Source organism: Sminthopsis crassicaudata, chromosome 1 (genome assembly GCF_048593235.1).
Source record: "Sminthopsis crassicaudata isolate SCR6 chromosome 1, ASM4859323v1, whole genome shotgun sequence".
In the NCBI taxonomy this organism is placed as follows: domain Eukaryota; kingdom Metazoa; phylum Chordata; class Mammalia; order Dasyuromorphia; family Dasyuridae; genus Sminthopsis; species Sminthopsis crassicaudata.
Genome location: NC_133617.1, coordinates 699107210 through 699173848, shown reverse-complemented (window position 1 = coordinate 699173848; position 66639 = coordinate 699107210). Strand labels below are relative to the sequence as shown.

The 66639-nt window shown below is 41.6% G+C and overlaps 1 protein-coding gene across 1 annotated transcript; it reads left to right on the top strand.

Annotated features, from left to right (window-relative positions):
• The first annotated feature begins 7212 nt into the window (after positions 1–7212).
• CHST13 (carbohydrate sulfotransferase 13) lies at positions 7213–61853 on the top strand. Its single transcript, XM_074283793.1, has 3 exons — positions 7213–7515; positions 50983–51065; positions 60454–61853. The coding sequence occupies exons 1-3, from the start codon at positions 7422–7424 to the stop codon at positions 61297–61299; spliced, it is 1023 nt and encodes a 340-aa protein (XP_074139894.1). The 5' UTR covers positions 7213–7421; the 3' UTR covers positions 61300–61853.
• The last annotated feature ends 4786 nt before the right edge of the window (positions 61854–66639 follow it).

The following is a 66639-nucleotide window of genomic DNA, read 5'->3' as shown; positions in this document are numbered from 1 at the left end:
TTGATTAATGATGGGCAGAATCAGCTACATCCAGAAAAGGAACACTGGGAAATGAATGTAAACTGTTATTTTTACCTTCTGAATCCAATTCTTCCTGTGCAACAAAAAATTAGGTTCTACACACATATATTGTATCTAGAATATACTGTAATATATTTAACATGTATAGGACTGCTTGCCATCTGGGGGAGGGGGTTGGGGGAGGAAGGGAAAAAATCTGAATAGAAGTAAGTGCAAGGGATAATGTTGTAAAAAATTACCCATGCATATGTAATGTCAAAAAAATGTTATAATTATAAAATAAAATAAAAATTAAAAAAAAAAAAGAAAAAAAAGAAAATGGATTTTAGCCTCAGTACAGCTTGGGTTCCGTTGTTATTGTTCAGGCATTTTCCATCATGTTCGACTCTTTGTGATCCCCTTTGAGGTTTTCTGGGCAAAGATAACTGAATGGTCTGCCATTTCCTTCTCCAGTTCATTTTACAGACGATGAAACTGAGGCAAACTGAGTTAAGTACCTTGCTCAGATTTACACAGCTGAGGTGCATTTGAACTCAGGAAGAGCAGTTTTTCTCATTCCAGGTCTGCTCTGGATACAAGACCTACACAAACACATTCTCTGCACCAGATGAGGCTGATTTATGAAGGAGGCAAAATACTTTATTACAGAGGCTGCAGCGTGGGTTTTGTTTTTTCTTTTTTTTACCTATTGCCACAAATGGGGAAATGACTAAGATCAAAATAAAGAAAAATAAAGTAAAGCTGCCATTTGTTTTGGCATAGTAGTTATAAGGGGGGAAGGGAGAAGCAGCCACATTAATCTCTAGATCTAACTTTAGCTCTGGGTTGTTTTGGGGCTCCAGGGCAGTTTAGCATCTGAAGCCTTTGCATGTGGCCATAGTTTAGCCTTTAATTTTTCTCTAAAGGGATAATCTTTTACTTCTCAAAGTTTCTCTGAAAAAAGACCTTGTTTACACTTTCAATTTTCATGCTTATATGCTCCTTCATCACCAAGCAGAAAAAAGAAAAAAATCCATATATATATATATATATATACACTCCATAGTAAAAACAAAACAAAAGCAAAAAAAAAAAAAAAAGTCCCATGGCAGGGAGTTTCTGAAGCACCTCAAATCTCTACTGAGACATCCTTATATAATGAATGAGAATGACAAATTCAGAGTTGAAAAGAACATGCATCAAATCTCAACCTCTCACATTTATTAGATGCATGACTATGAGCAAGTGACTTAGCCCCTCCCTCTCAGTGTCATTTTTGTAGTCTGTAAAAAAGAAGGGATTGGACTAGAGGGTCTCTAAAATCCCTCTTAGCTCTAAATCTAACTTCCTGCAAGTAGAATGGGATCACCTCCCTTGTCCTGAAAGTTAGACTTCTAGTAATACATATTAACTATGTTAACAACTGGGGGGGTGGGGAGGGGAAGAAAGGGGAAGTGTGAATATACATATACAGACACACATATACATATAAATATACATATATAAATATATACATCCATATATATTTATATGTGTGTGTCTGTAGCCAAATATTATTTTTATAAATCTATTTAAATAGAAATAAAGTTGCCAAACTCAGATATAAAGACAGCTATGATATATGTGGTCAAAAGAACACTGGATTTTTAGTCAAAAGACTTGGGTTCTAAGCTGAAGCTTTGTCACCATTTTACCATGAGTCATTTCTTCTCTGTGGGAAAGCTCTGTGAGCGGTGTGTGTGTGTGTGTGTGTGTGTGTGTGTGTGTGTGTGTGTGCATGCCTGTGGGACTATATAAGAGAAAAACTGCTCAGCTCACATGTTGTAAAATAGCTATCTCATTTGGGAATCGGTCCTGCCCCTCCTCAAGGAAAGCTCTGATTTCTAACTTTGGGGAAAAGGCAAAGAGAGTAAGGGTGTTTGCTCTGTCTCTTGCCTGTCTCCAAGAGGGGTGTCACGTTAAAATAATCTTTGACACATATTTAAGTATCTCTAAGTTTAGGGATATAATAGGTTCAGAATACCCCCCCCCCAAGCAAAACAGCAAATACAAAATTGGGAAGTATAAGAGATGAGAACAGACCAAGAAATTGTTGTTCCACTGTATCTGACTCTTCTTGACACACACCCCTTTTTTTTTGGGGGGGGGCAAAGATACTGGAGTGGTTTTCCATTTTCTTCTCCAGCTCATTTTATAGATGAGGAAACTAAGGCAAACAGGGTAAAGTTACTTACACAGCTAGTAAGTATCAGAGATGGGATTTCAACTCATGAAGATGTCTTCCTGATTATAAACCCAGTGCTCTGTGCACTTTAGTACTACTTAGCTGCACAAGACATCAGAAAGGAGCTCCTGCAGTCTTCACTTAATGAAAGAGAAAGGGGGAAATGTCACCGATCAGAATTCACTCTTATCAGTCTTTAAGATTACAATTCAGGACATGTTGGTCAGCTTTTCCCCAGGGGTCCATACCTCCAGCAGTTTATCTTCAGTCCACAAGCATTGGCTTTCTTAGCCCATCTCCATGACTGTTGCCTCTTACGAAGTCCCAACAGCCTGTGATGTTAGGGCTGACTTTCACAACAACTGCTTGAAGTCGTGTCACGTTTGTAGATCATAAGATCATAGAGTTAAACTGAAGGGACCTTAAAGGTCTTCTAATCCAATTCCCATCTTAGTTTCACAGGTGATAAAATTGAGATCTTGGTAATATAAATGACTTGCTCGATATCACATAGAGTAGTAAGGGACAAAGTGAATATTTGAACCTTGGTCTGGATCATTTCTGAAAGAAAAAAAATCCATTCTCCTTCTGAGGTCAAGAAATATCTACTACAGGATCTTTAGGCTAAAATTGCAGCAGAGAATACTAGAAAAATTAAGAGCAAATGTTCTCTTTCTACAGACTGCTCAGTTCACATGTTGTACATAGATACAATATAATAGATCAGGGATCTGGCCCGTCCTTCTCCAAGGAAAAGTGTGACTGTGTGACTTCTCTCTCTCTCTCTCTCTCTCTCTCTCTCTCTCTCTCTCTCTCTCTCTCTCTCTCTCTCTCTCTCTGTGTCTCTGTGTCTCTCTGTCTCTCTGTCTCTCTCTCTCTCTCTCTCTCTCTCTCTGTCTCTCTCTCTCTCTCTCTCTCTCTCTCTCTCTCTCTCTCTCTCTCTTTAAGTCAGTTTTAATCTTTCTAGTTGGAAACTCCATCCACATAGGCATATAAGCAACTCCTCTGTAATTTACAGCCTAGAAAGTTGGCTGGAGCACTGAAAGGGTTAACTGACATGTCTATGGTCATACATATACTAAAGAAGCCAGGAAAGTAGTTAATATTGTATATTATATCATATATAATTGTCCATTATAATTATATTATAATGTGTTAGTAATAATAGTAACATTTATATAGTCTTAGAAGTGTACAAAATGTCTTACAAAAATCTCATTTTATCCTTGCAACAACTCTGGGAAGAAAGTACTATGATCACCCTCACTTTACAGATAAGAAAACTGAGCAAAAAAGGAAACACAGCAAAATTAAATGACTTACCCAGGGTCACACAATGACTGAAGCTAGATTTTAACTCAAATCTAATAGTACCTACTTTCCAGAGTGGTTGTGAGGACTAAATGAGATAAGAATTGTAAAGCACTTAAGTGCTATTAAATATTAGTCATTTTTATTCTTATCATTTTGTTATTACCTTCTCTATCCAATATACTACTCAGCATCTTAGAAACATAGGATCCTAGATCTCCTGCTAGAAGGGACCTCAGAAGCTATGTTGTTTGACCCCCTCATTTTACATATAAGAAAATGAAGGTCACATAGTAGTAAACATCAGAAATAGAATTTGAACCCAGGTTCTCTGACTTTATAGCAAATACATTTTCCCACTATCCCCAGTCTGCCTCCTCTAACTGCCTTACTCTCTGTTATCAGTTCTGAGTCCATATAATCTCTTTGTCCTTATAATTGGAGGCTTTGTTTGTTCATTTGATTCGACTCTTTGTGACTCCATTTGGGGATTTTCTTGGCAGAGATATTGAAGTGATTTAACATTTCCTTCTTCAGTTCATTTTACATATGAGGAAATTAAGGCAAACAGGGTTAAGGTTCTTGTCCAGGCTCACACAGCTAGGAAGAGTCTGGGCCTGGTTTGAACCCAGAAAGATGAGTCTTCCTGATTCCAGACTCTACCCATTACATCAATTAGGGCTGAGGATATTGAGAGATGGTCCTGTGATTTCACTGGCATAGGGAGTGCCAATGAGACAGAGACACACAGAGAGACAGAGAGACAGAGAGAGAAGAAAGGAGGGAGAGAAGGAGAGAGCGAAGGACTGAGGGGAGGAGAGAAGAAAAGAAGAGAAGAGGGAAAGCAAAGGCAAGGGATAGGAAAAGGAAAAGAGAGAGATAGAGACAAAGACAGAAAGAGAATCAGAGACAGTGCATGTGGACACCTGCTCCGCACCATGGATAGTGTGGTAACATAGATGGGAAAGGCAAAGTGGCTGCCAGGAATGATTGCCCAGAAATAATGGTGGTGACAGGGACAGGTAATTATACCTTAGGAACTCACAGAGCTAAAAGATGATCAGGCATGGAATCTCAAGGCTAGGTTCAAAGTTCAGGGAATTTTAGAAGATTCTAAGGTAAAAGTATCTGGGAACAAAGACAAACACCCCCAGCCCCCTTCAAAGCTTTGTAGGAGTTGATGCCCTGGAAAGCTGGCATGGAATCAATAAGGCCTGAGGCCCAGGAATGAATGTTTGAGTCCATTACATGCTTAGGGACTGGTTATGGGGAAATGAGGCTTCATGGGGTTATTATGAGGAATAGCCTTTAATTAATTAGTTAATTAATCTGGCTGCTGTTTATTAGTTCGAAAGCCAGTCTACCATGTGGCAGAATCCCAAAGAGTATTGCTTGAAAGGGTAGTCTCCCACCTTTCCAGACTTTCCATACTTTCCATCCCATTTCCGAATAGTTCTAATGATCAGGATTTTTTCCCCCTGATCTCAAATGAGCCGAAATGGGTCTAACAACATTTTCCTATGGCCATTGTTTTCCCTAAAGTTAAATAGGACAATTTAATCTCTCTTCCTACAGGACAGCTTTTCAAGTAGGAGAAATAGCTCGTCCCCCTCAGGTCCTCTCTTGCACCAAACACCCTTAGTTCCTTCCAATCACTCCTTATATTAACATAGTGACTGGGTTCTCCTGAATTCTCCTAGCCTTCCTTCAAACATTCAACAACTTTAGCATTGGCCTTCCTAAAACATTCTGAAGAATGAACCTCATTGGGTTCATTAGGTAGTGCAGTGGATAGAGCACCAATCCTGTCTGAAGTCAGGAGGACCAGAGTTCAAACCTGGTCTCAGACACTTAACACTTCCTAACTGTGTGACCCTGAGCAAGTCACTTAACCCCAGTTGCATCATCATCCTCCAGATGTGCTCTGATCAGAACAGAGGACAGTAAGAGTCTCACTTCCTTATTCCTGGAGACACCACAATCCAAAACTGCATTGTGGGGGTTTTTAAGTGTCATTGCATGCTGTCGAGTCTTGTTAAATTAGTAATCCACTGAACCCTTCAGATAAAGTTCATCCTGCCTAACCATGCTTCCCCTAAACCCCTCAGGTTACAGGAATCCATTCTAAGCCCTGAGAAAATCAAAACAAAACAAAAAAACCAATCCAGCTAACTCTCCTCTAGCCTAGCCAGTCCATCTGTACCTTTGATTTCTTTCTACTCCTTTCTTCCTCGGGAAATCTGGATCACTCGATCATTTCCTTTCTTGTTCTTTTAAGCAAATATTAATCTAGATTAATTAAAGAAGATTAAGCATTAATCAGCTAGAAAGCAAGGCCTTGTGCTGAGTATTGGAATGAAGCTCTAGGGCAAGCTTAAAGGCAAAAAAGTCACCAAAAGAAAGCTTGAGGAGAGTGTAGGTAAATTGTAAAATTATAGAATATTTCATCTCAGAGGGACTTAGAGTCTCACATGATCCAGCCCCCTTTTATTTAATAACAGAGCGCCAGAAAAAAAGAAGTGACAGCCCAATTCTCACAGAGTTAAACAGGAACAGTTGGCATCAGGATTTCCCACTCCCACCTCGAGGACTCTATTTCACCCAGTTTTTGTCTTAGAGATGGGATGGAAAGAACGAATTTCAGGACTGATTATATATTACAAGTGCTCAAGTGAGAAGACGGTGGAACCAGATGAGTTGGGTTCAAACCACTTAGGGTCCCTGGGACTGTCTCTTCATTTGTAAAACCAGAAAGAGGGTGGGATAAGCGATCCCGGGGTCTATGATCTTATGAATGTCTGTCTTCTTTTTAAAATCACAGATCCTTCTTTGGTGGCTGTGGACCGAGCAAGAGCTCGAGTCAGGAGGTCCTAGATTCAAATCCAATTTCCAACACTTAGCTGTGTGACTCTGGAAAAGTCAGTTTCGTCTCCCCTTTTCCTCATCTGTAGAATGGGACAGCACCTCCCTCCCACCCTTGTTGTAAGGGTGGAAAATTTTGCAGACCACAAATGCTAGCTGGCTCTGTGAGGCCGGACCCCCAAACGCTGGTCCTGCAGAAAGTCTCACTGTCGTTACCCCGCGATCGCTCTACCCAGAAATCACGTTTCGAATCTGGAAAGGGGTTCGGCGTGCGGAAGGAAACAAAGCAAGAGGAAGGGTACGCGCTCCTCCCCGCGGTCTCCCACTCGCTTTCAAGGAGGTGCCTTTGGGGTCTGGGCTGGGGCTGGGGAGGGGGACCCAGGCGACTATCTCTCTCCAAAAGCACGGACCAGACCGGGCGGTACAGGAGACCATCCCCGAGGCGGAGCAGGCTGGAAAGGTGACTCCGGTAACCCGGGCCCGGGTAGGGTTCCCTTCAGCCACGCGGTGCCCGTGCCGCTCTGCCACGCTCTGGGGATCCCTGCCAGGTTTGCACTTCCCTTGCACCCCGCTAACCCCAACTAAGCACACGTCTCCGGGAGGACCGCTCCACTCAGATGGAGGTGGGTGAAGGCGGAGGAAGCGGAATAGGGGCGGGGAGAAAATTCTGGCTCCGCCCTGCCGACCCTCCGCCTCAGGGCGCAGACGGCTGGGGCGCAAGGGGGTGCGGGGAGGAACCGGGAGCTCGGGTGGCTCCGCCCAGCCTCCCGCAGCTCCGCCCCCGGGGTGTCTATTATAGCGCACCCCTTTCCAGGGAGGGCGGCTTGGTACGGGCTGGGCCGGGGAAGGTGCCGAGCCGGGGCAGCGGTGGCGCCGGAGCCGGGAGCTGGACTCTCGGGCTGCGCTCGGCGGCTCCTGCCCGGGCGGCGGCGGCGGAGGCAGCGGCGGCTGCGCCTGCGAGCGAGAAGCGGCCGGGCTGTGCCCGGCGGACCTCGCCTGGAGGGGCTCGGTCTGGGAAGCCAGAATGAGGAAAAGCAGGGTGCCGGGGATGCTGCTGGCCACATGTCTGGGCTCCCTGCTGCTGGTCATTTTCTACTTCCAGAGCGGCCCCAGCCTAGGTGAGTGAAAGCGAACCGTCCCAGCGGGAAGGGGGCGGCAGCGCTACCCCCGCCCCCAGCCCCCGGGCCAGTCCCGCGGGACGCAGGGAAGCGCCCTGAGGCCAGTCCCGGTGCACTAACCTGGGACACCCTCCCGCCTCCGCTCTGGAACCGGCAGCTCGGTCCCGGGGGCCCGGCCTCAGGCACCGCGCTCTGGGGCACGGGACCACCGCCCCAGGCAGATGCTCCCTCTTCTGCCCCCCCCCCCCAGCTCCTTGTTCCCCACCTCCCCTCTCCAGATCCGCCAGCCTCCTTTCCAGAGAGAAGGTGCCACGGGAACTAACTTAGTTTAGTAGAAAGAGCTGAACTGTGAGTCCGAAACATTTCACTGTCCCGTTGGATAGTCGGGAGGCGAGCCAGGGCTTTGGAGAGGTATAACGCGGGAGGGAGGGGGCAGTGCCAGCCGGTGCCGGTGCGCTGCGCTTGCAACAATTCTTTACGCTTCCTACCAGGATCCCAGGGACGTCGAGGAGAGGCTGGAAAGTTGGAAGTCAGTGACTGGGTAGTCGGCTCCTGTCTGACCCTGTGCTAGTACAAGTAGAATCCTCACTGGCCAAATGCTGGCTTTGGGGGCGCCCGGCTGACTGGGGTGGAGAAAAAGAATTGAGCCTCGAACTCGAGTGTTTCCGAACTTAGGTTATTGGGTCAAAGGCCTTTCATTCTCCAGGCTGAAATTTGATTCTAGTAGGCTGTTGGATCCAGGGAGCTCTGAGCATTGACCATATTGATTGTGTTCAGAGCAGTGGCTGAGAAACAAAACCAGCAGGAGCCGAGTAATGGAGAGGGTGCTCTTAGGAGTTAGTCGATTTGAACTCTGCACACAACTAGTCATGTGACTTTTTTGCCTTAATAAAATTAGTGGGTTGAACTAAATTACATCTTGGGGTCCTTTGTAGCCTCTGCTAGATTCCATGATTACAAGGCAGTTTTCTAACTTTGGAACATGAGGCCATAATCCAGGGAGGGAAGCCTCGGGGGAAGGAAGGGATACGAGCTTGGCTCCAGTTCAGAGAATTTAGAGATGAGGCACCTTGGAGACCCAAAAAGCCAACCCCTCCCTCCTACAGATGAGGACAAGTGATCTGTACAAAGTCATAACTAAGCAAGCACTGACTTAAAATTCCTATGTGCCAGGGGCTGCTAAGTGTCCAAGTGAATAGTGTCCTGCTTCGAGTCAGGAAGACCTCTCTGAATTCAAATCTGGTCTCCCTTACTAGTTATGTGATCTTGTGCAAATCACTTGACCTTATTTGCTTCAGTTTCCTCATCTGAAAATGAACCGAAGAAGGGAATGGCCAACTACTCCAGTATCTTTGCCAGGAAAACCCCAAGTTACTTAAACTCTCAGGCATATAAACAACTCTCTTGAGATTATACATGTTCTGGAAGAGGGAGCTTCCTCATCTGGGAACTCCCTAAAACGTTGAGATAATAGTCCAGTCTTTATCCCTCAACTCCTTTGTTTAAGAAAGGAATAACTGGTTATACTCATTTCATCCATTATTTTCATGTTAGTCTTATGTAAGAAAAAAACCTTTGGGTTACCATTCAAATCTGCTTATACTTCTTTAAAAAATGGGGTCACAGAGTTGGATGGGACTCAACAAAACCAGAACCATGTGCCAGGTAGCATGTTAGTTGCTGGAGACACAAAGACACAAAGAGATGGAGGGAGATAAAAATAACTTTCTAGGTATAGGAAAACTGAGAGAGAAGATGCAAGGGAGGAGGTGGGGAAAGGGGGAAGGCCTTGGCAGTTGGGGGTGGAGAGGAGATGAGAAAAGTAGCATGCAGAAGTACTAGAGCTGAGTCTTGAAGAAAAAAGAGATTCCAAGAAGAGGAGGAAGAATCCTGCTATTGCAGGAGCAAAGTGGGTTTTTCGCATTCCCCTTGGTGGGGATGTTTTGTCCCATGTGTTTTCCTGCCTATTCTTCCATTTAAGGCTGGCTTGGTTGTAGGGTAAGACATTTAGGGCTGAATCATTTCTTGCCTTGGGTATGAAAGAAAAGTGACTCTTCCCCTTTCCCAGCATCATGTGTGGGACAGTCTCTAACAGTTCTAGAATGTGGGAGCCTGCAGGAGCCTCCTCTGGGCAGTGTGATATTGGGAAAAGAGCTCTGGTCTTGCCATCAAAGGCAAGGCCCAAATGTTCCATAACCAAATTAGCTTTGGAAAAAGTACCTTTCATTCTAGGCACCAAAGTATCATGAAAGTATTGTAGATTTGAGAGATGGAAGAAGCTACATTCTCCCCCAACTCCAACACTCAAACATACATGTTTTACTGATTAGAGAATAGACTTACTTCTGGTGACACTGAATTAGCAGCAGAGCTAAGCACTAGAAACAATCTCCCTTGATGTCTGATTGGTAACTAGTTCCTTTCTACCACATTGCCCTACTTTGAAGGACTGGTGCCTGGACGGACAGATTCTGGTCTGTGTGGGGTGAGGGTTGTCTCTACTGATCGTTGCATGACTTTGAAAGAGTTACTTGGGAACAAGAGCTAATGTTGATGCTATGCTTTAGGCTTGCCCAATGTTTTACATATATCATCTCATTTGATCCCTTTGCTTGATAATCTGTCCATTTATTTCCTCATTTCTATGTCAAGAAATGGATGATTTCAGATGTTTTATCTCTCAGCCCTATGGTTATTTGATGAGAGGTTTTATGGGAAGAGAGGAGATAGAAAGAGCACTGGCTTGCATCAGAGTCAGTCAAGTAATAGCTACTAATTGCATCACTCTAGAGCACCAGTTCTGAGTCTCAATTTCCTTGTCTAAAAAATGGGGATCATTTTGCCTTTAGTCCTTTTAACAAGAGTGGTGTGAATGATGGTGTTCCCCTTAGGAACTGGAAAACTACTCTTAATCAAACAGTTATTCCCTTTAATATATGTGTGACCATGGTACTCTCTCACTCAGAAACCTCCTGTGGTTCCCTATTGCCTTAAGGACAAAATACATATCCTGTTTCTTTTTCACTCTTTCATGACTTGAATCTGTCCTATCTTTTCAGCTTTATTTTCCATTGCTCCTCTGACCAAATTCTAGTCTTGCCAAATCGGCCTTCTTTCTGTTCCTCACACACGATCCTCCACCTCTCAACTCCATGTCTTTGCTTTGGCTGTTCTTGCCTGGAATGCAAGGCATTCCTTATCTGTTTCAAAGGATCCCTTGTTTCTTTCAAAAAGAAATTCAATTATCACCTTTTATAAGAAGCTTTTCCTGATCCCTCCCCACCAAGTGCTAGCACTTTCCCCACCCCAGACTACTTTATATTTAAATTTATTTGGTATATTATGTACATCACGTAGGCAGCTGTGTGTAGCATTTTAGATCTGAAGTCAGAAAGATCTGAGTTGGTTCCCTCCTAAAAGATCAACTGTGACCCTGGGCACACTTAAGTCCTATTTGTTTCAGTTTCCTCATCTGTAAAAGGGGTACAAATCCTCCCAAGGTTGTTATGAAGATCAAAAAAGGTAACAGTTATAAATTGCTAGCACATAGTAAGCACTATATTATTGTATGTAAATGATATCTATCTTGACAGAACTGTAAACTCTTTGAAATTAGGGATTGTTTAGATCTTTGGACCGTTGTGCCAGGAATATAGTAGGCACTTAATAAATGCTTGTTGAATAATTGATTGAATGTTCTTGTCATTGCTGGAACTCTTCTATTGACAATGGGCTATGAGGACAAAGAAGAAAAGCAATTTATTAATAGCCAAACCTCATTATTGACCCCAAAAGTATTCCCTAATTCATATCTTTCTGTCAGTGACCAGACTCAGGTCTGAATGACTGGAGGCTGTTTCCAAAAGTCAGATATTATCCCCGGAGGATAGAGATCAGTCATCATGGAAGAGACTACAGAAAGTGTGTCTGGAACTTCAGGTTGAGCCAGGGACATTTTTAGTCTGGTTTCCAAGAAGCCCAATTTCACCTGTCATCCCTTCTGTTTTAGTAGTTGGGTCCAAGAGTTAATGAATGAGTGGAGTATTCTTTAGTACAACAGACTCATCCACACAGACTGGACATGGGCCATGGGCTGGATCTTGTCCAATGTGGGGGAGTAGACAGATTGTCTATGTAGTCCTCACCATTCACTTTCTTCATGTGGGTGTGGGTGTGGGTGTATGTGGGGATGCTTGCATGTATACCCTGTCTTCACCAGCCTGACCTCCACTTTTCTTGACACATGACTCAGAACATTTGGTCCAATTTGCTTATGTCCCACACAAACAGCTAGTGATCCCTGAGGGACCCTTCAGAGTTAGTCAGCACATAACTGAGGGTCAGTTATCATTATCTTTCTCTCCATGCAGACAGTCCCGAGCTAAGCCCTGTGAGAGCACAGGAAGGGACAGACTAACTTAAAGAGAAGAGCATTGGATATGAAGTCCAGCTCTGCTATCTAGTAGTAGTAGTAGTAGTAGTAGTAGTAGTAGTAGTAGTAGTGATCTTAGACCAGTCATTTTACTTTTCTGGATTTGGCTGTGGCTTCCTCTTTTGTAAATTGAGATGATTTGATTGGCTGATCAATAAGATTCCTCCTAACTCTAATATTCTATGTTTTTAAGTAAGGAAATCAGGGCCAATTTCAAGCTCAGAAAGGGAGTAGAAACATAAGAAACTGTCATAGCTAGGAGGGTCTTGTGCTGGGTTAGCTCCTTAGGGGATTTCACATATGATACTCCATCACCTGACTTGGGACATTTTCTCTTGCTACCCCTCATGTCTAGAATATTCTCCGTCCTCATTTCATCTCCTGACTTCCCCAACTTCTTTCGAATCTGAGCTAAAAATCTTACCTTTCTTTACAAGAGCCTTTCCCAGTCTCTCTTAAAGCTAATACCTTCATTCTGATTATCTTAATTAATCCTGTATAAACCTTATGTGTACATAATGGTTTGCATGTTGTTTTCCCCATTAGACTGAGTTCCTTGAAAGCAGAGATTGTTTCCCCCCCCCCCCCAATTCTTTGATCGCCCAGCACTTAGCACAGTGTCTAACACATAGTAGGCACTTAACAAATGCTTGTTGTTTTAACTGACTTGAACCTGGCTCATGGAAAGTCAGAATCTCCGACTTTTACAATTTGATTTATGTGCAATATCCTTGAGTACTTGCTACATATAAACCTTCCAGATGGTTTTCATGATATACATGGTATTTCAATAGTCTTAAGCTATTAAGGAGATAGAGATGGACATGGACACGGAAGTGGACATAGACCTATCTCGATAGGTAGTGAGGCTTTTCAGTCTTTAAGGATTTGACTTCTTGTAGGACTTAATCCTGAGCCATATTTCCCGGCCTGTATCTCCTTTCCATTTTTGCTTTATAATTATCAAATACACTTGTATGCATTGACTTGGATGGAAGGGTTATGTTAAATCCTTCACAGGAATTCTATCCCTCTTCATTGGGGCATATATTACCTAAAGTTATCTTCCTGGTGGCCTTTTTGATCCTGCTTTTGGGCACCAACTACAAGGCAAGATGCCTTGAAAGGATGCTTCCCTTTGGGCCCATGAGAACAGCTCTCTCCATTTACTTCTCCAAGGAAAACCATGAAGTCATTTAGACTTCCATGGACCTTCTGGTCTCATTTAGAGGAAGAATGTTAATATTGAAATGATTTCTTCCAGTAGTATGTCAATTTACTGGTAATTAGACAAGAATACTACATTTAATCAATTTAACCAACAACAAAAATTTTACAGTCTAAAAGGGATGTGATTCTTAATAACTCCTGCCTCTTTTTCCCCACTCAGGCTCTGTCTCTGCAACAGCTGAAATAAGTCAAACGTTATTGAGAGACAGGGCACAGTAATATTATTACCATAAGCAAAAAGACCTCCCAGGGAAAATTATTGTTGCTTATTATATACTAGAATGTACTAAAGGACAGGGAGCTGGAGAAATCTTTTGAAGATCTTGACATGATCCCCTCCAAACCAAGTCGACATGCAGAGCTATATTTGGTGACTACAGTGCAAAGGTATGTGGGAGAAGTGGCAATGTGAGCAAGGTCAGAGAGCATCTGGAGCACAGTGTTCAGTTCTGGGCACCACATTACAAATGAAGGGAGTCCAGAATAAGGGGACCAGAGTTTAGAAAAGTGTGGAGTCCGTACCATTTGAGCATTAGATGAAAGAAGTGGGGATGTTCAACATGCATAAAAGAAAGTTCAGGTGGGACAGGAGGGCTATCTTCAAGAATCCAAAAGACTGTGAATGAGGAATGAGGCGTGTTGTGTTTGGTCCCAAAGGGCAGAACCAGGAATAAAGAGTATGAAAAAAAAGAAGCAAATTTAAACTTAGCATCAGGGAAATCTTCCGGATAATTAGAGCTATTCCTAAGTGTCCCCTCTCAACCTATGTCCCCTCTCATTGAAAATTTCCAAACAGAAGGTAGATGATCTTAGGGATGTTCTATGAATCAATCAGCAAACATTTATTAGGTCCCTACTATGTGCCAGACATTATGCTAGGTACTAGGGAGACAAGGTAAAAAATGAATCAGTTTCTGTCCTCCAGGAACTTACATTCTATTGCGAGAAACAATGTGTGTGTGTATTTGTATTACATGTATGTATATTTATGTCTGTATATTTGTATATAGATATAACTATATCTTCATATGCTTATGTACACAATACAGGTTTATGCACACACACACATATATATTCGTGTGCTCACACATACATAGGTGTGTATGTGTGTATAGGTTGGATTTCCTGGCCACCAAGAACCTTTCCATCTCTAAAATAATTCATTAGCTAGCATACATCCTTTTGGTGGCATCCCTTTCTCCATGTAGCCAGGGTTGATCCCAGCCAGAAGGCAGACAGGGCCCATTGCTGGAGCCATGTTGAAGCCTTTCCAGCATCTCAGACATGTTAGGGTTTGTGTTCTGCTGCAGCAGCATTGCACTAAGGTATTAAAGAAGGACTTTCATGGAAGCATTGCTCCTCAGAGAATCACACATAAATTTGTTGTGAACAACTTAAAGGGTTCTTTCTAAAAGAAAAATGAAAGCAATCTCCAATGTCTTTTGGTAGCCTCAGGAGCTTTAGGCAAGTCTTCACACAGAGCTCCTATTGTGTGCAAGTCTTGCTTACCAAGATAACATTCCCATAGTGACTCAGGTGTGAGGGATGAGCAGACATGACATGGAGGGGCTAAGCATGACACATTTTGGAAGAACTTCCTGGATGGAGGAAAAGCCTGAATATCTGGGCCAAAGGTCTTAAACCTTTTCTGTCCTACTTGTAAAATCAGTGCTTGCTAGATGTGGCAAGATTAGTGATGTACTAGGCTGGATAGTCCCTGGAAAATTTGTGGAGTAGAGATGGGGAGATAGGAATAAGGTGACTTTGGGAAAGGAGAAACCAGCCTCCTTCCCTGGACCCTGAACCAGAGAATAGAAGAAGCTTAGAGACTATGCAAGCCCCAGATATGGAGAAGAACATTTCTACACCTTAAGATTGAGAGCTGAAAGGGAGCACAGAGGGTTGATAGTTCAACTCCCTCATCTTACAGTCAAAGATGGATCAGAGGTGGGTTCCTGATCCCATATGGGGTCTTGTAACTGAATGTAAGGGTGGTGAATTACAATTTATTATCAGTAGGTGTTTAATTTGCATACCTATTTTATCTACCAATGTACCTGGAATAACATAAAAATTTCTCAGCTGGAAAGGGGTCATGAGTAGAAAAAATTTAAGAAGCCCTGATCTAGTCTCCCCCTTGAATTTTACAGCAGGGAAAGTTAAGCCCGGCAAGGAGTCATGATGTGCTGAAAGGGACACACAGCTAGTACTCAGAGCCAGGAATACTCAGTTGAGATACAAATATGTATGTGTGTATATATACATATACATATATGTATGTATATGTGTATATACATATAAAACATTAATTAATATATTTGTACATAAATGCATTTATAAATACATTAACATATACATATGTTCATAGATATATGCATAACTATATATTCATATATATGAAGCCATTTACAATCCTTTAAGTGCCATGTAAGTCTCAGCTATTGGCATTTATTATTATTTCCATGTTGTGACATTAATATGCCATCTTTTATAGCTTGCATGACCAGAGAAAGAACACATCTAGCTTAGGGATCTGAAGACTGATGAAAAAGTGGGAGAATTGCTCAATTTGGATGTTCCTGGACTAGGAAGCATCATGGAAACTTGCTGACTAGGAACATTTTTCAGAAGCCCCTCATTTTACAAAGGAGCCCCAGAGAATTGAAATGATTTGTTCATATCGTGTGAGTAGAGATGGTTTGCAAATAATCCCCAATTCCAGTGTTTCTGCAGCTCCGTCATGATGCCATATTGGATTTAGGATCATAGATTTAGAGTTGAGAAAACGTTAGAGGCCCCCTAGTCAATGCCCTCATATTACAGATGATGAAACTTTCTATTCTCATAGTTACTATCTACTTCCACTCTTATACATACTATCTATATGTTTCTACTCTCATAGATACTATCTACTTCCACTCTCATAGATATTATATGTACTATCTATATGCTTTCTACTCTCATAGATACAATCTATATACTGTTATATAAGATTATATACTATTATAAGATGTTAGAGACCATTTAATTCAACCCCTTTATTTTACAACTAAAGAAGCTTTGGTGCAGAGTTTGCCTGAGATAGGTACTAAGTTAAGTACTAAGATTGGCAGAATTTGAACCCTGATTCTATGACTCCAAACTCAGTGTTTTTCCACCTCACTCTTCGACCTCCCTTCCAGCCCCCTCAGTTTTACAGATAAATACGGCATAAAAATGTGTTTTATTCAGGGAGGTCACACAGTAGTAATGAAGCTATTAAGGATTAAAAGCTAACTCTTTTATCTCCACATCCAGCATCTTACCTCTTGGTGGGGATAGAAAAGTATACACAAATATCTTCTCCATGACTCCTTTTTTTGTCCCCCACCAAGTCACTGAAAAATCTAGCTTTAAAATTGTCCCAAATATCATGACTATTCGACATGGAAAACATGAAAGAGAATAGAAGATGGTAACTCAATTTCATGAACAAATATTAAGTATCACTGCATACAAAGTCACAAAGGACCACTCATGAATGTGGGAATGGAGGGAAGGGAAAGAGCTCTCTTCCCCAATGAAATTTCAGATATAGACAAAAAACAAACACTACAAAATATTGTATTAGGCGCTAGAAACCCCAAAATGAAATAATAAAATAGCAGCAGTCCTCAAAGAACTTAGGAAGTTGGCTTTAAAGGTCCTACTTTAATGAAAAAATTCAAAATGTGTTGGGATTTTTTAAACGCTTTTTTTCCAGGGCTCTGTGATTTGTGAGAATGTGAGTGGTCCATCAATATAGATCACATTCCATCCTCCCCCATCTACTCCAACTGAGTAAAAGGGCTTTCAAGAGATAATGTGGCCCCAAACTGATCACCCTAAAGCCTTCCTGTGACCACAGATCCCCCGGAGAATCTGTGGCCAACATGTGGGTTCATTGCTGAGTCTATACTTGACATCTTTTTAGCTTTGTTCTAAAATTTCTACATAGCCTCCAAGAGCTTATAGCTACTTTTATACCACAATGAGGCCCAAGAGGGGGGGTATTTGACTGAAATAGGGTTTTGGATTTTTAATTTTTGTTTTTTAGTATCAGGAAGTCACATTTATGTAATGCTTTGTGTTTTGCAAATCCTATGAAGAAGGTAGGACAAATATCATTCCCTTTTGGGGGATAGGGATGGGATTAGCAAGGGGAACTCCTAGTGTGGAAACATTCTGATAATTTCATAATTTTTCTGTAACTCTGAGTCTCAGAGTTGTTTGGAACATGGAGACATTATATGACTAGAGGCTAAACTCGAACCTGTGTTTTTCTGACTCAAAGGTTGACCCTGCATTCATTTATGCACTGTTTTTTCCTCCTCCCTGCCCCAACACCCCATTTTACAGATTGGGAAATTAAGTCCCAGAAAGTTTAAGTAATTTCTCCAGTTCCATTCTGCTCTTAGCTAGATGATAGCTAATCCTTGCAAAGTGACCTTTGGAGTTAAAAATATTACTTCCTTCTGGGAATGGGAGAGAGGTCATCTTCATTTTTTGAAAAGTTAAATAGTCATTAAATGACCCACATTGGAGCAGATACAAAGCCTGGTGATTGCAGATCTGGGTGATTTCTGCCATATTCCTGCTGCTTCAAGCTATAGACTTAATCACATCCTGCTTTCTTGTTCTTTGTAAGTTTAAATTAAGATTTTTTTCATGTATTGGAAGAGTTTACCCTTTTGAATAGAAACCCATCCCCCCTCCAATTTCTTCTGCCAGTCTCTTGCATTGCAAAGATTTTCCCCCTAGAAAATAGAAAGAAATAGACCCAATTGGGATCTTAGTGATGAATGTGTAGTTACATCAGAAATGGTGCATAAATTACATTAAAATGAATGTCACAACAAAATTAGTGCTCTATGAAGGTCATTACAATTGTGCAGATCTGGCCCACGAGCCCCGCTGGAATCTGGTAAGGGATTCGGTTATTTTCTAGAATAGGAGTTCTTAGCCTACGATCTGTAGTGAATTTAGTGTTTTGGTTTATTATTGTCCAATTGTTTTGATTGGTTGGGTTTTTTTTTAAGTTCTTTGATAATAATATTTCAATATGATTGGTTTCCTTTGTCCATTTGTATTGTTTTATGCATTTTAAAATAGTAATTTGAATCCATAGGCTTCATTAGATAGACCAAGAGGTCCTTGACACTAAAAAGGTTCAGATCCCTGGACTAAAGCAAGTCTCTGTTGCTTGTGAAGGATTGGCAGCCTCCTGCACGTGTCCCAAAGGAAGCAGACAGAAAGATTTTTGAGTGACACGGTTGGGACCAGCCCTGGGAAAAAATTCACAATTTTTGTTGGCAAAGTTTGTCTTTGGCTCATATCAATGACTTTTTCCTCCCTCTTTGGCTCGTGTCCCTTCCTTTGGGAACTTCAGTGTCTCTCTCCCCACCAATCCCAGGCATCTATCCTGTGTCCTTCTTATGCTCTAAGCTGGCTATTTGCTAATCCTTGCAAACCAATCACTTGGGTTTCAAATGAGGCTTCCTTCTAAGGGGTAGGGGTCCAGGATATTTGCATTTCTAAACGGAAATGGCTTCTTTGGTCAGTGGAAAAAAAACTTTTAATTTAAAGTCTAGTTTGAGTTTTATTACAATTTTGGGAAAACTTATTAAAAACGTATTATTACTTATTACTATTTATCTGGGTAAATCACTTTCCCTTTCTTGGCTGTGGTTTTCTCATCTGTAAAAAGAGGGAGTCAGATTGGTTAGTCTCTGAGCTCTGAGTCAGCTAGGGCAGCCAGAGCATCAGACCTGAATTCACATGTGGCCTGAGACACTTACTAGCTGTGACCTTGGGTAACTCATTTAACTCTATTTCTTCAATTTCTCTATCTGTAAAATGGGTTAGAAAAGGAAATGGAAAACCACTCTGGTGTCTACCAAAAAAGGCCCAAATGGGATCATGAAGAATCAGACATGACTGGAACTGAACAATAACATCGAGGCTAATTTCAGTGCTGAGATTTGGGCAAATAATTTAACCTCTGTCTCATTTTCATCATTTTTAAAATGAGGAAATTAGACTTAATGGTCCCTAAAATTCTTTCCATTTAGCTACAATCTTTGGAATGTAAGCTCCCTTTGTTTGTTTTCATTTTTGCCTTTGTAAACTCCCAGTACCAAACACAGTAGCTAGCATACAATAGGTGATTAATAAATGCTTGTCAAATGTGTAACCATTTTCCTCCAAAGCCTTTCATGTCCACTTTGCATCTTTCTTATGGTCCTTATCTCTCTTCTGTGGATCTATCATTGGGTCTATATCTTATATTCATTTTTAGCCTGAAAGCTACTTAAACAGAAGAACCTATGTTTAATTGAACTAGCTTTCTTTATAACTTCGTTAGAAGATAGCAAGCACATTGCCTTACTTACAATAGTCACTTAATAAATGTTTGTGAACCTATTTATTTGAGCTTTGTGATCCTGCCCAAGAATGGATCCCTGTGGATCCCAAGAGCTTCAGTTTCACTCCTTCCAGCCTATCCCAGGCCAAGGTTAAAGGGACAAGGGACTGCCTTTGCCAAGAGACCCTGCTGCTGCTGCTTCAAGGCCCAGGCAGGCAGAAACGCTCGGTCCTTTCCTTCCTTTGTGAAATGAGGGGCTGAATTGGAGCCTCTTCCCTTCCAGCTCCATGAGCCTCGGATATGGGCTAACTGAGCCTGTCCCTGATCCAAAGGTGAAAGGAAGTGGGCTTCGGGCCATGGGACCCTGGTAAGAAAACAGGAAAAAAAGCATTCTGTGTCTGGGGAGGGCTGAAGGAATAGTGAGGGCCGCTGTTCCCCAGAGGCCGAAAAGGAATGTGGAACAATGAATAGAATCAGATTGGAAGGGAAAGCAATAGGTGAGTCAGTAACACATTAAAAGAAGGAGTGGAATTCAGTGGGTCCTCCATTCTGACCCAAGCACCAGCCCTGGACAGAAAAGAAAAGCACCAGACTCAGGGAGGAGAACCGGCCTCTGCTTCTCACTTTGTTACCAAGGACACTTGCAACCACAAGAAGTAATTTCTCTCTGGGCCCTAGCTTCCTCAGTGCTGAAATGGAGGAATGGTATTAGATGATCGCTAACCACTAACCTATCCTCTATTCAGCCACTAAAGTGATTTTCTTAAAGTGCAGGTCCAGTGATGGATGTCTGTCTCTGTCTCTGTCACTGTCTCTATCTCTCTGTCTCTCTCTCTCCTCTCCCTTTATCTTTTTCTGTCTCTATCTATCATTCTCTCTCTTCTCTCTCTTTGTCTCTGTCATTGTCTGCTTCTCTCTCTCTCTTCTCTCTCTTTGTCTCTCTCTGTCTCTGTCATTGTCTGCTTCTCTCTCTCTCTCTCTCTCTCTCTCTCTCTCTCTCTCTCTCTCTCTCTCTCTCTCTCTCAATAAACTCTATTACCTCTACAAGGAAGAAGCAAGGAAGTCTGAAGTTTTCAATATGGGGAAGATAAGACCCAGAATGGGTATTAGTGACAGAATTGGGGTTAGAACTCAGATTATCCCAGAGTGCATTTGGTTACAACAAAATATTCTACAAAATACACTGGTTAATAAGTTATACTATATACTAAGTTACAAAGATACCCCCTATCTACTTTTCTATCTTCTTATTCCCCAATACATACTCTTCAATCAGTGATACTGTACTCCTGGTTGATCCATGGACTAAACATCCTATTTTTAGTCTCTGGGCATTTTCCTCTGGCCAATCCCTATACCTGGCATGCTGTCTCCCTTCCTTTGGTCCCATTGCTGACTTTCCTGGCTTCCTTTAAACCCTTTCCTTTAAATTCTACAGAAAGTCTTCCCTAACTTTTAAAAAATATATATTTATTTTATTTCATTTTATGGCATAATGCAGTCATTTCCATAACATAGTAAATTTTTAAAAAAGATAACTGCACGTGAAATTGCTTACATCCCAATACTTACAACTTAATTTTCCTTTGAACATTCCCAATCCCTCTTAATTTTAGCACTTCCCTCTGTTATTTATTTCTTATTTATACTGTATATGGCTCACTTTGTATATATTTGTTTGCATACTGTCTCCATTATTAGATTGTAAGTTCCTTGAGGGCAGGAACTGTCTTTTGCCTCTTTTTTTGCATCCCCAGTATTTAGCACAGTGCCTGGCACATTGTAGGCACTTAATAAATTTTTATTAGTTGATTGATGTCCCTTCCAGCCCTAAATAGCGATAAATCTCTCAGGTCAAAGTAATTAAATAAAAAATCATGAGAGACATATCAGAATTGAGCACATGGCATCTGCATACGAGCATGTAGGTGGAATGGGAGCTTGAGTAGAGTATGGTTTTCACAGCCCTTATACATCTGTCAGTCTGTCTGATCCTCATAACGTACCTGTTGGGGAAGCAAGAAACTCTGCAGTTTTCAATATGGGGAAATTAAGACCCAGAATGGGGTTAAAACTCAGTTTTTCCTAGAACTTTACAATAAGAAAGAAGCTTAAATCATTTAGTCTAACTCTTCCCCCCTCTCCCATTTTACAGATGAGGGAAACTTGGGGTCCCTAGAGGCTAAGTGACTTGCCCGATGTCACACACTGAATGAGTGGTAGTAGAGAGCCTGGGATTCAGGTCTTTTGACCTTTATTCTTTCCACTACACTAGATCTGTCTTGGGCAACAAGTAAAACAAGAAGTAAGCAGCCTTCCTTTCTCTTCCTCCTCTTCCTCATCTTCCTTCTCTGCCCCCCTTAGAATATAGAGGGATGCCACGGATGCCCAAGATCATTGGAACTTTAGCTGAGAAGGAGGGAAGAGAGAAACAATTCCTGTTGGGAGGCTTGGTGCCTCCATTTTATTTCAGGGTTTGGCATCTTAATGCAAGAGTTGCCATCTTTTCTGCCATTCAGAGAGCTGGCTTGTGTGCCTAAGAACCTGCTGGTTCTTCTGGAGAGATGACCTGGTTCTCACAAAAGTGATGAGGGCAGGGGCTCATTTTAATGGATTGTTGATAGTAATACCTTGCTTTAATAGACACAAAGCTAGATTGTAGTCCTGCCTCTGATATATAGGTCATGGGATCTCCAGCAAATCATTTAACCTCATAATATTCTTTCAAAATTGTCCTTCAGTCCATCTTTGGCATACAAGCTATAGATCCCTCATTTCTGTTTTAATAATAGTAATTATGGAGAGCTAGAAGAAGCCCATAGGGAGACATTGCAGAAGAAGCCAAAACCACATGGGGAGAGACTAAAGCACACGTCATCCCCATCATCCTGTCTGCTACTGGAATTGCCCTAAAAATACTTTCATTGAGCCTGAAAAAGATGTGCTTATATCCCAATACTTCAATTTTATTTTCAAAACGCAGTTATTTTTATCTACCTGTCTAGTCGATCAAAGAATAGTAGAGATCCTTGAGAATAGCAACTGTCTTTTGCCTTTCTTTGCATTCACAGCATTGAACACCATGCCTGGCACACAGTAGGTGCTTAATAAATGCTTAGAGATTGATATAAAATACATCCACAGCATAGAAATTTGTCTATTTGAACTATTTATTTATATTTGACTATTTATATTTGAATTCCATCAAAATATGAAAAAAAAATAATGGTTATTGGGATATAGTTGGAACTCTTGGATGTGAAAACTTCCTATATGGGTGTACTCTAACTAGCCCTGTTTCTGCAGTTTATAATCTTAAAAGAGTTGCCTAGAGCATTGAGGAATCAAATGACATGGTTAGAGTCACATGGTCACTGTACGTCAAAGGCAGGATTTGAACTCAGAACCACAAAGACAACTCTGTTCACTCCAACAAACAGCCTCATAACAACGACAGCGATCATAATAATAGGGATTTCTGCAGTATTTTAGGATGCCAATGCACTTGGCAACTTCTATGAACTACATTACAAAATTAACTCCCCAGGAAACTGTGATCTGCTCAAAAGTGAAATGACTCACTGAAAGGCACTGTAGCTATTAATGGCAGAGCTAAAACTGTCAATCTAGACTCATGACTTTGTGTCATTAATGTAAATATTGATTAACCATTTAGTAAGTGCCTACTGTGTGCAGAAGTATGCCGGTGATAATCTTAGTCCCTTCGGAAGACATGATAAAATATTATCTTCCTCTCAGTAGAAGTGGGGGGCTGTGGGAGCAGAATGTTGTATATACTGTTGTATTACAAGTCAGTTTCACTTAGCTACCTTTGTTCTTTCTCTGAGAAAAATCTGTTTACATTCATTACCTATATTTCTTCACTCACTTCTTAGCCCTTGGTAAGCTGGCTGTCTGATCTTGTTAGTCAGCTGAAATTGTTATCTCTGAAGGTTGCTAGTGATCTTTTCCTAACAAATCTAACGGTCTTTTGTCAGATCTCTGCAGGTGTTTGCTTTTTTTTTCTCCAGTCATTCAAACTGTGCTTTCCTTCTCTTCCTGAGTATAGTGCAGCTCTCATACTTCTCACCTGCCTCTCTTAATGACTTTCACCTAATTGTGAGTGTCCACTGAGGCTCTGTCTGCTCTTCATTTGACCTCCCCAGCTCCTTTGGGTTATTATCTCTCAGAAGTACTTAAAACTAAAATCTTTAAACTAAAAATCCAGCTCTAGTTTTTCCTGAGCTTCAGGCTCATCTCACTAACTGCCCAATTTTAAAATGAATGCGCCATAGTGTCTCAAACTCATCATGTCCCAAGTAGAACTCATTGTCTCCCAGTTTCTGTCTTCCCTATCTCTCCCATCTCTGAACCTTTACAGTGGTCATACTTCATGTCCGGAATTAATTTCCTCCTCATCCCCATCTCAGAGTCTCTCCCTTCCATCAAACTTTCTCCATGGAGCATTGCGATTGGGCAATGCTCTTCTGATAAATACTGCCTACAACCTCAAAGGCGGAGGCGTGTACTCTTTCTAAAGGTATAGAAAATAGGTACAATGCCCTGCCTCAGCCACGCCTGTCATTCTTCGGGAGGTACAAGGTCCTAATAATTCTCTTTGCTTTCAAACCCCTTTGGATGGACACACATCCTTCCAAGCATCTCCAATCTGATCCAGCTGATGAGTCTTCAGAACCAAACAGAGAAAAACTAGTCTCACTGTGGCCCAACAAGCATTGAGGTTTTGTTGGAGGTTTTTCCCCTCCTAAACACAGATGTAGAATGTCTGCTTTTGCCAGATCAGCTCTGGAGCTAGTCCAAAGCAGGGCCCACTGTGATCACATTCCAGCCTGAATGCAAACCGGAGTCCAGGCCAGGGAACAATGCCGGGCTTGTAGGTGCTGTCCAATATCAGGGCTGGAGGGCAGCTTCTCCCTGAGCAAGGAACCCCTCCTGGGAAGGGCAAACAGCCAGGGAAAGCTTTGGAAGGGAAGTATCACTGGCCACAATCAACAGATACAGATACAGGAGTCTCATTGCAACTTAGCGTTCCGGACCCAGTCTGGAATGCAATTGTCCCTTCCTTTTATAATGGAGTGCCCGCCCCACTAAGCCGATGCTGGTCCCTGAGAGCAAGCAACCAGAGCTTCTCCTCTTGGTCTCCTAGGCCCACAGCTAGACACTTAGAAGGGCTTAGGAAATCCGATGATTTGAATAATATATCCCTGGAGGATAAAGAGTAAATGCTTACTGTGACCCCTCTCTCCTTGAATCTCTGTTTATTCTTTTATAAAATGATGACATCAGCCAAAGAGCATTTATTAAAAACCTCTTTTATGTTGGGCACTGTTCCTGGGGATCCAGAGACATAAATGAACAATATCTGTCCTTATGGAACTTAGGATCTAGCAGGGGAAAACAACATGGCCTTATATAAGCAAATACCAAATAGATCCAAGATCATTTGAAGGGAAGGCACTAGCAGTTAGAAAGGATCAAGAAAGGCTTCAGTAGTATCTGAGCTGATCCTTAAAAGTATCAAGGGCTTCTAAGAAAACAAAATGATCCCTCCTCCTGCCAGGAATGGAGCTTAGCACAATACTTGGTATATAGTAGGAGATTAATAAATGTTTGTTTCTTCTTCCTTTCCCCTCATTCCAGGCATAGGGAATGGCTACCACAAAGGCACGGAGCTGGTAAACTGAATGTCATGTGTGAGGAACTATAAGAAGGTCAGTTTGATTGGACCGTAGTTTCTTCCCACCCTGACATTCTATGTTCTAAGGACATTCTATGTCCTTTATAAAGAATATTGTATGTTTAACATATATTGAATTACTTGCTATCTGGGGAGGGGGTGAGAGGAAGAGAGGAAAAATTGGAACACAAAGTTTTTCAAGGGTTAATGTTGAAAAATTATCCATGCATATCTTTTGAAAACTAAAAAGCTTAAATATAAATGTACATTATATATATATATGTACATTATATATACATACATACATGTGAACTGTTAAAAAAAAAAAGAATATCATAGATTTAGAGCTGTTAAGAACCTCAGAGATCATCCAGAGGTGGGACTTCTGAAATTTTTTCCATTTTCGTCCCTTTTTGCCTGAGAAATTTTTACGTGACTTGGGGTATAGGAGTATATAGAATAGGTATACAAATCAAGCATTTACTGATAATAAATCATAATTTCATGACTCCCACATTTAGTTATGAGACTTCATATGGGATCATAAACCACAGTTTAAGAAGCCAGGATCTAGGTCAGCCCCCTAATTTTAGAGCTGAGGAAACCAAGGCCCACGGAGGTTATATGATTTGCCCAAGTAGTAAGAATCAGAGGCAAAATTTTAAACCAAGCCCTTTGACTTGAAATCCAGGGCTGTTCTCACCCAGTAAGAGCACAGCCCTTGTAGCCTTCTTCATTCTGAAGTCCCTTCCCATCTTCCCACTCTGTGTCCCAAGGTTCTCTCCAGTTCCAACATGACATAGGTGAGCAAGACTGTAGGGACCATCTAGTATAATCACTTCCTTTTAAGAACATATTTGCCCCAGGTCCCATAGATCCTTAAAGAGGTTCAAAGTCTATAGAAATGTGAAATGTGGTGGGTCTAATTATTCTAAGTGGGCCCTTGAAAAAAAAAGTCCATTTTGTCCCAAATTACAGCTGCCTTATCTGGGTGAAACCCACATAATACCAGACTTCTCTTTCTTGCCACACCTATCCACAACTGAAATGTGGTGACCAGACTTAGACTGTGGGAGGAAATGAGCCCATGATTGGTGGTTTCTAGGGGAGTTGCCATGCAAAAGAGGCATCAACGGCTACATTCGAGCAATTGCTTCTGCAGAGTCCAGCCACAGGGGTGTTCTCCTTCCTGCCGCCCCTCCAGCTGCACATGCCTTGAGCCTTCTTTCTTCCTTGCACCCCTAGAATAGCTTCATCATCTCCTTTTTTCTCCAGGTTCTACTCTTTTAAGTACAGCTAATTCCCATCACCTAATAAAAGCAACAAATATCATTCAGATTAGAAGCAGAGGAGCTGGGCTTGAATTCTGTCTCAGGTGCTCACTTGCTATACAATCTTAGGCAGCTCACCTTCCTCATTTGTAAAATGAGATTAATAGAAATGACCTTAAGATCCTTCTAATTTCTGCATCTGAAGAAGTCTTTTCTCTCACTCATCTTTTTTTCTTCTCACATTGCTGTTTCTACCAGTCTACACTCTGATCCTTTCCAACCCATCCTCCACACAAGTCCTGGAGTAATCTTCCAAATTCAGTATTATCATCATTATGGTTTAGTCATTTCAGTCATGGTCATGTCTGATTCTTCATGGTTCTACTTAGAGTTTTCCTGGCAGAGATACAATTTGCCATTTCGTTTTTCAGCTTACTTTATAGATGAGGAAACTGAGGCAAACAGGGTTAAGTGGCTTTCCCAGAGTCTCACAATTAATTCATATCAGAGGCCAGATTTGGACTCAGGAACATAAGTTTTCCTCACTCCAGGCCTAGTGCTCTATCCACTGCACTACCTAGTTGCTCCTATTCTCCTGATGCCATTCCTCTATTCAAAAAACTTCAGTGATTCACCATTGCCTACAAAGTAAGTACAAAGTAAGCCTATTGTTCAAGCTCCTCCAAATCTAACTCCAGATTACCTTTCTGGACAGCTTACTCCTATTCCTCACAAACTATGTCTTAGTCTAACTGGATTTTTTAGATTCTCCCCTCTCAAATTGTCCCTTATATTCTCCATTTTGTTCAAACCATCTTCTATGCCTGGAAAGGACTCATCTTTTGCTTCGTCTTAGTAAAAGTTCCTTCTGTTTAGGTTCACATTATATATTACCACTTCCATGAAGTCATTCTTGTACCCCTTCTAGCTCTAAATTAGAAATTATCTAATTCAATCCCCTTATTTAACAGAGAAGCTGAAGTCCAAAGAGGAAGTCATCCCAGTTTACATAGCTAATAGATGACAGCACCTATATTTGAAATCATATCCTTAGACTCCAGAATATACTCCTTTTGCTACTATATTAATAGCTTGAGTTTTAGCTATTATTTTATAGTTTGCAAAGCAGGCTTCTCCCCAAAGTCCTGTGATATATAATTCAAGCCTTATGGCCTCTGTTTTATAGTAGAGGCTACTAACTAGTAGAAACTAGAATGCTATGCTTTCAACTCCAAGTTAGTACTCTTTGTTCCACATCCCTGGAAGAAATGAGCAAAGTATGTTCAAGAGACTGGATACTAGTTCTCCAAAGCTTTACAACCGGTGTTCTTTGTCACACCTTCCTTTCTCCTCTAGGAAACCCAGCACAATGTAGACACAAAATAGGTGCTTGGTAAATACTAGGTTAATTCCTATGTACGACTGGCACAGGACTGCTTGGAATGGCATAGTCTTAATAGAGAAAGTATTGTGCTTTATGAGCAAAGCAGAATTGAATTATCCCCGAAGAAACATGAGATGTGGAAAGCTAGAGAAGTTATCCCAAATGTTCATAGGGACTATTTGTGTCTGACCTGTAGAAGAACATTCTGAGTTCATATTGGTCTAATCAGCCCCAGTGGGACACATTGTAACTTAACTCTAACAAAGTGATGTCATTTTGATTCTATTTGAGAACAAAGGACAACAACCAATCAACCAATCTACCAGGTTAATTCTAGGAAGACTTCTTATCATTTTTTTTTTTTGGCAAGGCAATTGGAGTTAAGTGACTTGGCCAGGATCACACAGCTAGTAAGTGTTGTGTCTTAAGTGAGATTTGAATTTGAGTCCTCCTGCCTTCAGGGCCAGTACTCTATTCATTGCTCCATCTAGCTGCCCTAACTTCTTAGTTTAACCTTCCATATCCCTTAGGAGTCTGTGCTGTTGATCATTTCCTTCATCTCTCTCATCTATAGTCTCTCCCTACTTACTGGCTCCTCATGATTTACAAGCTCTCTTACGGCTTATATACTACCTCTATACTACCTCTATAACTTACTAGCTATGTGACCTTGGCAAGTCTCAATATATAAAATAAAGAAGCTGGACTATATGACCTCTAAGATTCATTCCAGTTATAAATCTATGATCCTAAGGTCCTATAAATTTTTACAGCTCCTTTCCTGGGACTCTATCATCCCCTGCAGCTAATGTCCAATAACTTTAATTTCTCTGCTTAACTTCTAAAAAGGTGCTTTACATTTACTCCCTCTACTTCTTCACCCCACCTCCTTCATCTTCCCCTCAGCAATTTGGCTTCCAACCCTCTCACTCCACTAAAACTATTTTCCCCTTCATAGGTCATTAGAGACTATTTGGTTCTTCAGCTCAATAGCTTTTTCTTGGTCTGCATTCACTTTGAACTTTCAAAACATTCACCATTGCTGACCACTTACCTCTTCCCTGATATTCCTGGAAGGCTAATCCTCAGAGCTCTGGCAAGGTCCCTGTCTTTTTTCTTCCTTGGTGATCCACTTTCATGGATTTATCACATATTTCTATTACCTAAATCTATATATCTAATTCCAAACTTTCCTCCTAAAGTCCATTTGCAACTTGGACATTCCCCTAGCTCCTCAAATTCAACACCTTCAGAACTGAATTCATCTCCCCCGAATCTTCCTCCTCCCACTTGTCTTGTCTTCTTAATTCCCCAATTTTGTTGATGGCCTCATCCTCCCAGTCCACTCTTGCTGAAAAGCTTGGGAATCATGGGATCATACACATAGAACTGAAAGGAAGCTTAGTGGTCATCTAGTGCAATTTCCTCTTTGTACACATGGGGAATAAAAGGCCTGAGCAACTGGAGTAACTCACTTGCCCACAGTCTCACCGAGAGTAAGTGGTAAAGCTAGGATTTGAACTCACAGAGATCTGATGTTCAGCCCTCCAGGTACAGTGTTCTCACACTGTACCAAACCATGTCTTTCCTCACCCCCCATATCCAATCCACTGCCAAGTATATCCCTTCTATCTCTATAACATTTCCTGCCTTTGCCTTCTTTAATCCCTTATTCACTTGACCACCACTCTGGTTTGGAGCTTCTCTCAGCTTCCTAACTGGCCACAGTACCACCCTGCCTTCCCCTCTCCTATCCAACCTTCCCATGCCCACCAAAACAGCCTTCCTCATATTGAGACCCTACCATTGTCATTCCCTAGTCAAAAACCTTCACTTTGCTGGCATTTAGTATCCATGGATAGAGCCTAATTTTCTTTCTATTGAAAACTTCTCTTTCTCTAAGACCCAGTTCAGTTGCTATGATTTAGATTGTTAATTTAGAGCTGAAGGAGACACCTTAGAGGCCATCAAGTCCAACATCCAAAAAACTGAAGCCCAGAACAATTAAATGGCTTGGCCAGGACCATACAGTTTTGTTTTTTTTGTTTGTTTTGTTTTCTTGTTTTTGTTTTTTTCTGAGGCTGGGGTTAAGTGACTTGCCCAGGGTCACATAGCTAAGGAAGTATTAAGTGTCTGAGACCAGATTTGAACTCGGGTCCTCCTTAATTCAAGGCTGGTGCTCTACCCACTGCGCCACCTAGCTGCCCCCCCAGGACCATACAGTTAATGAGAGTCTGAGATGAGGTTTGAATCCAGGTCTTTCTGATTCTAGTACTCTATTCAATTTGTAATCTGTACCATTCATGATTGCTTTTTATACTCGACCCAGCCAAAAGTATTCTCTCCATCCTCAGATGTTATCCATTTGTATGTAATTGTCCCTTTACTGTCTCCTAACTCACCTTTCAGTCCCCTAGAAAAGTTGCTATTGAGGAGACAAAGTACCCAGGACCCAGCACAGAACTTGACCCATGTCACTGTTGTTATTCAGTTATTTTCAGTTGTGACCCCATTTGGGGTCTTCTTGGCAAAGATCCTGGACTGATTTACCATTTCTTCTCCAGCTCATTTTGCAGATGAGAAAACATTTAACAGGATTAAGTGACCTACCCAGAGTTCCACAGTTAGCATCTGAGACTGGATTTAGACTCAGATCTTCCTGACCCCAGGTCCCAGTGCTCTATTCACTGCGTCACCTAGCTGCATCTAACTTGACCTCTAACAAGCATTTAATAAGAATTGGTTAGGCACTTAATCTCGGAGTTTGGGATCTTTTTCATGGACCTTAGATATGGGATACTTCCCATCTCCCTCTCACCTCCATACTGATGCTAGATTATCCTGAAGGCTGGAGCTGAAAGGAGCCATACTGGATTCCTTCTGGCACCAAACTTGAACCTTAACCCTGTCTTTCTCAGCAGTCATAATCTATTCTTCCCTTAGGAGGTAGTTTAAAGGAAGCATCACCTCCTTGAACAGGTAGAATAGTGTAGAAGAAAGCACTAGATTGGAAGCCGGAGAACTTTGGTTTGAATCCCAGCTCTGTTTCTTAACACTGATGTTATCAATTACAGCCTTAGTCTCCTTCTCTGTAAAATAATACAACAATAACATTTGCCTTGTCTACTTTACAGATATGTTGAGTAGAAAGCCCTGAGTAAATCAATAGAAGGAAGGACTTGCTCTAGCAAGAAAAGTGAGGTGGTGATGGAACTATTTATAACTGTTTTCCCACATGGTCCATTGAGGAATGGGAGACATATTGAGGTGCCAATGTTTCAGGGAGTCATCTCTGCTTTGCCCCCATTGAGACAATCCTGGACGTGTATGGAGGGGATATGGGATGGAGCACAGATTACACCAATCCTGGGAAGATGGAAAGGAATGGTGTGCCCCTTCCCCATAGGCATAGAGAGGCCCCCATCATCCCAGCAGTCCCAGACTCACCACCATGACTCAGTCCTCCCAGCCAATGAGAGAGGAGCTCAGCTTGGCTGAATACAGGCCCAACTCCCCACCCCTCTCTCTGGCTCCCTGCCTCCTAGTGAGAGGATTGCTGGACTGAGGGTCAGGATTTCATCAGCTCCAGATGTGGGGCTGGCAGAACCATCCGTCCCATTAGCTGGGCCGGTTCCCACATGCCACCAGGCCTTCCTGTCTGTGCCTCCAGGATCAGGGACCAGGAACAACCACTGTGTTCATTGCTTTTTCTTTTCCTGCCAATATGTAGTTAGGATGTGTTAAAATGAAAGATCTATTAGGACCAATTAACTGATGGCAGACACCAGGCAGGCGGGCATAGACCAGCAAAAGATGAAGTCATTGTTCAGGGCACACTCAGGGTTTGTGGTTCAGGGAAAGTGGAGTGGTTTAGAGAATCAGTGGACCCACTTCAGAAGGTGCTCTGATACTTTAGACCCATATGGCCCTTGAGTAAGGCTCAGTTTCCTCTTCTGTAAAATCGAGGGGTTTGGGCATTGTCTAAGATCTCTCTGAGGTATGAGTCCCACAACATACCCTTGCCATGCCCCTCAGATCACCAGCATATGCCTCAATCCTCTGCCTGCCAACTGAGTCTTATATGGGTATATGAGGGAGGCCCATCTTACTTATACCAGCCTTCCCCTAGGAGGACAATATTCTCAGCTCTCCTTCAGCATTTGAATTATCCCTCCCCATAAGGAAGACCTGAATTGTGCCAGCTAACTCTCTCTTTTGATTGGTGGCCCATGCCAATGGGTTAAATAAAGTAGTAGAGGAAATTAAAAGTTCCTGTCAATAGAGTTGTGCATCCAGAGAAAGAACTGTGGAGAATGAATGTAAAATCAACATATTAACATGGTGTTCTTTTTTCTGATTTTTTTCCCTGTCCCATGGCTTTTCAATTTTGTTCTAATTTTTCTCTCCCAATGTGTATTGAATATAAATATTTTTTTTAAAAGTTCCTATCATTGGGCATGGATGTCAGTCATACAGAATAAGAGATGATAGGGACTCTAGAACACAGAACAACAAAGCTCAAAGGGATCTGAGCATCTAGAATGTCAAAATTGGAAAGATGTTAGAATATAGAAAGTGGACATGATTTTAGAGAATATTTGAACCACAGGGTCAAACTTGAAGCTAAGGGCCAGAACAAACTCCTTAAAATGTAACTGGGAAGTGTTTAACAGAATAAGTCAGAATGCAATACAATATAGATAATGTTAATTTGTGGTTTTCTAAGGCAATATGTGGTCAGCAGGCATTGGTTTCTATTTGAGTTTGACACTGCACTAAACCAGGAGTTTTTAACCTTTTGGGGATTGGAGATCAGGATGTGGATGGAGATCAGGGTTCATTCTGAATTTAAGGAGCTAGACAAAGTTATGGGGCCCACAGGGAGAACCACCCTTGACCTTGACTTCTATATAGCGCTTTTCTCTGTCCTCCATTGGCCACAGGCTGATCCATGGTTATTCAGCAATTCAACAAATACTCACTGAGCACCTGCTATGTGCCAAGATCCCCGAGGAGCACCAAAACGCACAAGATGATCTCTGCCCTAGGAGCAGAGTTAGAAAGCAGAAGGGGTAGCCATAAAAATGAAGGTGTGGGTTTTGTTATTAATGGAAATCCATTGATTTGTGAATCCAATTCCCAGATCTGAGGCATGCTATTTGATGTCAGGAAAGGCTCAATCTCATTAAGCTTCAGTTTTTCCATCCATAAAGTGGGAATTATAACCCTTGTTCTCCTTAATTTGAGGCATGGGGAAACCACTTTTTAAATCTTCATGTCTAGAAATGTTATCAGTTGTTGGTATTTTGCTGTTTTTCAGTGATGTTTGAGTCTCCGTGACCCAATCTGACAAAGACAGTGGAGTGGTTTGCCATTTTCCTTCTTTTATAGAGAAGGATATTGAGGCAAACAGGGTGAAGTGACTTGTCCAGGATGACACAGCTAGTAAATGCCTGAGGGCAGATTTGAACTCAGGAAGATGAGTCCTCCTGGTTCAGACAATATCCACTGTGCCATGCAGCTGCCACCCAGTATTATTTTTACTCAAACACAAGTTAGCATTAGAGAATACAATGGCTTTGTAGTCAGAAGGATTGGGTTCAAACCCTATCTCTGACCTCCCCGAGCCCCAGTTTCCTCATCTGTAAAATGGACGGGGGCTGGACTAAGCAGCCTCAGAGGCCCCTTCCAGCTCTAGGTCTGGGATCATAGATGAGAGCTTGGTAAGGGGTACCAAGTCCTATCAGAGTTCTGAAAGAAGGCCTTGTGGAAATGGTGGCATTGGAGCTGGGACTTGCAAAATTTGGTGGAATGGGGAGGTCCTCCAAGAGGAGAGGAAAGCCTAAAGAACCAGATGAAGGTGATCGCAGATCTCGGACTTAGAAATCCTGAATTGTGGGAGTGAACTCTCCCTTCTTTCTCAGAAAGCCTCCACTGGGGCCACCATGTCCTCCAGACTGTGGTAGAGCCAGCTTGGACCAAGTCTATCGGCTTCTTAAGTTTTCAGCATGAGTGTTATTCAGCAAATGCTCCAAATCAGGGCTTGATTTATTGATTTGCTGATTGTCTAGACTTAAGAAAGTCATGGAGAAAATGTTAATAGTGAAGATGAAAGTCAAACTGTGTCATTTAGGAAAGCTGCTTATTAATCATTTACCAGGACATGCCAGCTCCCTTCCAGCAGAGTAGGCAAGTGGGGAGGGACTGAGTATTGAGTCCTAAAACCCTCAAAAATGGCAAAGCCTTTTGATAGAACTTTTCCTATCTGGCCTTTATCTCCTTCTTGGGAAAAAGGATATAAATGTGGCTGTGGATCTTCCTGTGTCCTACAGCCCAAGTGGAATCCATCTGGGATTTCTAACTGTGGCCTGTGTACCTTTGTTGAGGTGAACCTGGGAGGAGTGAACAGTTATGTTCCTGTCATGTGGCTTACAGTGTCAGTCAACCAATAAACATTTTTTTAAAAAAGGAATTTTTACTATTTAAGAATTTGATCTTCTAGTTAAGTGTGTCCGATTATACTTATAGTAAAAACAATTTCTATTTCTCAGCACATGACATATGTTTGTGTGTGCATGTGGACATATATATATTTAAAGTTACAATCTTCAGTCCACGTCTTCAAATTGGAAGTCAAATTAAAATTTAAATTTTGTTTTCAATTATCTTTTCATTTGACCCATAGGGAGCCAGGGAAGGTTTCATTATCTTTTCTTCTCTCCAAAGAATTTTGACATATATTAAGCACCAGGACACCATGCACTGTGCTAATTATTGGTCAGAGGTCTCTAGAACACAGAATAGCAGAGATCAAAGGAACATTATCATCTAGAATCCCATAACTGGAAGGATCTTGAAATACAGACTGCCTGGTATAGGTGGAACTTCTGACTCAGGAATTCTTAACTTTTGAGTGGGGGGAGTCATGAGCTACTTAGGCAATCTTATGAACTCTTGGATCTCTTGTCAGATTAATGTTTCTATTTTTTTAATGTTTCTAAATGAATACCTGGGATTACAAAGGAAACCATGTACTGACGTAAAGATGTAATTTTTTTCCTTTCAAATTCTTAGACCCCTAAAATTTATTCATGGACCCAGGTTAATACAAAATAATCTGACTCCTTCATTTTACAGAGGGAATAACTGAGACAAATGAAATGTGCTTAAGATCACACAATAAGTTAGTGGGAAAAAATAGCACTAGAACCCGGATCTCCTTACTCAAGATTTAATCCTGTGATATAATCCATGCCTCTACTGCAGGGGTTCTCAAACTACAGCCCGAGGGCCAGATGCTGCAGCTGAGGACGTTTATGCGGCCCACAGGGTTATGGCAAATGGACTGAGGGGCAGAGACAGAGTGTGAGCTTTTGTTTTTACTACAGTCCGGCCCTCCCACAGTCTGAGGGACAGTGAACTGGCCCCCTATTTTAAAAGTTTGAGGACCACTGAAAGTCTACAGGCTCCTTTTTAGAGCAAAGTCCTTTGGTCCTCAGTTATAAATGAGGATTTCACAATACAGACAAGAGTCCTTTGGGCCAGAGCTTCTTATATTTTTTCAATTCTCTACCTCTTTTTGCCCAACAAATTTTTATACGACCTCGGGTATATAAAATAGGAATACAAATCAAACATTTACTGATAATAAGTCATAATTTTGCAACTTCCACATTCAGTTACAAAACCCCATAAAGGGTCACAAACCACAGTTTAAGAAGCTAAGCTTTAAACTAAAGTTGAATTTGGAGGCAGTAAAGTATAAATAGATGCTAATTGGTGCTTTGGTTAATTGCTCCTCTCGATTTCTTCCTCAGTCACAGTGAACTCCCCTTCCCTTATTCCAAACCGCTCTCCAGCCAGTGCTTAGGGCTCTCTCCCCATCCTGGTAGTGTCTGTTGCTCCCTAGTAACAATGGTCTGTTGGGCATCTTTTTCCTAGACAAGATCCTACGCCAGGAACCTTCCCTGGCTCCCTATGGGTCAAATGAAAATAAATTCGTTTATTAGAGAAGTGTAGAACAACTAGTCCTGTGAGGATGCTGGTTGCTCCTGAGACAAGAGATCCAGGAAAGAAGCTTTTGATTATCCACAATTTCTCCCCTCTCCCTGTTCATAGGATAACAACTACAATGCAGACCCTCTTCCTCAGCAGAATATATAACCCTGGCAGAGGAGAGCTAGAAGACTTGAAGAAGATCCAGCCCAACCTCCTTCTTACATGGTGGTCACTAATGGCTGTTACTTTATGCACCTGTTCCCAGAAAGCGCTTTAATCATGATGTTAATTGAGACAGGAGAGAAGCTCAGGAGGTGTTTTGGGAGTCACATATGCCTTTCAACTCCACAGCAACTGCTATTCCTATCTCTGTGTAGGATCAGTGCCATCTATTCAACAGGGATTCATTAATCATCTATTATCTGCAAGGCTGGGGGGGGGGGGAGGGGACCCCAGTGGGGATGAAGAGAGAGAGGGGAAAAAAAGAACATAATCCCTGTCCTCAATCAGTTTGCTAGCCTAGACAGGTTTATAGATAATTAAATCATCTCAATTTAAATCCTGGCTCTTTCACTTACTCCCTGTGTAACCTTGGACAAGTCACTATAAAATGAAGGTGTTCTACAGAGCCTTTCTAAAGGACTTGGTGATTTTGAGCTTCCCCCCATATCTTTTCTATCTGACATCCCAGCTGTTGCTAACAAACGATTTCAGTTATGGCAGCCTTGAGCTCAGCTTTGGGAGCTAGATTTAGAATTGAAAACTACTTCGGAGCATCATTTTTTCCCCATCATCTCACACCAGCTCCCCGACGTCTCTTGGCCCCAGCCCTGATCCTTGGTCTGGCTTAACACCAGCACACAGATGGGCTTACCAGCTTCTCCAGAAAGGGAGAAACCAGCTGGCCTTGATTCACTTCAATACAATTCAATCCAACCCAGTGGCAAATTCTCAAACATTTATTAAAAGTCTGCTGTGTGCTGAACCCCATGCTAACTGCTGAGAGGGAAAATACAAAATTTAAGACAATTCCTCCCTTTCTGGAACTCATAATGTGGAAAGGAAGATGAGACACAAACACAGAACTGGAAGAGACTATTTCAAAAAATACACTAGAGAGAGAATCAGCTTCCAAATCAAGAAGACCTGGATTCAAGGTTATCCTTTGACTGTGTGACTCTGGGACAGTCACTTAACTTCTCAGTTCCTCAGGCTCCGGGACTGATGATAAGAGTAGAGCAGCATTTTTTTCCCTTTTTAATCTGATTTTTTTGTGCAGCATAATAAATGTGGAAATATATGTAAGGGGAAAAAAAGTACTGCAGACACTCATTTGCTTCTATGGAGAGAGAGAGAGAGAGCCTTAACTTAGGAACCCATGGGTCAAATGAAAACAAATTGATTGTCCTGTGAGGAGGCTGGTTGCTACTGACACAAGAGAACCAGGAAGGCTTCTTGAAGCCTTTGAGTTGGGCCTCAAGGGTAAGTAGAAACCTAACAGTTGAAGAAAGGAGAGAGGACATTTTAGACAGAGAAGTTCTATTTGACTGTTGCATGGGTAGGAAGTAGAGATTGACATGAGATGAAGTTCATCTCATGAAATATTTTTCATATTGAGAAGCTCTGAATGCCAGGCTAAGAAGTTTGAATTTTACTTCTTAGGAAATAGAGAGGTTCTGAAGGTCTTTGAGCAGGGTTGTCTAACAGCATGTGAAGGATGTTTTGAAGTTGGGATGACATGTTAGTAAATCCCCAAAACGGACTACCTTCCCAAAAGGGGAAACTTAGAACCCAGATTTTATTCATATCTTTTTTTTCCCATTCTGCTTCTGTGGGAAAGGTCCCAGAGACTTTGAGATAGGATACTTGAGTTTTATTCCTATTTTCTCACTAATACACCCCTAGTAAATCACTTGCCTTCTCTGCCTCTCTTCTATAAATTGGGGCTATTTGCACTCTTTACCTCCAGGCATATTATAATAGTCATGGGTGTTAACAGTTAAGCAATGCTTTGCAAATATTAGGGTCTTAAAGAAAGTCCGGCACCTGCCCTGTGGCTTCCAGACCTGTGTAATTAAATTTGAGATCTGGCGTCAGAGGGCCTGGGTCTGCTACCTGTGTGATCTGGGACCAGTTTACCTCCCTGGGTCACGGTTTCTACATTGGTAAAATATTGGTGGTGTACTTAGTGTCTCTCAAACATCAGTTGATGATCCCTATCTCAATCTTTCTCTTTCCTAGTGACTTTTTTCCTGGAGGTCAGGCCTCTGCTTTCCCCTGAGATTGTGGATTTACAGGATAAAGTCCAAACTTCCTGGTCTGACCTGGCAGCACATTATATTGCCAGTTTACTTGCTCCTGAGGCCCTTGAGGCTTGATTCAGTCTGCACAGAAGGCCACACAGCAAGATTTAGCAAATTCCAGAAATACAAATGAGAAATAAAGGTTGGGCCAATTTTGTAGGATTATAGAAATGAGACATGATAGAAACATGGTCTATCTAAGAGAAGGTGAAAAAGGTGTCTTGTCCAAGGTTAACAAAACTTTGTAAATGAGATAGATTTTCACCTGGACCTTGAAGGATAAAGAAGCACTGGAATAGGGAGAGAAAGAGAAAGAAAAGCATTGCAGAGGGGCAGAAATACCTCATAGTCCCCAGTTGTAAAGGAGAAAATTAAGGTTTTTCTGCAAGAAAAAAAAGAATATTTCATAGAGGCCTCCAAATTTTAGATAGGAATTTAAACACCATTTTATAACACACTTTTCCAATGTCTAACCATAAAAAATTAAAATGGTTGATTTTCTTTGAAAAAGGTATGAATATTAGTAAGTAATATAGAAATATAAGTTTCAAATGATTGTATATGTATAACCTAAGTCAGGTTACTTACAGCAAGTAACCTGTGCTGTCTTGGTGAGGGGGGAGCTAAGGCAAGGAGGAAGAAAAAATATGGAACTCAAAATCTAACAAAATGAATGTTGAAAACTCTCTTTCCATGTGATTGGAAAAATAAAATCCTATTAGGAAAAAGTTTTTAAAAAGAAAAAGACATAAATATTAGTAAGTGAATTATATAACTCTGCAACTCACAGTTAGACAAAAGTAGAGGAAGATGGATGTTTTTCCTGATGCCCTATTATCTGTTTCCCCTCTGTCTCTCTTTCTTTAAGTCTTTTATTTTAATAACTTTTTATTTACAAGATATATGCATGGGTAATTTTTCAAGCATTGACCCTTGAAAAACCTTCTGTTCCAACTTTTCCCCTCCTTCCCCCCACCCCTTCCCCCAGATGGCAGGTAGACCAGTACATGTTAAATATGTTAAAGTATATATTAAATATAATATATGTATACATGTCCAAACAGTTATTTTGCTGCGCAAGAAAAATCGGACTCTTCCTTTAAATCTTAAAGAATCCTCAATTAGGCAGTAGGGCTTCTTGGCTTTGTCCTGAACTCCCCAATTCATTTCAACACCCATTGGTAAAGGGCCTGTTATGGCTAGAGCCAGAGGTTTTAGGAATACAAAAATGGATAGAAGCCAATCCTCTTCTCAAGGACCTTAAATCTCCTTGGAGATATTACATTTACTTGGGTTGCTAGATCATTTGGTATAGTGGGGCAAAGTAAAGGTCTAAAGTCCTTTTGGAAAAATCTGAAAAGGAAGAGATCCCTTTGAGATGAAAAGCTTAGAGAAGCTTTGTAGAGGAGGTTGCCACTGAGCTGAGCCCTTAGGGAAGAGAAATGCTTTCTACTGAGAAGGTTAAGCTGAGATTCTCAACAGAAGAAACTGAAGATATAGAGATAAATCATATCTAGGAAAGAAATCTGCCTTCCCCTAGTCCCAGAAGGAAGAACCAAAGCAAAAGGAGCACTGACTTTGGGGTCAGAATACATGAGTTCAAATCTGATCGCTGATATTACTGCCTGTGTGATCTTAAGTCAATTAACTGCTTGGGCTTTAAGTTTTCTCATCTGCAAAATGAGGTAGGGTTTTTACCAGATGGCCTTTTGGTTCCATTAGTTCTAGATCTTTGGCACTGAGTTTTAGGCACATTTTAGACTTGATAAAGTAAGAAAAATTTGCTAGTGATTTGAGCTTTCTCTGCTGTGGGAAATGTCCCCAGAATGAATATTTGTTAACTGTTATAGCAAGTATTCTTTGAGGGTATATGGGTTGGATCGGTTGGCCCTAAGGTCCCTTCTCTCTTTGAAACTGATTTCAGATATATATGGAGAAAGGGCAAAGAATGGCCTGGAGAGGAGACGATAGGATGAGATCTAGAAATAACTACTTGTTTAACTTGGCTGGAATGCATGCTCAGTGACTCCTTAGGCCTGGCCAGGCCTTGTTGCAGATTCCATTAGTCCTCCCTGCTCCAGGTACACAGCCCTCTGCAATGGGTCAGGCCCTCCTTTCCTGCTCTAGCATCTTGACAAAAAGCCATCTCTGAGGATAATCCAGCATCCTCTTGGACCAGCCAGGACACTCCCACCTTCTCTTGGAACAACCAGGACAATCCTTCCTCCTCCTAGACCAGCTAGGCCAATCCCATCTCCTCCTGGCCCAGCTAGGACAATCCCACCTCCTCCTAGACCAGCCAGACCAATCCCACCTCCTCCTGGCCCAGCTAGGACAATCCCACCTCCTCCTGGCCCAGCTAGGACAATCCCACCTCCTCCTGGCCCAGCTAGACCAATCCCATCTCCTCCTGGCCCAGCTAGGACAATCCCACCTCCTCCTAGACCAGCTAGGCCATCCCATCTCCTCCTGGCCCAACTAGGACAATCCCACCTCCTCCTAGACCAGCTAGGCTATCCCATCTCCTCCTGGCCCAGCTAGGACAATCCCACCTCCTCCTAGACCAGCTAGGCCATCCCATCTCCTCCTGGCCCAGCTAGGACAATCCCACCTCCTCCTGGCCCAGCTAGGACAATCCCACCTCCTCCTAGACCAGCTAGGCCATCCCATCTCCTCCTGGCCCAGCTAGGGCAATCCCACCTCCTCCTGGCCCAGCTAGGACAGTCCCACCTCCTCCTGGACCAACTGTAGTGGTCCTAAATATTTCTCAAATGTGTGGCAGGTATGAGAACATCTAGAACAGGCTAAACTGGTTCCCTAACCAATCTCTACCTGCAAGACCTTTTTATACCCATCCAAAGTTTTGTCCAAGTACTATCACCATCAGCTCTGTGCTTTGGTTCATCACCTTTTTGGGGGGAAGGGGATTGACCTTATTTGCTTAATACATTATTTTAACTGAAGAAAATCATCGATTGAGAGATTCAGAGCTAGAAAGGGATTTTAAAGGCCTTTAAATTTATACCCTCCCCCCTCATTTTACAGATGGGAAACAGGCTGGAAAAGGTCATTTGACTTGCCCATGATCACACAATTATAAGCTTCTGAGGCAGAATTCAAACTCAGTTCTTCCTGACTTGAATGCTAGCTCTCTATCCTGACTAGGCTACCTGACTACCTGGATTGTAGAATCCTAGAATGTTAGAGCTAAAGAGGGCCTTCCCATTCCCATATGACAATGAGTGTTATTCCATGAGTTGAAGTGAGATTCTGGTGGAAAGGACACTGCCCTACTAGTCAGGAGACACAGGTTCTAGCCCCAGATCTTACTGGTTTGAGTAAAACCTTGTACACTTCACTACCCGTTTCCTGCTCTTTACACGATGATCCTCAAACTTTTTAAATAGGGGGCCAATTCACTGTCCCTCAGACTGTGGGAGGGCCGGACTATAGTAAAAACAAAAGCTCACACTCTGTCTCTGCCCCTCAGCCCATTTGCCACAACCCGGTGGGCACATAAACGTCTTCAGCAGCTGCATCTGGCCCGCAGGCCATAGTTTGAGAATCCTTGCTTTATAATGAGGGGATTGAATTAGATATCTCTGAGGGCTGTTCTAGCTCTGACATTCTGTGTTTTAAGGTTCCTTTCAGACCTGACATCCTGTATTCTAAGGTCCTTTCCAGGCCTAATGTTCTATGTTCTAGCATCCTTTGCAGATCTGACACCCTATATTCTAAGTTCTTTTACAACTTCAACAATTCTCTGTCCTCAGGTTCCATCCAGCTTTGTATGAGACTTTTCTTCTGGGTGTTCTGTGTCCTTGAAAAAAAGATGGCTTCTTCTGCCATCTTGAAGCAAGGCAATGGCTGCTAAGTGTTTCCAAATGTCTGTGTCCTGTAATTGCCCTGAGCAAAGCCTGCAGTTCACAGAACCATTAGTTTAACTCCCTTGCTTGATGAATGTTTTTGTACTGAATAAGCCTTCCCAGTTGGATTCTGTGCTTGCTGGTTTCCTTTTGCAGCCCTCTCTTTTATGAAGGCTCACATTTCACCCTATTCACGTGTGCATTCTAGTCTGTGGTCTTGCTTTTGAGGCCTTTTTTTTTTTTTTTTTTTTGCTGTCTTGTCACCCAGTAAATTATATACTGACTGTATTTTAGGCCTGATGTTTCAGTTAAATATCAAGATAGAGTGACCAACTGGGTTATTTAAATGGCACATAATGATGGCCACCTCTGCAAGGGTGGGGACCACTGGGGTAAGAGGCTATTGCACAGCGTTACGATTATAGCCTTAGATGCAGAAGGACTTCCTATCCCAATCCTATCCGGATCCCTTATGCTGGAGATCTGCAAGCAATATGGGGAAGTATTTTGCCCAAGGCCACATAAATTATAGTGAACAAAAAAGATGGGATTCAGATCATCATACTTTGATTCTTATTCCTGGGCTCAGTCCACTCCATTACAATACCTCTGATTAGCTCCTGGCCACATTCAGATGACATTGCTGTTAGAACGTTCATCCATCTTCCTGCTTTTCTTTTGTGGCATCTGAAAGTTCATCTGTGAGCTGTTAATTCTCCATCTTCCACCAAACCTCCATAAACTGGACTTTAGAAGCTTACAGAGAATTGGAGGATTGCACACCATAGCATTCTCACTCTCTCTGTTATTTGTTTGCATTTTGATTTCTTTCTCGGTTTTTCTTTTTCTTCCTCCTTGATCTAATTTTTTCTTGTCCAGCAAGATAAATATGTATACATATCTTGGATTTAATATGTATTTACCATATTTGACATGTATTAGCCAGCTGGGAGGGAGAAGGAGGGTGAAATCTGGAACAAAAGGTTTTGCAAGGGTCAATGTTGAAAAATTACCCATGCATATGTTTTCTAATAAAAAAAAAACTTTAATAATTAAAAAAGAAAGGGAAAAAAAAGAATTGGAGGATTGGAAGGCAGTGGTCATGTGACACATAAGCAAATCTCTTTTAGTTCCCCTGATCAATGTTCTTACAGCCCAATTTACTACTGCACAGTTCTAATTGTTAGAAAGTTCTCCCTTCTCTGGAGCAGGAAATTGCCTCCCTGTGAGTTTCTGGGAAAAGTGCCCCCCCCCCCCAGAGAAACACTGAACAAGCTGACTTCCTCTTCTACAGGACAATCTTCAGATATTAGATGGTAGTTATCCTCCCTACTCTGAGTCTCTTCTCAGTTAGGCACCTAGCATTAATTACAGTGTCCCAGGCACTTTGCTAAGCAGTGGGAATACAAAAAAGTCCCTGCTCCAGGATCTCCCAAACCAATGGAGGATGTGATATAGCTATTAACAAGCTATATTTAGGGAAAACTGGAGATACTCAGCATAGGAAGGTGCTGACATAAAGGGGAACCGAGAAAGTCCTCTTGCAGAACGTGAGATTTTGGATGATATTTGAAGGAGGCTGAGTTCAGAAAATAAAGAGATCATTGTGAGTTGGACTGGTCGGGAAAGGTCTACCGAAGAAATGGGACTTGGGCTGAACCTTAAAGAGTGAGTAGCATTAAAATGGGTAAAGTCCTCCTTATAGTCCTCCAGAGATAGATACTAATTTGGAATTACAAAGAGAGAAGAAACTGCTGAAGAAGCCATTCAATTCTGGTTTTCTCTGGAAACTCTTCTCCAGAAAGCAGCAGTGTGTGTTTCTAACAGTCTATCTAAACAGAGTTGCCAGCAGCTGTGGGCCATGAGTCCAAATCCAGCGTTAGTCATATTTTATAGGGAAGTCTCCCTCTCTTTCACCCCGGTGAATCACTACAGTTCTTAGCCTCCTTTCAGCCCAATAGGTTTCTGGGTTTGGGGAAACCAATGGAAGACTGGAAGATCTCTTCATGAGCAATGGGTTTTCAATGGAAAGATATCGAGGTCTACTGGCCATGTTCGCCGACAATTTAGACCCACCAAGCAGTCAGGAATATTGAAGTTCATTAGCCTAGATGCTTTCTTCCATGGCAGTGCTGGAAAAACCCTAATGTTGTTCCTCTTTGGTTCTTCTTTTCCTGGATTCTGAACAGATACCCCTCCCCTTTTCTCATGGCAACTTCACCCTGGCTTTCCTACCACAAATGAGAGCCAGATTTCTATACTGGGGTTATATTGTAGCTCTCCCCAAGTCCCTCGATGGTATTTGGAATGTTCTTCATCTGAAGCACACATTCAGTAACCATCTCAGAGGGTGTTTTTGGAGAATGTTTTCAGTATCCAGGGCCATTTGGTTACACCCGTTTCCCCTATCTTTCTCCTTCACTCCTATCTGGCCCACCATACACATCGTAATCTGGCTGCAAAGAAATCATTAATTTGTGGAGTGGGAAGAGATCATCTAATCTGTTTCTGTTACAGATAGGAAAACTGAGGCATAGAGAGATGAAATGGCCTGTAAAATAAAGATTCAAAGCCATTCCCTCTAGTATCCAACCCAGCACTCATTCAGGAGAAAGAAGCTCAGCAGCTGACTTCTGTTTTGGCTGGAGAAGCAGTGTCCCAGTTTGGAGTCACACTGGTTCAGATGAGCCTTTCTGTGCACAAAGGAACCTCCTTCTCCCCAATAGAAGACAGTAACGTTCTGTTGTCTGGGAATTCCTGGCAGGAGAATCCACGCTGGTCTGTGCCGGGGGAATAGCCAGGTCCTTCCAACCTGCCTCTGCAAACCCTTGCAAGCTGCCACACGTCTCAGGAAGCTCAGAGAAGGCCGGGCAGCAGAGCAGCGTGGCCTGAGCCAAGCCACTGATGGGAAGCCAACAGCTCTGATGGAGTACAGTGAATTCTCGGAGCTTTTGTCTCTTCTGGGCCTTCAGCTGGCCTTCAAGGCCCAACGAAGCTGGAAGGAGCCCCCTGGACCTTAGCATGTCAGAGCATTAGGGCCCTCACAGAACAACTAGTCCAATTTCTTCATTTGACAGATCAAGAAACCAAGGTCCAAGGAGATTAAAGTGTCCTGCCTTTTAATGGAAGGTCAGGGAGGCAGATCTCTGAATACCCATGTCAATATTAGAATTCCCTTTCCCTATTTTGTCATTTTTCCACCTTGCTCATTTTCAGACAATTCACTTTGAAAACTGAGGTGATAGAATTGCTCTTTAAATCAAGCCCATGCTAATTAGTAGACTGAGGGGGTTTGAGCAATAATTTCATGGCTTTGAATGTTATTGTGTTTCCTAGTCAGCCTGTGGTCCTCTTTCTCCCTGGTTCATTCAGTTCTCTCTTGGCTCAGTCAGGCAGACCCCTTTACCATATACTCCCATTGCACCATGCTTTTTCTTGCACCCATGCTCTTGCCTGAGCTGTACCCTCCATCTTTTACCTCTGCCTCATCCTTCAGTTCCAGGACCACCTTCCCAAAAAGCCCTGCCTGCTCCCCTATACCCACCATTCCTTAGGAATCTAAAAACCTATTTTCTCTCATTTTGGTAAATGGTAGGACAGGTTTCAAACTCCCCAATTCTCTCTAAGTCTTATGTTCTTCTCACTTCACTGTGATGATTTTTAAAATAACAAGAGTAGAAGGGTCAGACCTTCTTCACCCTACCCTCTTCCTCTTCCTCTTCTCCTTTACCCCATGACTTCCCCTCAGAGCCTCCACCCCACCCCCAGCCTTCTCAGATTCACACACATGGAAGTTTTCATGAATGACTAAGAAATTAAACCACAGAGTAAAGGGAAAAAGCAATAATAATAATAATGGCTCACAATTAGAGGCTCATTGGTTTAAAGCAGGAAGAAACAACAGAGATCATTCCCCTCATGTTACTGATAGCCACAGGTAGTTAATGGAAAAGCTGAAATTCAAACCCAAGGTCATTGGCCCTAAATCCATCAAACAAATGTCTAAAGCATTTAGCAGACCCCCACTTTACTTGATCCTCACAACCTCTAAGAGATAAGTGGGACAGAGACTTTTTTTTTATTTTATACATAAAGAAACTGATGAGGGCCAGTTTGATGAGGGCTTGTCCAAAGTCACACAGCAAGTCAGGTACTGCAACTAAGGGCTTAACTTCCAGGCAAGGCCTCTCCCTACCACATCCCACTGCCTCTCTCAAAATCGCTGTAGCCTACACCCTCACCCAGACCAAGCTGATCTCCTCTCCTTATCCTCCTCAACCCCGGGGAGCCTTGCATGTGTCAGTAAACATTTCCTGTCACTAGTGGGGTTTTTTTTTAAATGCCTCCTCAGTCCACCCTTACTTCCCCTTAAGCTCAACCACATCCTTGCTGAGGATCCAATTCTCTGTTCCAGCCTGGATATTGTGTTTGTTTTAGGAAAAACACACAGGCACTTGTCTCCTCCGCCTCTGTTTGGACGGCTGCTGTCCCTGCCCAGAAAGCACACTCTGCCAGCCTGTCCCCAAATGGAAGGTAGAGGTGGCACAAGTGAGCGGTGTGATCTGAAGGGCAGGGCCTGGAAACGAGAAGAAGGAAATCTGGATACACATCAAAATGCTCCTTGATTTGGGGAGACTTCCTAGGGACATCACAGGATTTTAGGGCTGAAAGGAAACCTGGAGATCATTTAAGACAAACACTGTTTTATTAAGTCTCCTCTCTCCCAAGTAGACTGTAAGCACCTTGAGGGTGGGGACTGTGTAATTTTTTACTTTATATCTTTAGCACCTAGCATTGTATTTGAAATTCAGAATAATAAAGAGAAAAAAATGGAGTCAGAGATAGGGGCACAGAGAATAATAGAGACAGACAGGTACAGGAGAGGGAAGGAAAGGATAGACTCTACGAACTGCTTAGAACTGGCTCTGGAAACAAGGAACTAGGTTCAAAACCTTCTTTTAACAATTAACAATTATGAGACTTCACTGGACCTCACTTTTGTCATCTGTAAAAATAAAAGGGTTAGAGATAGCATCTTAAGTCCTATCTAGCTGTAGATCTATAATCTCACAAATTGTTGTCATTTTAGTCATGTTTGACTCCTCTTGACCCCATTTGGATTCTTCTTGGCAAAGAAAATGGAGTGCTCTGCCATTTCCTTCTCCAGCTCATTTTACAGATGAGGAAACAGACAAACTAAAATTAAATGATTTACTCAAGATCACGTAGCTAGTAAGTGTCTAAAACTGGATTTGATTCAGGTCCTCCTGTCTCTATATCCATTGCACCACCTGGCTGTCCTTATAAATATGTAGTAAATAATAAATTCTTGTTACATTGAATTGAGTGTAGATATTAGACCCATAGAATGATTTAACCAAAGTGTCTCAGCAAATGATACTAGAACTCATCTCTCCTGACATCATTCTTCACACTTTACAACAGAGATGATAGGAAAGAGGTACATGATAGTAAGGAATCGCACATGGAGATGATGGTGAAGGAAAGCAGTAGAAAACATGGTCCTTGTGATCACTGAAAAGTGAGCATATTGGAATAGCTGGTCTAGGCTCTTCCAGTTCCTAATCCATGGATTAGGACCCATAATTAGATGAGGTCTCCATTGCCTGTTTTCACCCCACTGTTCACTCCTACACTGCCCAGTTGACCATATTCTCCGGAGTCACAGGCCAGTTATTATCAAGGAAGCCACGATGCAGTATTTCTCTGCTTCCTCAGAAACTGTACAAGATTCTCTCTCATCTTTTCTTGTTTTTTTCTCTGACTCTTCCCAACTTTCTCATCCTTTCCCCTCCTTTTTTTCTTTTCACATTTCAAGTGCTTTCCACCAGAAATGGACACTTCAAATTGTGTCCATCAAAGCCACTTGAGTCACTGCCCTCTTCTATACTTAGCCTGCTTCTTGGCTTGTGTAGGATCTGAACTGGAAGGCACATCAAAGGTTGTCTAAGCCAAGATTAAATGACTTGGTACAGATAGTGTCTTTCTTCCTATAGACCTAGTAGTTAATTGGGGTATTTGTAATAATTAAAATGACCTGTTATGTTAGCTCAAAGTTATTCTTAAAATAATATTGCTGTTGCTTTGTACAATGTTCTCTTGGTTCTGCTCATTTTGCTCTTCGTTATTTCATGTAAATCTTTCCCTGTTTTCTTATAGTACAGTAGCATCCAGAGAAAGGGCTGATAAATAGAAATATGTATAGAAAAATTTTACATACACATATATGTACATATATTTATTAGACACAAATAGACAAAAATTTCTTTTGCAATATATAAATATGTATATAAAAATTTTTACATACTCATATATGTACATATACTTATTTGTGTCGAATGCTAGCCATCTCTATAGTGGGGGGAGGAAAAAAGACATTTAATTATCATTTTATTAGATATTGAAAAGAAAAAGCAAATTGTACGTAGTAGATTTGCAGTTTCGTGTGAGATTGTCTTTTTTTATTGTACTGTTATGAAAACTTATTCCATAAATTTAAATTAAAAAAAATTAATTGATATGACCAGGGTCATACAGCTAGTAAGCATTAGAGAGAAGTTTTAAATTCAATCCTCTAACTCTAGAATGTTGCCACTGTACCAAGATGACTCAGAAAAAGAGCCATCTGCATCCTAGGATGAAGTTTGAAACCTCTGAGTGTTGAGGGGCTAAAGGGAAAGGGGGGAAAGCCAGGAGGTAGATGGGGAAAACAAAGTTAAGTAATCCCACATTTGGCCCTCCAACCCCTTTGCCCTAAACAACTCACTGTAGTATCCGGACACTGGGCCCTAGAGAAGACAGTTCTATGTTTCGCATCAGGCTGTGTCCATTCTCTCAGGCCCAGGGAAAATGATTTACTAGCCAGGGGTTTGCTGGCAGGCTGGTGACTGGTCAGGCATGGATGCCATAGGCGAGAGTGGGGCCAGGGCTGGCTGCCTTCCTCCTCTCCAGTCCATGGCTGACGATGGGTCTGCATTTCTTTCTTGATAGCCTTCCTTCTTTGGTAGACTTCCACCTCATGAGGAGATGGCCAACAAAATAAGTCTGGAAAAATCACTCGTTCCCTGGAAAGCCAGTGTTCTAGCCAAGGAATACCACATGCCGGACAGCTCTGCTGTGGGGTGGTGCCTGTTCTGGACAGGAATCCTCCCCACGCATTGAATGTTGGGCTGGAAGGAACCCTTAAAGAACAGCTAGCTCAATCTTCTTATTTTACAGAGAGGGAAAGTGAGGCTCAGAGAGGAAAGTGACTTAAACCAAAGTCACCCAATGAACTTATAGTAGACCTAAGAGTAGAAGCCAGCTTTTCTGACTCCTACTTCAGTCTTTTCCCTACACCATGACTCCAAATAACTCCTAGTCAGCTGCATTTTTTCATGTCGTGAGATACATCTGAAATGAATATAACATTCTTATTATATAATTATATATATATATATGTATATATATGCATATATATATAATTATAACATCCTTAAATTTTTTTAGCACTTTATGTGTTTCAAAACAGTCACCTACATAAAGCAGAGCTAATCCTTTGAAATAGTAATAATAATAACTCACATTTATAAATCACTTTAAGGATTAAGCACTTGACTCACAAAAACCCCATTAGAGAGGTATAATAATAGTTAACATCTATATAATGCTTTAAGACTGATGAAGGAATCTAGCTATCTTTCTCTTTGTCTGTCTGTAGCTTTAGGGATACATGCCCAGTGCATGATTTCTGGGCAGTTCTGCAAAATGTGCTAAGCTTGAAAATTCAAAAATCGATATTTTTAAAATTTGTAAGTAAAACTATTTTGTTTTCCTTTACAACCCTTGTAACACTTTGGGTAAAAGCCCCAAAGAGAGATTCTCCTCCCTTCCTCTAGCCTATTTCTCTCAGAGCCTCTCAGTTCCTCCCAGCTCGGGTGGTCTCCCCTCCCAGGTTCCTCCCAGCAGCAGCTCCTTCTGTTAGGTGGACAGTTGAGATGGGGGGAATATTAACTACATTTAAAGACTCATATACATATATATATATATATAATATCTATATATAGCTTATTTTATGTGTATATGTATGTGTGTATATATTTGTAATATATGTATATGTTATACATACATACATATATATATATATATACACACACACACACACACACATACATATTTGTGATGTTTCAGAGCTCTACTCTAATGCATCATGTCTTTTCACATGGGTCAAGTGTCAAAAAGATTTCACAGTATTGTGTCATTTACTATCATCAGTGAGACAAACAAGGAAGAAGCTATTGTTTTCATCAGCGCTGAACATATGACCAGTGAGATTCTGCACTTTTTTCACTGATGACCCTAAGGGCTATTTCCATGCAAGAGCTGGACCTATCTCCTGTAACACTGAAAAGGAAAAAATGTCGCAGAGAGGGAATGGGCCTTGCCTAAGGTCTCACAGAAAATTAGTAGCATAATGAGACAAAAATTCCAATTGCCTAATTCTTCATCCTGAACATTCCACTCTACAATTCCACTTCCCTCAGGGCATCTCTGTGTCTCTCCCGCTTTCTCCTCTTTCCCCTCTCTTCTTTCTTCCTCCTTTCCCACTTTTTCTCCCTTTCTTTCCTGCACTTTGTTCTCCCTTCTCTCTCTGTCTGTCTCTCTCCTCTCTCTCTCTTTTTCTGTCTCTGTCTCTCTGTCTCTGTCTCTCTCTCTTTCCTTCTTCCCCTTCCTCCCCCCTTCTCTCTTCTTTCTCCTTCTCTTTCTCTCCCATTCTTTCTCCCTCCCCTTTCCCTGCTCTATTTCTCCCTTCTCTTCCTCCTTCTTCCCTTCTGCCACCCCTAGTTATACCAGATTGACCCTCCAGAGAATAACTTGTTCTTTCTCTTCATTTCCTTCCCCAGTTGCTGAGGATAGGATCTTGGGCTCCCATTGGTTTGGCAAGACAGGGAGGAGTCCTCTCCAGACACTTTATGACAATGACCAGGTGAGTGACAAAAAGATTCACTTGGGAAGATGAAGGAGAGGGGTGATAAGGAAGGCAACATTCTGGGTCTTTATTATCTGTATTGCAGTAGCTTCCTCTGCCCTAGGGTCCTCCCTTGGGGTGTCCTCTTAAAGAAGAGTAGCCAGTTAGGAGACTGCAGAGTTGACCATTGATTTGAGAGTGATTAGGGTTATCACTAGGAAGACATTAAAAAGCTGAATCACTCAACTGTCTACAAGGCATTATTGGAGGGACATTAGTCAGCCTTCATCCTTCTATTTGAAATTAATTCTCTCCTATAATTGGGAAAAATAAAATACTATTAAATGAGGAAAAAAACTTGATTCTCTCACTGCCTGTCACAGTGCTAGGAATTCTACTATTGGAAACTTAAAACATTCAGCCTTTATAGGTCTCCAGTGATATTTTGTACATATTCTTGGGAAAGGAAAGCACTATAAAGCCTCCTCAGGCAGCACCTTAGCATGGATTAACTGGCTGAAGCTAAGTCTGACCAGTTGTTTCTAGGACGCTCCATTTCACAAATCCAATAGGATAGACTGAATATGAGAATGAAGTTCAGGAGGAAGACTATGGCTAGATCTATGGACTGGTGAGTCATTGATAGAGGGTTGATCATTAAAACCTGGAAGCTGATGAGAACCCCAAGAGAGAACATAAAGAAAGATAGCGCTTTAGGGAAAATGCAAAGTTAGAGGGCATGAAGTGGGCAATGAGCCAGCAAAGATGGCAGAAAAAAACAATCCAATGGGTAGAACTAAAAAAAGGAGAACCAAGACAAAAAACTAAGGAAGGAGAGAGTACCCAGGAGGAGAAGGTGGTTGACAATTCAAATGAAATGCAGAGATCAAGAAGGATGAAGAATGAGAAAAGACTATCCAGCTCGACAATTAAGAGGTAGTTGGTCATTTTGGAGAGGTCAGAGAAATGACGTCAGAAGCCAGAATGCCAAGAGGAGCTGAATAAGAAGGAAGGAGTGGCAACAGCTATGGGCAATTTGATTCAGGAGTTTGGCCAGTAAGTGGAAGTGATGTGTGGAATGGCTGGTAGCATCTAAAGAAGGATTTTTTTGTTTTGTTTTTTAAGGAGAGAGAAAACATGGGTCATGTTTGAAGGCAGCAAAGAAGGAACTTGTAGAAAAGGAAGAGATCAAAAATGGGGGCCAGAGATGTTGCAGGAACAATCTGCTCCAAAAGCCAATGGTGGGGATACACTCAAGTGATGCTCTGGCTACCTGTGGGTAGAAGCATTGGCTTTAGCAAGGAGATGAGCCGCCTCATTATCAGACACCAGAGGAAAGGAGGGGAGAAAAGGGGAGTCATGTCGAGAAAACCAGAAATAATGGAGTGGATAATTCAGTTCAACCCATCCTCATTTCAATTGAAAGCCCTGAGAATATATAAAAGCACAGAATATAGACTTCCCTCAGACCCTCAGGGTCTGCCTTATTTTTCTTTTTTGAGATCCCACTGCTTAACATGGTGTCTGGCATGGAAAAGTGATTGTTTAATAAAGGCTCATTGGTTCATTGTTGATCAATCCATGGCATACTAAAGGTAAGACCTTCACTTTTGTTTAGAAAGGCTGTCTCCCAGCTAGGGGTATCCACACATGGAAAACTTGGGCCCTCTTTTCTTCTTCAATCTCCTGGTGAGGGATGGGGCCAGATTGGGGGAGAAGGGGTACCCTGCCCAGCTTTCCTCCCCCATGACTGAAGATTGTGTTCTGAGAAGCAGCTGACTCATCCCTTACTACCTCTGCCAATTGATGGGGCAACAACAGCCATTCACTCCCTAAGTCTTCTCTTCCTCAGACTAAACAGCTATCATTTTTTTTAACTGACCTTCACATAGTATAGTTCCCATAATAATCCTGGTCAGCCTTTTTTTGGCTCCTTTTTCTCTCCTTTTGGCCCCTGGATCTCCCTTTCTTCCTGATGAATTTGTACTTTAGTCCTCTTAACATATTCTCTGGTATAGCCCAAATGACTTTCTTGTTAGATACTCACAACCCTCCAATGTCCCATCTCTGTGCCTTTGCATAGATTGTCAGGGCCAGAGTGGGACGGGATGCTGGACTACACTCCTTCTTCCCTTCCATTTCTTCGAATGCCTAACTTTCTTCAAAATGATGATTTATGTAGTCTTTCCCTATCTGCCCAGTAGCTAGCATATCCCCCCATATATGTGTGTATACATATTACCTCCCCAATTGAATTTATTTTCTGTTTTTAAATCTCAAGGTCTGGGGGCGCAGTGGATAGAGCACCAGCCCTGAATTCAGGAGGACCTGAGTTCAAATCTGGTCTCAGACACTTTACACTTCCTAGCTGTGTAACCCTGGGCCTCAGGAAAAAAAAATCTCAAGGCCCTCACACAATGCCTGGCATGTAGTAGGCACTTCATAAATGCTTGTTAATTGGTGGCTGATTAGCAAAACTGGAGGGAGAGAGGATGCTCCGTGACCACTAAGAGTGGTTACTTACATCCTCCCTATAGGCACATAGCCAACCGCTATGTTTCTCTACTTCTTTTTAAAGATTTTTTTAAAGTCCCTAACTCAGAAAACTGACTCATCCTGTTGCTATGATTGAGAATCTTTTTGCATGAGATTCAGGAAACTTTGAACTTACCATTCCTGTGATAGCTTGAACATGGCCCTAAAGTGAATTCACAGACATAGAGCGCTACCCAAAGAGGAGAAAAGGATTTCACAGCACGGGACAGTCGGACTCCAGGGCCCAAGCCTGCCAAATCAGCATTCCACAGACAGCTCCTGGCCCACATGGGGAGGTGAGGTCAGACTGAACTGGGCAGGGAGCCAGGCAGGAAGCTATCTATTGCGGAGGTGTGCAGAACCCTGCAGAGCTGTTTTTCTCTTTCAAAGGTTAGAACCCTCAGCCATAGACACAGGGACCTGTTTTTCTCAACATTCCAGGCAAGAAGAAAATGGGTCTCTAGCCCCGGAATCCTTCTCCTGTGCTGAGGCTTATGATCTGTAGGCAGCTGGTCCCTTTTCTGGTCAGGAAGGGTCCCTTTAAGACAGCAGCAGAAACTCACTAGTGAGACCCCATTGAGCTAGAGTTTGCAATGTCAGACACAGGTTTAGACAAATCTGATCAAATAGAAAAGTCAGGGAAAAATTTATTAGTCTGCAATTTTTAGAATTGCAATTCTTTTTTTAGAATAAGTATTTTGAACCAATAGAGATCAAGAAGAATGTACCTCTATTGGAAAATGACTGAACAAATCCTAGTATCTGAATGTAATGGAATATTATTGGAGCCTAAGAAATTAGGAAAGGATTTGTTTCAGAGAAAACTGAGAAGATATCTTTGAACAGAATGAAGTAAGCAGATCCAGGAGAATACAACATCCAATACAATTATATAATAATAACCACATTTTTAAGAAAAACAATCTTGAAAGACTCAAAAATTCTGATTAATAACAAACCCTGATTCCAGAGAATGAAAGATAAAATATGCTAGAAAACAGTGCATATAAAATCCAAAAAGAGACACATATTTTTGGACATTACTTATGTAGGAATTGGCTTTGCTTGATGATGAATATTTTTTACAAAGGTTTTATTTATTTGAGGGGTTTTTGTAAAACTCCTGGACTAGGATTCTAGAACCTTTGGTTCTAATCTCAGCTCTATCAAAGATTAACTCCTTGACCTTGGGAAAAACATAAAATCATACCATTTTTAAACTAGAACAGAGTTTCAGAAGGTTTCCAACCAAGTGATATTTGACCAGATTGGCTGGTATTTTATCTTAGTTTTATCTAACTGATGTTCCATGTTTTAGTTTTGATTTTGCCAAACCTAAACCTTGGCAATCAGCTAGGCCCAATCATTTTCTTATGTATCAGAAAAATAAAATTTAAAGGAACTAAATGATTTGTCCAGGACACATTTCACAGCAAAGCTGGAACTAGAACTATATCTCCAGGCTCTTAACTGGGGGCTCTTTCCATTCAACTGTATTATGTCACTTAATTCCCCTGAACCTGAGTTATTTTCTCAACCACTAATGGAGAGAATAATCCTTACCAGGTCAACCACACTGGAAAGCTCTCAATAATCGCTTCCTCTTGAAGTTATTTTAAATTATATTATCTTTAAACATACACTCTCCTATGGTTTCATGTAGGCAATTGCCAATGAAGGAGCTCCATCCACCAATACAGTTCAACCCCTGATCTCTAATTTCTAGTCTTAAAAGACTTGTCTGGAGTTTTCAAAGATTACTAGAATCACAGAGTCTGCACATGGCTCAGACGACATTTGAACCCACTTCTTCTTGATTCCAAGACTATTCTCTCTATCCATGACATGATATTGCTTCTCATTTCTTTATACATATATGTTGCCTTCCTGCCCTTAAGAAACTTACATTTTCTTTAGGACAATAACATTCACACCACTAAGTAATTCTACAGCAGTTCATACAAATATTTTGCTAAATATTTGTATTAAAACATTCAAAACCATAATTTTTCAGCCATTCCTCAATTGGTAGGTACCTACTTCACTTCTATATCTTTGTCATTAAGAGAAGTATATATGTGATGAATAAGTCAGTACATATTGGACCTTTGTTTTTTCCTTTGATCCTTTTCACATTCAGTAGTGGAATCATTGGGCCAAAGGATATAAACAATGCAGTCACTTTTTCTGTTTAATTCCACATTGATATCTCAACCAACCACCATCTTATTTTATGGAGAAGGAAACAGAGTCAGAGAGACCAAGTTATCCCATGACGTTATCTAATTTTTAGATCTAGAAATTTTGATTGGAGTAGATATGACTAATGGGTACAGAGCTTAGAATACTATCCAGGGATCTTGTCTAAGAGCAGCTAGGGAAGTGCTGGGTCTGGAGCCAGGAAGGCTCATCTTCCTTAGTTTAAATCCAGCCTCAGACATCGCTGGCTGTGTGATTCTAGATAAGTCCCTTCACTGTTTGCCTCAGTTTCCTTACCTGTAAAATGAGATGGAGAAGGAAATAGCAAATCACTCCAGTATCTTTGCTTTTCTAAATTAGCTAGGACAAATGCTGCCGCAGACATCAATTTAGCTTTTAGGATCTTAAAAGCCTTGACCTGATAAGGGCCCCAGTCAAGGGGAAATGTGTCAGGGCCTTGAATAGAATTACATTATTTGGCAATAATCCCAAAGTTGGGAATCCAGATCCTACAAAATCTCACCATGCTGGGGAAAGTACGCAGCTGTCTCTTTGAGGCAGATTCAGGGAGTGACAAGGTCTCCTGCTTCCTCTCTGCCCTGAGTGAAGGGAAGGTGGGGGTTAATTCATGGCCCATAACAGACTGACAGGCAACGTGGGCCTTAGACAAAGAAAATTTATAGTCTGGGAGCCCAGAAAGTTAAAGGTTTTTAGCAGCCAGAGAAACCTCCTGAGTTAGGCTACAGATCAGGAAGTCATCAACAAACTGGATGAGGCTGCTCTTAAGCAGCTCCAAGTCTCCTTAGTCTTTAGCTGGTGCTTGTCCAAATAAGTGGGGACTGTCTCAGAAGCTCTGCAGTAGAACTGTCCATGTTAACTGGTAGGGATCAGGTTCCCCCTGATCTGCCCACTAGCAGGCAAAAATAAATTGTGAGTCTTTATGCAATGACATGCAAAAGAAAACATCTTTAAGTTCTAAAGTGGAAAAGCACTGTGTGTCCCCTGGGATCTGATTCAGGATAGTGAAGGGATTAGGCACTATGGGATGAACAGAATAACTGCCTCATTAACAGCTCTGAGGTCCCATACCATACGGAATTCCCCATTTGGTTTCCTAACTAGGAAAGGAATATTGCAGGGAAACTGGCAAGGAACCAAAAGCTTGTGCTTAAGACATTTTTCAGTCAAGGTTATAATTCCTCTCTGGCCTCTGGCTTATTGGGTACTAGTGCCTGTGTGGTATGAGTAATCCACCCAGGGATTCCTGGGTCCCAGGCAGAAGAATCCTCTCAGATTTTAGAGGGAATATGGGAGGGCTTTGAGAGAAGTACAAAAAGTGCGCCCAGAGGTCTGAGAAGGGAAAATTGGGTCCCCAATTTCACCATCAAGTCACCTCCCAACAAGGAGGTAGGACAGGAGGAGATGATAAGAAACGAGTGTTTGAATGATGGGTCATCAAATTGACAAGTCAGAGGAAGGTCTCAAAACAGTTCCTAAGTTTTCCTTCAATTCCCATCACCCTATGAGGGAAGGGGCAGATGGGGCCAGATTATGGGGCAGGATGAGGACCCAGTGACAAAGAGAAATTCAATGGACTTACCTGTCACATCCAAAGTTACCCTGGGTTCGTGATGGAGTAAGGAGCTTAGCCAAACCCTGGGCACTGTCTCTCCTGGTCCTGAGGAGACCAGAGGACAGGGCATTGGGAAGAGACAGCTCTGAGGACACTCTCTCTTCTAGTGCTCCTCCTGTTTGTACCTAGGGCACAGGGTCCTGGGATCGGGCCCAGGGACTGAGTTAAGACCCCTAGGACCTGGTTCTGTTATTCATCAACATATACAGAGTAAAAGGCTTTTCTAATTTAGGCAGGACTGTCTGAGGACAGTTGCAAAGTCCAATGGCCCTGGCTGTGGCATCTGAAATACAAATCCCCCATGGTTCCCAGATATGGCAGTAGCTAAAATTTGAGCCTCTTCTCTGTTCCTTGCCCTTGCCCTGTGGTTCTAATTCTCTGCTGCTGAAATTTTAGCTCCCTAATGTTTGTTGAAAATGCATGCTGAAGACTCTGGAGAAGTGGGGTCCAGGAGAGTGAATTTCTTTAGAGCCTCTACAAGGCACCCCTGAAAGAAGGCAGGTTTTTCCTCAGCATCTTGGGTAACTTCCTTAAGTTTTTCATAATTAACCTGCTTCTTAATTCCCTTCTTTGTGCCTTCATTGAGGCAGATTAGAAAATGATCCCTTCTCTATCTCTGCTTCCCTCCTGGTAATCCCAGGCTCTGCTACTGGGACAACAATAGCCCCAGGAGGGGTGTCTACCAGAGGAGGAGGTTGTGGACTCAGCCATATCATCCCCAAACTTCTGTTCAAAATCCCAGATTCTTTTTTTCCTCCTCTACAATACAGATAATGATATTAACATCTCCCTAGGTAAAATCAAATTGAAGGGAGATGGTTTTAAAGTCTCATTTAGTGAGATCCTTAGAGTAACAGCCAAAATTTTCCTTAATCTGGGAAAGGTCTGACATTGAAAAAGTAACATGGACCCTGAGTGTTCCACACCAAGAGTCTGCTACTTCTCTCAATGGGCAGAAATGTTGGAGGGGTGGATGAATCAGGATCCTAAGGGAGGAGAAAAAGGAGTCCTCCTCCTTGTAAGGGAGGGACTGAGGAGAGGGGACTGGGAAGTTTCAGAATGTAGCTCAAGAAGTGAGGGTCCAGGGGATCCACAGAAAGGGGACTGAGTTGAAAAACCATTGCTGGACCTAAGATCTGGATCTTGTTAAGGGGGTGATCCTAGAAGGGATTCTTGGGCCTCTAGATAAGTTCTATATAAGAGGACAAACAAGGGATCCCGTGTCCCTGGAGGAATGGAAAGGATTGAGTCATCTAGGAGGTCAGTGTCTACTTTAAATTCCCCTCCAGTAAATTTTACTAGCAGCATCCTGCAGTGCTGTCTTAATTTAGGATATTGTGACAAGGCCATAAAGGCTTGGATTTATGGAACCTCAGTCCACTTGCCTTGTCTGTGGCAAAACAAATGAAGCTGCAGGATAGTGTTATGGTTAATGAATCCATTAATGGGCCATTTTTCTTCATCCTATAAGGTATATTGAGGCTAGACAGTAATGCAAAAGAAAATAAGTTTCTTAACTTTAAGACTTTTTACGCTAGATTTTTGTCTATTTTTTAAGACACGGCTGAATGGAGAATACTTGGGGATAGGGATAGAGGTGGACTGTCCCATTTTTGCCACGAGACTTAGAATTCCTAGTCTTATAGCTCCTCTCCTCCTCTGGAGTCCCGGGGAGGATGAAAAGGTGGCAGATATTCCCTGGTCAGGAGGAAACTGCCAAGAATTTTAAGAAATTCCAAGTTCAGTTGTCCCCAGTCAAGGAAAGTTTGCTGAGTGTGGAGCTCCTGACACCCCAACAAGCCTTCCTAGGTGCTTGGGGTATACTAGCTATAGGACAGGAGTGAAAAGAGGTTTACCTTTACAAGGCGGACATAAAATTCTGGGCTCCCTCAACGGGCCACAGATGTTGAGGCATGACACCCCAACAATGTTAGGGTCCCCAGGTCGGTGTCGCAGGTATAGCAAAAGAATTCACAAATTCAGTTTGTCTCCAAGTTAGGGGGCAAATATTTATTATGCTGCTAAAAGCAGGTTAAGTTCCAAAAGCACTGAGCAAAGAACTAGGAGCAAGAAGATAGATTTATAGAAAAAAAAAACCTTAAGAGTGCTTCTTGTCACTGGTGGACTAATTTTATGGCTTAGAGGTAGAATTAAGGAGTGGTCTTAGATTTGAGTTGAGGAGTAGTCTAGTATATACCTCATTACTGTCTCAGAAATGTTATTAGGGACCAACAGATTGTTCTCTGACAGCCAGCATTGTTTGTGGAGTTACAGCACTCCCAAGGCCAGATAACTTTAGGGTTATCCCTGGAAGGTTGTCCCTACAAGTTATTCCATATCAATATGACTGAAAAAGACTGAACAACAATAGAGACTAGAGTTCTGAGCTGAAGCACCAAATTAGCAGCATCTGGGAAGTCTGGGAGTATCATAAAGATACTGGGTGGCACAAGGTGGGAGGAAACTAGATTTCACTGCTTCAGTTTGTTTTTCCAAGAACAAATTTTGATTCCCACCCTTCATCCTCTCCCCTTTGATATACCTAATCCCTAATTAGGATACCTAATTAGGCCTGGAAATAGATATTGGACCCAACTCCACCAAGAAACAACACGGTGTAACGGTTAAAGCACAGAATTGGAAGGCAAGACTTGAATTCCAGCCCCAAATAATTTACTAATTTAATGTGTTACTTTGGACAAGTATCATTTTGGGGGAGGCTCTGAGTCTCTGTTTCTCCATCTATAAAATAAAGGGATTGGACTAAATCAATGAAAACAAAATTGGCCTTATTCTGTTTTAGGCACTATGCTTAGCACTAGAGATATAAAAAAATATTAAACAGTCTTTACTTCAAGGAGTTTCCTATCAGAAGGGTTGAGCACATCAAAACCTCCAGAGTTTCCATTCTATCAGAAGGATTGATGATGACATTGAAAAATCCTTTTGTCTAAAAGATGAATTCTCAGAAGATAGGAGTGATATCCATTCTATATTTGAGTCATAGCCACTTTTAACCATTTCTCTTCCTTTTCATAGCTCCAACACTCCCCCCTCCACCTGGTCCACCAGAAACGGAGGGAGCTTCTGAGTCAAGTGTGCAACCGCTATACCCGTAAGCGGCGCCTGCTGAGCCCTGAGGACTTGCGCCACCTGGTAGTGGATGATGAACACGGCTTGCTGTACTGCTATGTGCCCAAGGTAGCCTGTACCAACTGGAAGCGAGTGATGATGGTGCTCACAGGAGGTGGCAAGTACAGAGACCCACTGGAGATCCCAGCCCATGAGGCCCATGTACCAACCAACCTGAGGACACTGGCGGACTACAGCCCAGCCGAAATCAATCGACGGCTACGGACCTACCTCAAGTTCCTATTTGTTCGCGAACCCTTTGAACGGCTCGTCTCGGCTTACCGCAACAAGTTCACACGCAACTATAACACGGCCTTCCACAGGCGGTATGGCACCAAAATCATTCAGCGCCATCGGCAGCATCCCAGCCCCGAGGCCTTGGCCCGGGGAGACGACGTCCGCTTTGAGGAATTCCTCTATTACCTGATAGACCCCCGCACACGGAAGGAAGAACCTTTCAATGAACACTGGGAGCGGGCCCACTCCCTCTGCCACCCCTGCCTTGTCCACTATGATGTTGTGGGCAAGTATGAGACCCTGGAAGAGGATGCAGCCTATGTGCTGAGCCTCACAGGGGCCGACCAAGCTGGCGTGCACTTCCCATCCTCCTCTATCACACACACCACGGGCAGTGAGACAGCTCACTTCTTTGAGGGGATCAGGCCCTTCTACCAAAGAAGACTCTTTAATTTATATAAGATGGACTACCTCCTATTCAACTACTCCATTCCTTCCTATCTGCAGCTCCAATAACAGCCAAGGAGGTCTCAGGGGCTTGGGGGGGGAGTCTCGTTTTTGCCTTTCAGCCCTTACCTACAGACTGCCGGGTCCAGTTGATTCCATCATGTCCCCATCTCACCTGCTGCTCTTTTCCACTCTTTTCCATGCCCATGCATGGGCTGTCTCCCCACTGACTAAGGGAGACTAAAATACAGTTCCTACTGAATGATGGGAGGGAGATCATCACTGGGCCATATCTCACCTGCATCCCTTTTTTCAGATTGAACATTAGGGATTAAGTATGGCCATTTCTTCTGTAGCCAATCAGTGACTTTGCTGCAGATTCTAATCATGGAGTCTCCATTATGGTACAGAGAGGTTGCTTGGAAGGTGCTCCCAATCCATCTTCACTCTGACCCTCTGCCATTATCACCTCTGCTAGTAAATCCAATGATTTTCTAGCTGTTGGGTTGTGGGTGATGGAACTGAAGAGTGAAATCCTGGGGAAGATTTCTTTTTTTATATACGATACCCTAAGGTGCTGGAGTGACTCTTTTTTAAACAAAAGTAAATTTATTTCTTTACCATTTGTCTTGTTGACATTTCTTCATTCAGTCAATAAGCATTTATTAAGCACTTACTACGTTCCAGGCATTGTGCTTAGTACTGGGGTAAACAAAGTAAAAACAATTCCTCTTCTACCACATGGTAATGGGAAGAAACTTGCAAACAATAATGTATATACACAGGATGTATGTGTGTGTGTGTGTTTTGTGTGTATAATATACATATACAACATATGTGCACATCACATGCATATGTATATATAATTAAAATATAACACACATATATGTCATATGTATATATTATGAATTTAATGAAAGCCATATTAGCATTATGATGTAATAGAATATATTATATATAATAGTATAGATTTAATCTCAGAGGAAAGACACTGGAGAGGAACAAGAAGGAGGGAGGAGGTCTAGGAAAGGCTTGTGCAGAAGACTGACGGAAGGAGAAACAGCATTCCAAGTATGGGGAAGAGCCAGTTCAAAGGCTTGGAGGCTGGAGAGTTGCTCAAAGAAGAGCAAATAGACTATTTTATCTGGAATTATAGAATATGTGGAAGGATGGGAGGAAGACTGGAAAGGTCAGAGATAGACAGGTTATGAAGTACTTTAGTATCAAACAAAGCACTTTTTTTTTCATCCTGGAGGTTCTGGAGTCCCTGGAATTTATTGAATAGGGATGGCATAGGGGCAACTAAGTGGCGCAGTGGATAGAGCACCAGCCTTGAATTCAGGAGGACACGAGTTCAAATCTGGTCTCAGACACTTAACACTTCCTGGCTGTGTGACCCTGGGCAAGTCACTTAACCCCAGCCTCAGGGAGAAAAAAAAGAATAGGGATGGCAAGTTGAGGGGAAGGGAAGGTGACCCAGTCAGTCCAGTGATTTAATAAGATCTTACAACTGATTGGAGGATAAAACTTCTTCCTATCATCATGTCTATCTCTGTGACCATCCCTAAACAGCAAAGTTAAAGGGGTAGGAAGGGGAAGGGAGGTCTGAAGGGTGAAGCATGGGATATTGCCTAGCATTGAGATATGGATGCAGGTTTAAATCTCAAATCTGTCATTATCTCTATGTGAATAAGCAAGTCCTTTCACTTTTATATGCCTCCATCTTCTCATCTGTAAAGTGAAATTAGACTAAATAGGGGGTGTCAAACTCATTGCACCCTGGCTTAAATGCCTACAGAAACACACTTACATACACCAGATTAAAATTTAATTGAGAAACATTTAACAAATTGAGTAAATGTAATATATTATGTTACTTTGTGGTTTTCTAGGTCAATATAACATGCCCCACCAAGGATCCCTTTCTGAGTCTGATGTCACCAGATTATATGACCACTGAAATCCCTTCTAGAGCTAAGTCTCTGATCCTGTGAGTGGTGAAAAAGGAGGCAGTTTCTCTCTTCTCCTTTCCATTATTCCGTTGACCCAAAACTAGTCAATTGCCCTTTCTGTACCTCAATTTCCTTTTCTATGGCATGGTGATAATCCCAGTAGTATTTGGCTTAAAGGGTGGTGAGAAGGATCCAATGGGATGAAAAATGTGAAAGGACCTTGGAAAAAATTTTAAATACAACACATATGTAATGGATTATTTTCTTATGTAATGTTTCCAGACTTGAGGCAATAGCTGAGGGACTTGCAGTGACATAAATGGAGGAAATCATGCAGTTCTGGTTGGACCCATCAAGATCCAGCTGGCAAAATGCTGCTCTTAGTGAAAGGGCAAGGCTTTACATTTGAGTTCATCCATAAGTAATGGATTTGCAATAGTTTGCAGTTATTTAATGCTTTTTAAGTCTTTTTTCAATGAGTTACTACATCTTTGACCTTAATTTATCTTGTAAATGTTTGGGGGTATATATAGCATATAGTAGCATCCCTATAGGATAGGTAAGGAACGGCATCCTTGGCAGGTCTGTCAAATGACTTGTCCAGGATCACACAGCAGAACCAAATCTTCCATTGCTGCAACAGCAATAACAGCAACAGAAGAACTGAATGTATTTCCTTTTTTTTTCCTTCTGGAATCCTTCAGTAAATATAATGAAATGCAGATGTGCTACCTAGATACCCCCAGATACACAAATAGTTAATGAATAATCAGAATTTCTGTTCTGTTCTTTTGGGGGAGTTAAGGTTCAGCTGACCTTCAGTTGATCATTGAATCTATTTTCTATGGGACTAAGACATTGCCCTGGACAATTACATTGAGACCCTTTCCTCAAATGTAGGTCTGTGACTATTTGCATATATGTATGTATTTATGAAAAAAATCTTTATCGTTTGTTTAATCATGACTTCATCTAACTATAGAACTGAAAGGTAATTTCCTTGTTCCTCTAATTTTTTATTTACTTTTATCATAGATTCATCTGGAGCTTATCTTTTTTTATTAATTTTTATAATTATAACTTTTTTTGACAGTACATATGCATAGGTAATTTTTTTTTTACAACATTATCTCTTGTACTCCCTTCTGTTCTGAATTTTTCCCCTCCTTCCCTCCACCCTCTCCCCTAGATGGCAGGAATTCTCATACATATTAAATATCTTACAGTACATCCTAGGTACAATATATAGGTGCAGAACCAAATTTTTTTTGTTGTTGTTGCAAAGGAAGAATTGTTTTCAGAAGGTAAAAATAATCTGGGAAGAAAAACAAAAAAACAAATAAACAAAAAAATGCTCACAGTTTACACTCATTTCCCAGTGTTCCTTTTCTGGATGTAGCTGATTCTGTCCATCACTGATCAATTGGAATTGGATTAGCTCTTCTCTATGTTGAAGATATCCACTTCCATTAGAATATATCTTCATACAGTATTATTTATTGTTGCCATGTATAATCTTCTGGTTCTGCTCGTTTCACTTAGCATCAGTTGATGTAAGTCTCTCCAAGCTTCTGTATTCCTCCTGTTGGTCATTTCTTACAGAGCAATAATATTCCATAACATTCATATACCATAATTTACTCAACCATTCTCCAATTGATGGGCATCCATTCAGTTTCCAGTTTCCAGCCACTACAAAAAGGGCTGCCACAAACATTTTGGCACATACAGGTCCCTTTCCCTTCTTTAGTATTTCCTTGGGATATAAGCCCAGTAGTAGCACTGCTGGGTCAAATGGCATAATTTTGATAACTTTTTGGGCATAATTCCAGATTGCTCTCCAGAATGGTTGGATTCTTTCACAACTCCACCAACAATGCATCAGTGTCCCAGTTTTCCCACAGCCCTTCCAACATTTATCGTTATTTGTTCCTATCATCTTAGCCAATCTGATAGGTGTGTAATGATATCTCAGAGTTGTCTTAATTTGCATTTCTCTGATCAATAGTGATTTGGAACACTCTTTCATATGAGTGGAAATAGTTTTAATTTCATCATCTGAAAAGTGTCTGTTCGTATCCTTTGACCATTTATCAATTGGAGAATGGCTTGATTTCTTATAAATTAGAGTAAATTCTCTGTATATTTTGGAGATGAGGCCTTTATCAGAATCTTTAACTGTAAAATGTTTTCCCAATTTGTTACTTCCCTTCTAATCTTGTTTGCATTAGTTTTGTTTGTGCAGAAACTTTTTAATTTGGTGTTATCAAAATTTTCTATTTTGTAATCAGTAATGGTCTCTAGTTCTCTGGAGCTTATCTTGATATGTGGTATGAAATGTTTGTCTCAATCTATTTTCTGCCAGATTACTTTCCAGTTTTCTTATTCCCTCTCCTCCAAATAGTGAGACTTTCTTCTATGTCTAGGTTCTTTGGATTTATCAAAGACTATTTTACTTAGATTGTTTCCATATGCTGCAATCCCCTGATTGAACTCTTTTCAAGCAGCACCACATTGTTTTAATGATTATTCCTTTATAGTTCAGTTTGAGATTTTATATGATTAGCTAGAAAGAGTCAGAGAAAGAGAGAATACATGAGTATTGAAGAAAAGAAGACTGGATGATTAAAAAAAGGGAAAGAATACTTCATTTGATAATTCAGTGAGAAGAATGGAATAATAGTTTGTTAAAGGATTGTGAATGGACTTGAGGATCTCATTATAAGCATTCTTACTCATGATAAGGGCACTGTTGTTATGGGGATAAACTATTTTTAAGGCACTTTGTGAACCTTAAAGCACTAGAGAGGGAGAGCAGAGGAGAGGAGAAAGAACGAGAGAGCGAGAGAGCAAGAGAGAGTGATATGTATATAGTACTAGTTATGAATATCGTTGCTCCCCACTGACTTCTAGTCCCTCCATTCCTGTTCTTCTAGTCTATAACCCGTATTCTGGATTCATTTTTCCTCTATTATAAGTCTTGATCCTACAACAGATCAATTGAGTTACATGCTCACAAAATTTCCACTTTTGAATCCCCTATCTCCTGTTCTGCCATTTGGAACCTATCTTCCATACTGAGTCACCCCATCACTTACCTTTCCTGTTCTTCTCTCTTCTTATCATGAAAGAAAAAATCACATCAATAACTCCCCATATCTCCATTACTGTTTAATGATGGCAGATTAACTTTCTGCCTCTATGTAGACAAAATTATCAAACTCAGCTAACTGCAGAACAAATGTCATTCTGTAGTAAAATGCTACAACATATCCAAACTCTGTTCAACTTATTTTCCGATAATTTCATTGTTTCAAACTCAACTTAAAAATATACTCTGAATGAATTAATGAATAATTATTCTAAATAATTTTGCAATAAAAATGAAATGAAATTTTCTTTGGAAATTCTGAAGCATAGTTTAAAGGAGGTGAACCACATAGAACAGAAAGGGCCA

What these genes read in the sequence shown, in the direction of transcription:
- CHST13 (XM_074283793.1), top strand. Translation starts at nt 7,422, where the DNA reads ATGAGGAAAAGCAGGGTGCCGGGGATGCTGCTGGCCACATGTCTGGGC. An exon ending in CCAGAGCGGCCCCAGCCTAG is followed by an intron (nt 7,516 to 50,982) that starts GTGAGTGAAAGC and finishes TTCCTTCCCCAG; the next exon opens with TTGCTGAGGATAGGATCTTG. An exon ending in CACTTTATGACAATGACCAG is followed by an intron (nt 51,066 to 60,453) that starts GTGAGTGACAAA and finishes TCCTTTTCATAG; the next exon opens with CTCCAACACTCCCCCCTCCA.